This window comes from Nycticebus coucang, chromosome 5 (genome assembly GCF_027406575.1).
Source record: "Nycticebus coucang isolate mNycCou1 chromosome 5, mNycCou1.pri, whole genome shotgun sequence".
Classification (NCBI taxonomy): Eukaryota; Metazoa; Chordata; class Mammalia; order Primates; family Lorisidae; genus Nycticebus; species Nycticebus coucang.
In genome coordinates, this window is record NC_069784.1 from 27,043,393 (window position 1) to 27,115,481 (window position 72,089).

Consider the following 72,089-nt stretch of genomic DNA (forward strand, 5'->3'; position numbering starts at 1 on the left):
TATTGGCATTATGCCTGCAGCAAGACACAAGGTTTAAATGTGGATTTTATGACGTGCGTGAGTCAATCTAGAGAAAGCAAAGTATTTTAAGAGCTGCACAAAACGTAAGTATTCCTGAATTTTAATTTTAAGTATTTGAACATAGGTATGCAGTGAAGGTTTATTTGTTGAATTTGAAAAATTAATTCCTACAGCGTTGAGTGCATTTTGCCTTGTCTGCCCCTGGGTTTATATATATTGGTGGGGTTTTTTTCTTTTTAATATTTCAACAGGTGAAGTTGGCAAGAAGGCTGATGATGCCGCTTTACACCTAGAGGTCTTATAGAACCAGAAATGCATTTGTAAGCTGAACAAACAACTTTGGGGGAAGGTTTAATAATTGCCTTTGGTAGGACCTGTCTCACATTCATTAAAAACTCCAGGCAGGGCTGCCTCCTTGCTCTTCATTTCTTTTCAGTTGCCAAGCATCCAAACAAACAAACAAAATTCCCTGTTCAAAAGTTGCTTAGTTGTCTAACCTAGAATGTCATTTGACCAGGATGGAAATTACACACTTCAAATATCTCAACATTTAGATGTTTAGAAGTTGGCAGATATTTGTGTTATTGCCAGAATGTGTAATTCATCTGCTTTTCCTGTTCTTAAAAGCATTTGTTTGAAATCCTAGAGAATTTTAAACTTATATCACACTGAAGTTTCACTGTTAGAAAAATTTCTTGCATTCTTTGGTGAAAAAATAATCTCATGTTGTCTAATTATCTTTGATGTGGAAAATTACTAGAGAGTAATTAATATAAAATATCATCATTTTATTGTTTAGGACATGGTGAGGGAATACCAAACCTCTCTCTGGTTTGTAATTACAGATATTAGTTACAGATATTAATTACATCTATCCTGTTTTCCTCCTTTAGTTTTATAACTAGATCTGAACTTAGGCTTATAAAAGTAACATTATATAGGAATCCCCCAGAAATGCATCTGTGGACAGATCTGTATAGAAGGTGGACAGCCGGTATCCACTTTCCCCTGTCAAGAGAATGCCCATATGAATTGTTGGTAGGTGTCTAAATGTGGAGGTAGGTAATAAGCAGGTATTGACTTCTGTTGAGATCAATATCAAGATTTGTTGACCCAAAGAGGTTAAAATTGACTGAAGAGTGGAACAATAAATCTTGTTATTGACTAGAAAGCAGAAGTCAATATATGTATTATTATAAACATTTTTCTTTTGGCGTAGATGATAGGGGTGGAGTCATTTTTAAGACCTTAAATGCAGATGACCACATGTTGTTTGTATTATGGTGGTGGCCACGACAGGCTCTTCTTGGCTTATGCAAAATGTGATTCACGTGATATCAACGTCATCCCTGGTTTGTCATTTGTGATGTCACCCATCCTTCTTCCTCTACTTTAGGCCCTCTTATCCTGATTAACTTAACATGGAAATGTGGAATGCACAAACTTGTATGATGAAATCATGTTCAAAAGGAAAAAAAGAGGCAGAGTTTTTTTTCCTCTGGAATGTAGTTCACAAGCACAGTCACACACATGCTCTGTGCATCTTTTCAATATTCTTAAATTCTCAGGAGATGGGGAGAATTTGTTCTAGGTACCCATTGCTAAGATGACTCTCCCCTTCAGGTGACTTATTTTGTTTACTAGATAATTCAGAAAGCATGTCATTTTAAAAAATTAAGACATTTAAAAATCATATATTTAAAAGGAGGTTTGTTTCTTTCTTTGAAATCATTAACCATATGCAAGCTGGGTAATACTAGGCCATTTCTGGGGTTTTCTATTTACCACCAATCACCTACTTACACAAAGCCAAATAGAGATTTTATTTTCTCATAGTTGAAGGAAGTAAAAATAGAAAACAATTTCTCCATTGTTCTAAATAGCTCTCATGTTGATAAAAAAATAAAAAATCAAACTCTGTACATCCACGCTGAACAGAACATGCTGGTTACACTGAGTCTCTGCCCTGCAGTTCTGCCAGAACTGAGGTCTGCACATGGGCATCATAGATGCATGTGATTCTGGAGGAATATTTAGCCTGGACATGGATGTTTTAGATGAATAGCCCAAAATTCTCTCATGCAGCATGAACCCTCCCTCCTATCTCTATCCCCAGTTTCATGGGAATACTGAAGAAAAACCACAGAAGTTTCTGTTCTAAACACTTCCTCCCCAAATGGTATTTTACAGGGAATATTCAAGTCCATAAATGCTCAGGAATATGCAAGTTAGGGAGGAAACATGAGCGACGCCGTGAACGCCTCACACTACGGGATATCTCCAATTCTTTAATACACCCCATCGTGCCTCACGGCTGGAGAAAGCGCTACACAACCCATTTCCTCCTTTAACTGTGAATTCCCTCCCTTTTATGGCTTTAGATTTTAATGGTTGAATTACATTTACATCTACTTGTGTCTTTGCCATCAGCAGCCAAGTCCCAGCCTAAAGCCTTTGCTCGCTTTGAGAACAAGTTTCTCATAAACAGCCTCCTTTAGTGTAGCTATATAAATTCACACAATTCTTAACACTAAGAAGCTCTGAGTACACCTTTAAACAACATGGAAGGTTTTTCTGACTGTCTTGATTTGTTTGAAGTACATTACAATGAATCATAGCTCAAGACTAATCGATAATTAGGTTGTAACGATTCCAAAGCCACTGGAAATGTGGCAAAATGGTGGTTAGCCAGAGGCATCGATTAGTTGAATTCAGCTTTAGAATCTGTGGTCTTTAGAGTGAAGGAAATAGTTCTATAATGAGAGCTATGTGGATACCACCCCACAAAGAATTATGTTTTTAATCTTACCAATCTCATTATACAAATCACATCTATCTATCTGCATATATGGGTTTTCTATAAAAACAGAAATTTGAGTTCGACTTCTTGCCTTTTTTAATTATGTTAAAATATATAATCTTGTCCTTTGTCCCATCCATATATTGAAGACCAGAAAAGGACATGCTGTAACCATTTGTCATCTCATAGTGATAGGTTTATAGGAACCACGCAACCTTTCTCACTTGCTTTACTGTGCAGCTGGTTGGGGTCTATCACGGATGTCAGGCACTGTTGGGACTTCCACCAACGTAAGGACCGCAAGAGGTGGGCCAGGACCATGTCTCATCCACAATTGTCAAAAAGTAACTGCTTCAAACTTCTGGCAGTTCACACAGTTAACATCCTTTCCACCTGAAACTACACCTAACCATCAGAAAAGGCAATTTTTAAGGCATAAACCCAGGTAGGGGATGATTTAGAGAGAAGTCAACAGCAAAAACATTTTGGAAGTTGGAGAAGAAATGAACAACTAGTAAAGGACTTTACAGACCTGAAATAGATACTGGATAATAATATTTTAGTCAAAATGAAATACTTTGACAATATTTTTATTGTATAATAGTGCTAAGCAACAATGGTAGTAGTTTCAATACTGGCAGATGTAACAATAGCTACTGGTATTTATTGAGTACATACTATGTTCTAGACAATGTGATGTGAGTTTTGTGTGAGTTATTTTATTTAACAACCACTAGCCTAAATGGAATGGTTAGCTGGATGGTTTCAATGGCTCTGGCCCATTGTTAGGAAAGGACATGAGAGATTAAACTGGGGCTCTTGTTTTAACATGGGTAGTTACTAGTCAGGAAAATAATTCAGAATTCTGTCAAATTGAAAAGTCTACAGTGCTAGGTGAAAATATATCCAAATAACTTATGATCAAAAGAAACACAAAGCCATTCAAAGGAAGGAGCAACTAAGGTAGGGTGATAGAATTTCCTGAACAGATCAAGGTCAAGAGTACTTAAATTATGAAATCAAACTTTTTCTTTTTTAACTTTTGGTGTCCAAACATAGTGACTATGAATAGGGCTCTCCATTTCCCATTGGGCCACTAAAAGTAATTTATTCATTACATTAGCCCTGATCTCTTGATATTCACTCCTGACTATAAGAAAATATCCCTCAATGTTGCCCAGGATGATATAATTTTGTCATAACATTTAAGATACCACTAATGCTTCTAATAAATTAAACCAAGAAATATTGTGGTAGGTAAAACATTTTCTTGACTTTGAAGTTTAGAATTAACTATGGAAATATTTACAAGAACCAAACACAGCATTTGTTTGTGTGTGTATATACACACACGTATATATACACACACACAGTATGTTAAGGAAGCAAACATACTTGCCATTGTGGTATTTATAATATTTAAGGTAAAATTGTGTTTCAATTTAAAATGTGCAAATAAGTCATTGATTTAAGTCTGTGAATTTAAATGTAATTTTACTTAGTTTATATAGTCTATAATCATTATAGTAGGTTTATAGAATATTGAAATATATATATTTTTTGAGACAGAGTCTCCCTCTGTTGCCCAGGCTAGAGTTCCATGGTATCAGCCTTTCTCACAGCAACCTCCAACTCCTGGATTCAAGTGATCCTCCTGCCTCAGCCTCTCAACTAGCTGGGCCTGCAGGCACCCACCACCATGCCCCATTAAGTTTTCTATTTTTAGTAGATATGTGAGTAGGGTCTTGCTGTTGTTCAGGCTGGTCTTGAACTCCTGAACTCAAAGGATCCTCCCTTTTCAGCCTCCCAGATGCTAGGATTACAGGTGTGAGCCACTACACCCCACCAAGTATTAAAACATTTAAGAGAATTTAAGGCTCACGATATTTCTTGGTTTAATTCATTAGAAGCATTAGTGGTATTTTAAATATTCTGGCAAGTTTTGCTTTTAAATCCTACATTTGAAGTATCTAAATAAGAAATCAAATACATTTAATTTATAATTTTGTTTAAAATGTTTAAAGGAGTTTAATTAACCAGTTTGTAAATGGAATGAAGCATTAATCAAAGGCATCATAAAAGTGATTGCTAAATTTCCTAGCCTTGTAAATACAAGATTAAGGGAAAGCTAAGCTTTCAACTTTGCAAGCCTAATAATTCAAATATATTTTTAGCCAAACAAAAACTCTGAATAGTCTTCCCTTACATCAAATTTGTCCTTGAAAATATTGATGTTGACAAAGTATATTAACAAAGCAAAACAGAAGATAAAGATATTTTAAAAGTAAAGACCTACTATAATTATTACATATTACCAAATTCTTCAAATACTCCCAACTTCTGGCACATTGCATAGTATTGATACTGACTAGCAGAATGAATAGGGGAGTGGTGGAAAATGTGGGTCCTGCAGAGAGATCCACGTGGTTTGTCCCCCACTTCCTGCACATACTACCTATAAGACTCTGGGCAAGTTTTAAATTTTCTAAGATTCATTTTCCTCATTTGAAAAATGGAGATATTAATATTCATACACATAAATTGTTGAGAGTCTTGAATGAAATAATGCTTAGAAAGTATTCGGCAGATTCACTGGCACCAAAGTAAAGGCTAAATAAATGCTAATTAGTGCTATTAGGAGGAGAAATCTTCCACAAGAACAACTCTTACCCTGGTTTTCAAACAGATGCCCTTAGTAACAAAACATTTTAATTACAAATACAGTGAAATCCTCAGTCTTTATACTCCTCTGTGTTTACACACTCCCTAGCCACTTTCAGTTTTGCACCTGGTCGTGGATGGGGAGAGTGTAAAGTAGCTTTGTCATGTGGTACTAGAAGCCACAATAAACAAGGATAAAACTGGGTATTGTTTATTAACAATAAGCTCTTATTATTTGCCTTCTGATAGAAACTCTTATGTCTTCATCCCTAAGGAACTTATGGTTTTATAAGCGCACCTCAAAATTGTATGACCCATGTAGCTTAGCCCCTCCCCAAACATATGATTATAAAATGAAATGAGAAAAGAATCATCAGTCTCCCAAATTGTGCATTTTAGAATATTTAATGCTCTACTGCTAATCATAGAAAAAGAGAAATCAACTTACAGTCATAACAAACTTATTTATTAAATAAATGGTAATAAATCTACAAAAGAGTATACTAGTCACCTCTTTTTTTTTTATTGTTGGGGATTCATTGAGGGTACAATAAGCCAGGTTACACTGATTGCAGTTGTTAGGTAAAGTCCCTCTTGCAATCGTGTTACTATTCACCTCTTAAGATTAATAATGGAAATTTATATACATTAACAGGGAAATGCATTTATAATATACTGATGAATGAATTTTAAAACCAAGCCTTACATATGTTCATATATAAAATAATTCATTTTTTGTAGAAAAAGAGTGAAATATATCCCCATTTTACTTTCATGTACCACCATACATATACCTATAAATATATGGAGAGAGAGAAAGATAGTATATAAATACATAAAAAATTAGGAAGTTATATATGATTATATATGCACTACTGGCAAAAAGATTGTAAAGAAATCCCTTCCACATATTATTTGCTAATAAAGAAATTGCTACAACTGGTCAGCAAAGTAACATAACTATTTCTGTTGAAATGCAAAATGATGAATCTTGCTTTGGGAAATATAAATAAATACTATACGCACATATATATATATAATGTAAATTAAAACGCCAGTACACATATATATCAGCCCTTTTCATCTTAGCAAAAGGAACAATAGCTTAGATGCTCCTTATCCTATGGAAGCCATGTTGTGAAATGTCCAAGACTAGCTCATAAAAGACACTGAATCTTCCACCTGGTTCTCTATGGAGTCACTCGGGGGGGAGCTAGTTGCCATGTTTTATGGACATGCAAGCAGTTCTACATAGAAGCCAACATTGCCAAGAAATGAAAGCCCCTTTCCAATAGTCAGCAGGGGACTGAGGGCTCCAGCCACTAGCCGTGTCAGTGAGGTATCTTGGAAGCAGGTCCTCAGCCTCTGTCATACCTGACTGCAGCGTTGGGAGAAACTTAGCCAGAACCACTAGACCACCCGACTCAGCTTCGCCCAGACTCTTGACACTCAGCAACTACGAGATGATAATATTTGTGGTTGTCAGCCACTACAAAAATTATCCATACATACACAATCAAACACACACTGCTATTGAAAGACAATGATTTAAATGTTTTTATAAACTTTTAAATGTATGTATATACATGAATTTAACTTTAAGAGTATGAAAAGACATAATGCTTCAGAATAATGCATATAGCATGATTCAACTCTTGTGTTGGTTATCTCAATAGTGTGAGAGAGGAAAGAAAGATTTTAAACTTTTTCTAATTAATCAGTACCTAGTAGTAGTACCTGGCCAACTAGAACTCCAATACTATCTGTATCACAAGATGAGGATGTGCTACTTTTACAATTTTAGAAAATACAACAAGTTAAAGAAAAGCAGCAGGAAGAACATTCGCTGTTTGGGTACTAAGATTTTGAATTCTTAAAACTGACTCTTGCTTTTCATTTTCTAATTTTTGGTGATGCTCACAAATAAATTAGACAATTCAGCTTTAAAAATATTTAAATATGTTTAAGAAATTGAAAGTAAACTATAGAAGAACCTTTGGAGTGTAAATAAGGAGGCATCTGTCCTCCTCCAGGCTTCTCGTACCAACTGGATTGTAGAGTTTGCTCAAAAGGTGCTGCTCATACTTGTGCCTTTCACTGGAGGAGTGCAAAGCACTTCTAGTCAATGGGATGATTAATATTTAAAGCATTATCTACGTCTGGGGAAAGCTTGATGGGGGATGATGGTCAAGTATTCTCCCAGGGAAATGCACACGCAGAAAGGGAAAACTGCTCAGGCAGAGTCATCCAGTGAATTCATGGTTTAACTGGGAACAGGGCTCCTCTCTCCTGTGCTAGCCAGTCGACAACTCATTCCTGAAATGCATCATGTTCTCTATTGAAAGAAATGTTTCTACATTTTATTTTATTTTATTGAGATACTGTTGCCCTGGGTAGAGTACTGTGGTGTCATAGCTCACAGCAACCTCCAACTCTGGGCTCAAGTGATCCTCTTACCTCAGCCACCCAAGTAGCTGACACTACACACCCCGCCACAATGCTTGGATAATTTTTCTATTTTTAGTAGAGACAGGGTATCACTTTTGCTCAGCCTGGTTTTAAACTTTTGAGCTCAAGGAATCCACCTGCCTCAGCCTCTCAAAGTGCTAGGATTACAGGCATGAGCCACTGTGCCCAGCCTTGTTTATACATTTTAAATGTATCTGGAACAAAACAACCTCACTGTTTAGTTCACTTACATCAGTAATTTTTTTGTGTGTGTATCATTTTGGCAGGACAGAATGCAAGAGATCCAATGAGCCTCATTTGGGCATTGGAGATGACCTTAACTTCCGGTGGCAAACTGTCTCCCTAGCCAATCACACGACAGGACTTAGCCCTCTCATTTCTAGTTCCTATCTCTGTTCTGACAAAATTATATTCCTCATGTAAACTTGAGGTACCGAACAGAACCTTACCAACATTAAGTGCCTTTGCATTTCTTAAATGAAAAGCTTGTTTTGAGGAAGGTGAGAGAAAAGAATGATCAACGCTGGTCACCTCTTCTGAGTCAAGATTTCTGATTCCTACCAGCAGCTATTTAAAGTGGGAGGAAAGACATGAAAAAGAAGGAAAAATATACTTCTTAATTCCACCATAAAATTTATCTATAAGTATCATGTCCCTAATAGGTAAAAACATCTTTAATAAAATTTGTGTATCCTTTTTTTCTAAAGAGATCGGGAAAAAGCCTGCTTTATTTTTTTCCTTTTAAAGGGATCACCTCTGGGACTCATTCAAATTCATGTTTTTCTTGGGCTTCGATTGGCAACGTCTTATATGCTTTAGATGACAAATCACTTCCATCTTTGTGATCTGTTTAATTCTCACACCAACCTTTTAAGTTTGATTTCAACCCTCTTAAACAAAGACAACAGCCGAAGTACAAAGAAACTGAGTGATTCATTCTTAGCTGTTCAGTGGCACGGACAGGACGTGAATTTAGGTCCTCTCTCACTAAATTCTATTCATCCTCTTCCTCATCCACGTCTGTCCCTCCTGCTACTGCTTCTCCTGCTGCTTTAGAAGGCGTCACAAGAACACCTCAGCTCCACTTCACCTCTGAACAACACCCACAAGGCCTGAAATGGAAAAGCAAACATATCAGAATTAGCCATTCAAATAAATGTTGAGCTATGGCACCAATTATTGGCAGCCTGCCCACACCTTTGAAATGTGAGTGATTCTTCGGTCTATACCCATGACCCGAGAGAGGGGCTCTTGGGAAACTGGAGACTCATTCCATGATGAGTTTGGACAAATAGAAAGGCCCAGGAGGCTCCTGCATATAATAATCAGGAGGTATTGACTTCGGTGGAGGTCAGGAGCAAGATTTATTAACCTAAGAGATAAATATTGACTGAAAATTTGGACAGTTCCTCTTTTTCTTCCCAGAAACCTGGTAAATTACTCAGACTGACACTCAGACACTTGGAAACTTATAATTTTCCTATTTTCCCCCAGTTTTATGTCTATCATTAGTTATAGACCTCCTGAGGGAAGAAAATCTTTGTACTATATTTTAGAGAGATATTTAAAACCCTGCTAATTATTGCTTCATTTTTATCTATTCTAAGACTTACTGGCCAGAAGCCTTTTATTATAGAGTAATAGGTTTTCACATCCTTAGGGCTTTTTTTCTGTGGTCTTCAGTGTCTGGCTGTGAATCCAAATTTCAATTCATCTCATGTGATAGCTTCCATTCTTCCCTGCTCCAGTTTTCTCTCAACCTTAAGAAGCGGTTTGCCTCCTGTGGAAACTCCTCCCAGGCCTGCAAATCATGCAGGTGATGCCTTGGGAAAGTTGTGTTCCTAAGCCCCTTATTGTGACATGCTTATCACCAAGACAGAGGAAACACCTTTTTCTTCAGATAAGTTACTCACATATGTGCCAACACAAAGGGCCTGATTTGGATTATCAAACATCTAGGACAATGCCCCTTGGTCCTGTGGTTTGAGTTTGTCTTTGGATATTGGTCAGATTCATTCTCTTCTTTTTCTTGATACACTGAGCAATCACCTTAGATGGCCCAGGACACCTGCTCTCCTTTTCAAACCTCTTTCTTGGTATTCCTTTTCGTAGAGCTCCTCTCTTTTCAGTAAAGTTGAGGGCATATCCCCACATTATATTAAAAGCTTCACAATTGTAAATCGGTACAGCTTCAAAAATGTACTCTCTCTCTTTTTTTTTTTTAATGTACTCTCTTAATTTAAATATACTCCTCACTGATCAGAAAAATCAACACTTTCCACGGCATGTTCTTACTAAGAGTGAGTATGTTTAAGGCTCTTATCTCCTTGACTCCAATAAATTACTAAAAGTGCTCATTCTCTTTACTTTGAAATACCTTAGAAACATTGGTGGCATTAACACAGTGTATTGCAGCTTTTGAAGTTTTATTACTTTTCAGATCTTTTTTATTATATATTTAAACTCTAATCCCCTTTCTTTTCTGGAGATGATTACATTTACCAAAGAGCTGTACGGAAGAAGTTTGCCTTTCTTTAAAGGCGTTTTCCTCCCTCAGACTCGTTCCTTCTGAGATCGTTCGGAATTTACAACTGCAGAAGATGTTACTACTGTGTCCTCTCTTTCTGTGAGTTGCCCCTGCGCTTTGAAACAAGTGAAGCAACGGCCGAGCCTTGGCTCCAGCATGCTGCCTCGCTTGCGAGTGGGAAGTCTTGGTAGAAAGGCTTAATTATCGTTTGAGCAAGACTGACTTTCTAATAGTGACACATTTTCTCAGCAAGCAGCATTTGAGCATGCGACTGTTTTGCAGTCTCCTAAAGTAGGTTTTTTGTTGTTTACCTGAAGTTTGCACCGCATCCCTTCCTGCTCCAGGTCTCCACCGTGGTGCTTTTAGCCACCAAGGTAGGGGGAGGGGAGCCGAAGGAAATGGGGCGGCACTGGCCGCCAGCGTTGACTGGCTAGATGCACCATGTAAAGCTGGTGAACAGAGAGCATCCCTGGGAAGGCAAAGAGGCTGAACCTCAGGGATAAGTCCGCATGGGAATCCTTGCCTTGGACATGGGCTAGGGATGATCAGCAGCAAGGGGCCACTTGCCGTTCTCCACCAGCAGATCCAAAGAGGCTGAAAAGCAACCAATTGCCACAAGGTGGCGAAATCACCTTGATGTCCTTCTTAACTGCTGTTTTCCCCATGGAAACCTGTTCATGTCAACTATCTGTGGCCAAAGGTATCATTTCTACATTTAAATAAAAACCACTTATCACCAAGATTTACAAACCATTTCAGTGCATCCAGACAGCTATCTGGGTAGAGCGGATGGTGCATGAATAAGTAAGGTTGAGGCCGCTGAATAAAAAGCAAGAGGCATATTTTTTTCTCAGAGCTAGTGAGAACCTGGGTTCTCCCCATGTGCGATGTCCATTTTTAAAATTGTGTTTGGTTGTCTAGACACACCGTTCTTTAAAATGTAATTTGACAATTAAGAACAAAAACCCTTTAGGCTTCATTTCAGAGCATGTCCCCGAACTTTTGTGAAGTGCAGTTTTCTGTAACTATGAGCACGAGGGAGGACGCAGGTGCTACTGGCAACAGGTTGAATGCCATCGTAGGGTGGGCAGCATCTGGGGGCAGCCTGGCCCTCTATCTTATCAGGCCTGGACTCTGGTCAGTGTTTTCCATTCCTGACACATCTGCTTATATTCTTGGGCATTTCATTAAACTCTCTGGGTATCAGTCACCTGATATTTGAAAATATTTGACAACACTCCAAAACATTGTTGTGGTGATGACGTGGGTAAATACGTATAAACATAGCTGCTTTTAATGGCGAGAGCTTCGTGGAAATCAGATGGAGGTGCCTCTCAGGGTACACATATCCCTTCTTCAGGGAACACGGCATGAAAAGCAAAGCTCCTGCTAGGTTTCAGCCCTCTCACTTCCTTGACTGGCCACCATGCTGCAGGAATCACCCCACACAATTGTGTTTCTAGGTTCTGCACGCAAAGCATTGAAAATAATACCTGGTGCCAGTAAGACAGACGCTCTACGAGTCATCATCACCATCAACACTATGTTCCTTGTGGCCTTCTCATTGTCCTCTCAATCTGTCTTGTTTATCCTACAGATATGTCAGAATACGGATATTCTACAGGTACAGAGAAGTACCTGTAGGTGTGGGAGGCTGGAGAAGCACTGCTTATTAAACAACTTTATAGACTAATATGTCAACCTAATGGTGAAATCTATGATGAAAAATTATGAGCGGGAGTCGTGTGGAGGAAGAAGGTGTGAATGGCAGAATCTTTATAAAATGTCAGCTCCCCGTCCCATCCCCTCCAGCCTAGCCCTGCTGAGCCCACGACTCACTCTGACTAGTATTCAGGCCTGGCTGCACTTGTAAAGCAGGCCTTTGCTCTATTCAGTGCTTTTGCAGTCACCAGGTCTAGGCCCCAGTACCACCACACAACTTCCTAGAAAACGACCTTCTGCAGAGTCTTACGTTAGGTTGCCCAGACATCAATTTACAATGACCGCTGAACTAACTAGTGGATGGTGACACGAGTCCCTGACTGTCATCAGTGAGTGTGTGGAGGATGCCAGGCAAGGAACTGGTGAGCAGAACCAAGCTTGGACAAGCCACAGGGCTTCAAGACACCTTGTTATTAGAAAAGCATTGTCACCGCCTTATCTATGACATGAGGAGGAGTGCCAGAACTTGACTTTGGAGTGAGCACGTGCTAAAGGCAAAGTGTCTGATTGAATGCGCTAGTCTACATCAAGCTAATATTCATTGAAAAGGTGAACTTTTTTTCTCTTATAGCTCATATCTTGTTCACAAAACCTTGGCGCACTCTTCAGAAGGGACAAAAGGGGTAACTGGGCGACGTCCCAGACCATCAACACGAAGCCTCCGCTCTACTGATCTGTCCTCAGGATGCAGTTGCCAACAACATGTACGTTGGTTTTAAAAAATGAACATTTCTAAAATATTGATAGAACTGTATATGGGGGAGGGGTTAACTTAGAATGTAAAGCATGAGCAATATGTTTTAATGATACAGCAATTAAGTCAGTTTTGCTGTTTCAGAATTGCTAATTTTCTATTCATTCAAGGAAGAAAGGGACATTTGTTTCCTAAAATAAAAATTTTCAAACTGTCAGGCTTTATATTACAGGTCACAAGCCAAGCCCTTTTGACAGCAACTTTTTGTGAGGCACTTTTTGAAGGAAATTTGTTATTAGTACAAGAAAACCAGGAGTATAGTAAGCACACAATAACTACTAGGTTTGGTGTGCGTGTGTTTGCTTGACACATGGTTATGGAGCCGTCGTAGCACTAAGCCACTTGAAAAGTCATTGATCCAAAGCACAGCATTTCCAGGGCAGCTCTTGTAAATTCTTCCATAACAGAATCATATTGGGTAGTTTATGACAAGCTCGGAAGCACTCACTGGTAGTAACCTAAAAACATTCACAGGCCAAACAAGGGAGCGTTCACACAGGCCCCAGCAGAAATCACAGCCACATTCGCAGGGATGGCTTGGGGTTGGTGTGATGCTGCAGCAGGGGAAGAGCCCACAGGCATTCTGGGGCCCCCACGTCAGCATGGGGGACAGATGGCCCTCAGGGACATGGTGTCGATCACTTTCCCTTGATGGAACAGCAGCTTGGGGAAGGGCTGCAAAATTAGGGTGGGAGGAGTGCCAGGGTCTCTATCCCAACTTGAGCAGAGCAGAGCTAGACATCTATTTTACATATGGGACTTCTGAACAAGACTGGGTTTAAAAAAGAATTTTGCTTTCTTAGGAAACAAAATAATTTCTTTTAAGCTGTTGTAATAGAAAGAGTTAGAGTTGGGAAACAGAGAAAGGGAAATGAAGCAAGAATAAAACCAAATCCAAATGCTAAGTGCTGGAGGCTTCCAGCCTAAGAACAGCTAAAGGTGAGGGTGTGGGGGGCTGAGTTGGAGCACCCCTCCTGCTTTCCTGTGCTCTGGGATGGAATTGATTTGGATGAAAATGAGCAGAAAGAGAAAAAACAAAGACAAAAACTCTTCCCTGAATGGGATTTTTAATCCTAGACATACTAAGCTAAAAATGTAGATGATCTATTTCATCTATTTTTTATTTTTAGCTAAAACATTCCATTTATTCCAGTTGTTGTGGTTAATGTGCAAGCTTGGCTAGGCTATGATGCCCAGTTGTCTACACAAACACTAGTCCAAACATTTCTTTGAAGGTATTTTTGTAGATGAGATTAACACTTACTATCAGTTGACATTAAGGGAAGCAGATTATTCTCCATAATGTAAGTGGCCTCCTACAGGTAGTTGAAGGTCTAAAGAACAAAAAACCAAAGGTTTCCAAAAGAATAAATTTTCCCTTGTACTATAACATAGAAACCTTGCTTGGGTTTCCATCCTGCTGGCCGGCCTGTCCTTCTGATTTCAGACTTAAAATTGTAGTATCAACTCTTATCTGAATTTCCAACCTGCAGGCCCACTTTACAAATTTCAGACTTAGCCCCTATAATTGGGTGAGCCAGTTCCTTAGAATAAATCTCTCTCTCTCTCTCTGTGTGTGTGTGTGTGTGTGGAATGCCGACACATCAGTCGTCCCAGAGAGTTTCTGATCATACCCAATACTTGTACTAACAGAAGGGACATGACCTCAGGGACCACATGGCCCAGATTCAAACCACAGTATTCCTACTTACCAGCAAGGCCCTCTATAAATTACTTAATCTCTTTGAACCCCAGTTTTCTCAACTATAAAATGAGAATAATGTTACTTATCTTCCTGGTTTTACTGTTTATGAGAATTAAGTGGGAAAATGTGTATGAAAGGACACCATAAAAGACTCACCAAATAATTAGTGATAAACAATTAGCCAAAAACTGTGGATTATCTACTTCACCTATTGTACCGAAGCACATTCCAATGGTTTTACCAGCCATTCAGGCCTGTGAATGTCAATCTCATCTCAGATCCTATTTCTAGACATAGTCAATTAAAAATATGTTTAATGTATATAAAAATTTCTTCATATGAATTCCTTGAAACACGAGTGCCATGATAGTCTTGAGAAAAATAAAGGTCACAGATTCAAATTAGAGTGATGGTCTGCCTACTGTAACATCCACTGGGAGATCTATATTTTACTTAGCACTATATTAAAGGCTCAGAAATTTTGCAGTCTCATTTTGAGTAACTTAATTATGCAATCATTTAGCCTATTGACAAATATTTAGGTTTTTCTCCCCTCTCACCAGGCATGGGGTAAGTTTTACTTCCTGATTGCTTGAAATTAGATCAAGTCATATGACTTGTTCTGGATAAAAAAAAAAAAAAAATAGTGTGAATAGAGAGACCCACAGCTTTTCTGGGTGAGACCTTTAAGAACCCCTGGACTAAGGCTGTAGAAGCATGAGTTAGATGGAACTTAAATCAGCCTGGGTGGCCAGGTGACAGCAATGAGCAGAGAGCCCCTGCTAATGACTTCCTTTGGGCCTGGTACCCATGACTGAGAAATCAATCTTTTGTTCTTCGAAGCCAGATTTTGAGGCTGTTTGTTACTGCAGCATAACTTAGCCTATCTTATATCATACAGGATTTTGAAAAGTAAAAAACAAAACCAATGGGATGCTGCTATAACCAAACCTTAAAATATATGGTATGTTTCTCCTGGAATCCCGACTAGCCAATGTAATTTGGAAACCACTGCTCTGGAATATTCACCGCAGCACTTTCTCTTTGCATGTGGATTTTTACCTAAACAAATAAATAAATTACAATAAACAATCATAAACCTGGGAAATGATTATCCAAAATTTCTTTCATAGGCTATGCATTTTTATACCTCCTGCTGTTTTCAGAAGGTATAAATGATTTTCTTCTCTCCTACCCTACTTCTCTACTTCATCCCACCTTATTCTTCATGGTGAGTTAAAATGGCAGCTCTTCAATAAAACCCTGCCAGATTCAACCAGCGGGGGTTCCTTGCTCACTCCCACTAACTCAGAATTATCCCTCATTTTCTCAAATTTTCCATCCTCTGCCTAATAATATTGTTAGTTCATGTATGTATTTGTATCTCATCGTCACCAGATTCTAATCTCCTTTAAACATGGAACTGTATCTTATCAATCTTAATATCTTCCACAAGGTTCAGTATAGGATTTTACATTTAGATCAAATTCAATGAATGTTCACTGAATGGAATTATGCTAAGAGATAAGTAAAAGTACAATTGTTATTAATAATAATAGCACCAGTAATATGTAAATGTCTTGAGAACTTACAATATGCCAGAAAATATAATAGGTTAATATGATTGTTTATTTTTCATATTATACCTATGCAGTAGGCACTGTTATGCCCCCTTTTTATAGACAAGAAAACTGGTGCTGAGAGAAATTAAGCAACTGATCAGGTTCACACAGCTGATAAGCAATTGCCATGTTTGGCAAATGTTAACCTGGATATTGGTTTCAGGTGCAGAATGGTAGCTGCTCATAATTATACGTATGGTATGGGCACATGCTTGCATTTCTCTTTTCCAATTTAGGATAGTCAACCCCAAAGTTTGGCAGATTTAGCTGAGAACACACAAAAATAGGACTTGGGCTGGCAGAAAAATAAAGAAAGAATTAGAGAAATTGTAAAAGGCATGAAGAGGCATACTCGCCAGAAACAGATAAAAAGGCCATGACAGCCACTCCTCCCCACTCACAAATATGGAGAGATGGCAAAGAGCAACAGAAGGGAGAATTGGGGGGGTGCGTGGTGCACATTTTTCTGGGCCAGAGATGAGAGTGAAGCTCAGTGATGCCCTGGCTTCAGAACCTTAGGGATGCTGGTGGGGAAAATATTCAAATAGCATCATTGGATAGTAGATGTTAAAAGAGCTAAGATAAGCTGCAGATTACTTTTTAATAAAAGTAGCTTCGGAAGTCGTCTTTGTCTCTTATCCTTCTTACTTGCTGTATTGGTTGGAAATCCTGCCATTATCATTAATTGAAAGAAAGCACCCAGTGTGCTTAAATCTTTGTCAGGGGAAAACAGACTCCTCCAGATCAAAGAGCTAACATTATGCTCTGATGAAAAGATAATCCTATTTCTATGATTCCCCACAATTGATTCCTTTGTGAACCACTCATCAATCCCATCCACACAGACAGTTGGATGTGCAAGTGTCATTGTGGTTCAACGATATTTAATGAATGCCTACTATGTGCTAGCCCTGGGTCAAGTGCCACAGAGAGTATAAGAAAAAGAGTCCCTCCCATCTAAGAGCATGGACAGATGACATACAGGTACACAGCACGTTTGAGACTGTAAAGTTTCATAGGACATATATGGAACCCCAGAAAAGAGCAGAGTGAGATGGTCCAAAGCAAAGTTGGAATACTCAAGGAAGGAAGATCAATAAAAATAGACACAAAACTGTAAACAAAGTATTGCCAGTGTGGGCAGAGAAACATCAATGTGTTAATTTTTTTATTACAAGCCATCCATATTAAAGCATGAAATACCAAATCTTAATCAGTATCCAGGTCTCCTACCACTTCCCACAGAAGACTTGAGAGAGTGCAGAGAGTTATAGGAGTGAATACAAAAATGGAATTCCAGCAGGTGAGTAAGATCAGGAATCTCATTTCGTCGATAACACTGAGACCCAAGGATATAAACCAGTTTGTCATGTGTTACACAGATGAAGAAGCTAAAATTCAAATGCAGACCATCAGAAGCCTGAAACTGTTTTTTGTTGTTATTATTGTTCTGTTTTTCTCCACATTACTCTGTTTTCTCTGCCATGGCTAGGAAAATAACTGTATTGTGTCTAGGAAAGATAAGATAGTAGATATCTACCACATTGGCTCACCTGGGCAGGTGAGCTGATTCCTTCTCTAGGAATGTCCAGAAGAGGCCCCAGATCCTCACAGCACAGCAACATTAGTTTGCTCCTAAGGGCCATTCTGTGACCCTTTCCTTCTGATCAAGGTCGATTGTTCCAGAAGTAGCACAGCACATGGTTGAGATGATGGGCAACCTTTCTCTGTTTCATTGTTTGACCTTAGTTGGATTTTTCAGGGATCATTGGTCCCAAAGTAACCTGGGTATGGGGAAAAAAGTCAGTTTCAGTCAAAGTGGTGAGTGTTTATTATAAAACTGAGAACTGCCAGCTCTTCACGCTCTGCAATGTACACCAATTATTCAATCAATGCTTGTCTGAAGGGAAAGTACAGACTGGATGGAGCAGCCTCTATCCTCCCTGGAGATCCAGGCTTTACGAGGTGCCCCAAGGGGGTTGATTGTGAATTCTCCTTTCCTGCTTAAGCCACTGTGGTAGATTTCAGTCGCTTGCAATGAAAAGAATTTTATGCAACAGCAAGTATTTTTTGTTGTTGGTGGTGGTGTTTTGTTTTGTTTTTTTCCAGACAGAATCTAGCTCTGTTACCTGGGCTAAAGTGTTATGGCCTCAGCCTAGCTCACAGCAACCTCAAACTCCTAGGCTCAGGCAATCCTTGTAGCTGTGACAACAAGTGCCTGAACAACAATAATTTTTCTATTTTTAGTAGAGAGATGCTCAGGCTGGTCTCAATCTCCTAAACTCAAGGGATCCTCTGGCCTGCCTACCAGACTGCTAGGATTACAGGTGTGACCTACCAAACCTATCCCCGAATGGAAGTATTATTACATAAATCTTAGTGTTGAGTGAAGAACCAACATAAAGACAAGCAAAAAGGCTGGTGACTGGAGAGCTTTAGAGAAACAAAACAAATGGTGAGGTCCTGAAGAAGTGACATCATTTAGGAAGCTTGGTCCAAATGTGGATTAAGCATCCTTCTATGCTACACCTGTCATATGGTGGCAGATTCCCTGAGCAGGCAGAACTGCTAGAAAATGTGATGATGAACTGGTCAATAACAGATTGTCAGCCATGTTCACGGGGGTCTCCCCCAGGGTGAGAAGGAGTTGGAATGAGTACAATGTTAACCATGGTAGCCAACAGCAGCATAAATGAAGAGAGAATTTAAATCACAGTGGAGAAAGGCATTCAGTAAAGTGGAATGGGATTGAGGTAAGTCTATACATGAAAAGACAGATATCAGACATATTTGCAAGTGGGAAGACATGAGAACTTCTTGTTGTAGTCTGCTACTGTAAACAGTTCAGGACAAATGGGATGGACGGTGGCAGGTTGCAGAGCATGGAGATTAGAATCAAATCACCTAGGTTCAAATCCCGGATAGTCTACTCATTAGCTTTAGAACCATGCATTAGTTATCTATACTCTGTAAATTTATAAAAATGAGTAACTGGCAACTTGTGATCTATTATGTAATATAACCAACCCAAAACTCATTGCCTTAAAACAGTCAGCATTTATTCTTGTTCACATTTATAGAGTTTAGTTGTGTGTTCTTTATGTTCTTAACTCGAAATTCTTCTGTTCTCACCTGGACTTATTCATGGATCTATAGCCTGAGTCCAGTATTCATGCTCTTAAAGAATCATGCCCTGTGGCTTCACAAACATGAAATCTTTACCTGCTGATCTGAGGTTGAGCTCAACTGGATGGAAGCTCATCTAGGGTGGTTTGGCTGAAATAGATCTCCTTCCTTCATGTGGTCTCTCATCTGTTAAATAAGCTAACTCATGCTTGTGGTAGCAGCATTCAGAGAGAAAGAGAGAGAGAATGTGCAGAAATGTGCAAAGCCTGTATGTCTCGGGCCCAGAACTAATACGTCTTTCCCACCTCATTCTATTGACCAAAGAAAATCACAACATCAACTCAAATTCAGCGTTTAGGAAAATAGACTTTAATGCTTGATAGAAGAACATACAATGTCATATTGCAAGGGCTGTGGTTGCAGGGAAGGACTATTTGGGTGGAATAGTATTTTGCATTCAATTTATCACAATGGAGATAATAACAGAACCTACTATGTGGTGTTAATTTTGAGGATTAAATGGGTTAATGTGTGTAAAGCACTTAGCACAGTGCCTGACAGTTTTTATTATATCTTATTGCAATCAGACAGGACAACACGTGTCTCACCTTCTTAACATGGGACACTAAGTCATGGATTTTTCAAGTTATATTTTAAAATTCAACCCAAAGAGTGCACCCATTATTGAGAAGGATGAATACTTTCTGGTATTTAAACTCATAGGAGAGGCAAGAGGTCGAATCTCCAGATTATTTTTATTAGTTCATTACTATGACTTTTGGCAAGCTACCTGATAGACCCAGGCATCCTTAAGCTCAGGTATAAAGTGAAGGGTTCAACAGAATGAAATAGACATTTGTAAGAAATTTTTCAACAAAATTGTATCACAATGTATTTATCAAAAATCTCATAAATTGATAAGAAAAAATATAGCCAAAGAAGTAGATAAATAGGCAAAAGTAAAAAAAGAAATAAATAAAAATAAAGTGAAGGGTTTGGACTGAATGATCTTCAGTATTTCCTAATTTCTAACTGTTGATGAATCCTGAGAAGAACATTCTGTCCAATTTCATTCCAACAACTAATGAGAAAAGGTGAGTCTTCCTATTGCATTGACAGCTTTTAACAAAAAAGAATGCTGGGGAGAAACGGGTTACTGAGAGTCACCAAGAACTTAAAGTGAATTGAGAAAAACAAGTTGACCTAAAACAATTTTCTCGAAGTCAAATTGTTGGAAAGAATAAATTGGTGAAAAACTATCTGACATAGATTTTTCATTTTAGTAATTTTGATGCACTTGAAGAAGTTTTGTGAGCTTTCATGAGTCATTAAGCCTTCTGGTTTATTTTTTTTTTTTTCCCTAGAATTCTCAGGGGGAACAAAGGTTTCTTTCCTTTTTAGTTTCTAATTCACATAGTCAGTTATGTCTGTTCTGTTCATTTGTCTGAAAGCTAATTATTTAAAAATCAATGTTTCCAACTATCAGTTAACATTATTTTATAACTTTCGAAACTTGGTACATATTTTAGAGCTTTTGCCCATATTTTTATGACAATTTTACTTCTTACCATGGAGTTTTGCTTTTTAAAATGTTTAGATTCATTTTTAGCCAGTGATGTTAACTTCATTTGCTTAAGCTTATTTTGTGCTCCATTTTGGCCACTCATTTCTTATGTATTTCAATAAGTTTTACTGAGCAGCGTTTTTACTACTCAAGGTTGCTGTCAGATTGAAGCTATAATGAAAAACATGTAAAGTCTCACTGTGGCTTCTCAGACAGCTTTAAACTTAGGCTAAAATTTGTCAACCTAACAATATATAAAATGATTCGTGAGTAAAACTCTTGATAGCAGTTGGCTCTCGGCCCCTCGCATCTTCACTGAAAAAAAAAAAAAAGATAGGAAAAGAAATGTGTCCATGCCAGATTTTCTGACCCACTTAATCAGTGCATTGGTTTGAAGTTGAAAGACTTCAAGATTGAAATAACAAATGCAGAATGCTCTAGGTGAATGTGGTGATTACAACTTCAATGATGCCCAGTAAATTTATTCTTCAAAATCACTGTTTCCTACATTTCATCTTTAATTCTGCAGATTTCATAGAGTAAAAGATCATTACCAAAGAACAAATGAATAATTAAAACAGATTTTAGACTAGTTTGGTGTGGGTAATTTGGTACAAAATCAGAAAAGTACCTGTAAATCAGAAAAGCAAACATGATTGCATGAAAATGCATTGTAAATTGAAAGTGAAAGTTTGAAAAAAAATGGAGAAAAATCCTCAAATCCTGCAAAAGGAGAAAATTACCCTGTTTCCCCGAAAACTTTCCCCTGTTTCTTATTTTAAGGTGTGCTCCCAAAGATGTGCTAGGTCTTATTTTCAGGGGACGTCTTATCTTTTCTGTAAGTAGGTCTTATTTTCGGAGGATGTCTTATTTTCGGGAAAACAGGGTAAGCATTAAAATTCTAAACACCTTCCACGTTGTTTCCGCATTAATAATGCATGAATAACCAATTACGAACGAATAGTCATGTTTTATTATTTTCTACCTGTTGGGTTTTAGGTAAATTGTTTTTGACCACATTTGCTATGAACAAATAGAAGTACAGATCTGAGCCAATGTTCTTCACATGTGGCTGGAAAGAGTTCACGGTGCTTTTCAAACAGGCAGAATTTCAGCTGGGCTTGTTGACATGATTTATCACAAACTCCTAAACTTTTTGCTCTGAGGTTCATATAGTTTCTTTTCATTTCTGACTTCCCCACACGTGTCTGATGCTGGATTCTGATCCCTGTCCTGGCCTCTGATTTAATTAACATTTAGGGAGCACTAGCCCAGTTTCTTAGCTTTCTGTTTTCAGCCTTAGTTTTGTTTATTAGCTCCTTTTCCTTGATTTGGGACCAAATGGTCCCAGATATCCCCAAGGCTTCTCTTCCCAGTTAGTTTTAGCAGCTGCCCCTTACATGAGGCAGGCTATGTGGCTCCTTCTATTCCCACAGGTCCCTCTGGCTTTGGTAACCAAATCAGAAACTGAGGGCGGTGGTCTCTAAGATCTGTCTCCTAGCTTCCCATGTGCCAGATCCCTTCTCTCAGATCCACAAGGTGAGCCAACTGGAAGCCATATTTCTTTTTTTTTTTTTTTGGTTTTTGGCCAGGGCTGGGTTTGAACTCGCCACCTCCAGCAAATGGGACCAGCGCCCTATTCCTTGAGCCAAAGGTGCCGCCCGGAAGCCATATTTCTATTAACATTCAATCAACCACTCTTTCTGATCCTACTTTACTGAACCAGAAGTAAACACCTGATAAAAAAAAATTTTCTTTTTCCAGAATTTAGAAGACCACTGTAGTCATTTTAAGCAGCTATAATATAGAAGATAAAGTCAGAAACTAAGGATGGGAGGGCATTCTGCATCGCGTTAACTGGTAACTCAGAGAAAGCCAGCTGTTGTTTTTAATCTTAGAAAGGTATTTTATTCTTTGTTAAGAAATATTCCTTCATGAACAAGCAATGTCTAATAGTTGGACTTTTATTGCTACATATCAGAGACCAATTCTCATTAAATTGTGAGCAAGGTGCATCCACAACTTAGTGATATTGTCCTGCTTAGTAAGTTCATGTGCACAGTAATAAACAACTTAAATACCTACAACTGTTTACCTACCTTTTAAAAAATTATGATAAAATACACATAAAAATTATCTTTTTAACTATTTTTAAATGTGCAGCTCAATAGCATTAGGTATGTTCACCTTGTTATGCAACCAATTTTCAAACCCTGTATCTTGCAGAACTAAAACACTATAACTATTTAAAAAAACCAATTCTCTGCTCTGTCCTTTCCCCTTCCCCAGAAACCACTATTCTGTTTTCTGATTGTATGAATTTGGCTACTCTAAGTATCTGATATAAATGGAATCATACAACATTTGTATTTTGTGACGGGCTCATTTCATTTAACACAATGTCCTCAAAGTTCATTCACATTTTATCATGTGTCAGAGTGCACTTCCTTTTTAAGGCTGAATAATATTCCATTATATGTATATGACCAAATTTTCTTACCCATCCACCAATCAATGGACACAGGTTGCTTCCATTTTTCATCTATTGCAAGAAAAAAGCTGTGAACCTGGGAATACAAATAGAAAGCCAGTTTTCAAATGGACAAAACAATAAGAAGACACACAGAGAAAACTAGATGCAATAAACCAAGAAAGATTTCCGATCCCTTTCCAATTCCTGGTTCTCTCCATCTATTTAGATCCACCTGAACTTCTGTTCTTGAGTTATGCGAGTCACCTCTGCATCTTTATATAATAAATTCTCCTTTTGTGCTTAAGGTGGTTCAGGCTAGTTTCTGTTATTTACAACCAAAGAGTCTTGTCTAATATGTGGGTAGAGAAAAAGCTCTACAAGCAAAAACAAATTCAAGTCATGACAAATATCACTTTTAGTTTGTAAATAAGAAATACAATAAAATTTCAATAAGCACAAAAACATTAAAAACGCTAAGCAGAAACATAAGCTGAAACCCCTGTGACCTTCCAGACCTTTAGAAAGTAGGTGAGCGAAGGAAGAAAAGTTCCTAAATTACTCCCCCACTCCCCCCAAAAAAAGATTAGAGAACTTTTAATTTTGGTTATTAGTTTTTGTTCTGCTTTTGCTTTAATTTTTCACTGTCCCTCTGAAAAACCAGAATTGTCCAACAGGGACAGAATTCTCTGCAAACAATTTGTCTTTCATAAGCTTCACAGACAAGATTAACTGCCATGGGAAAAATGAGATGGCGTTATAATTTTTACAAGTTCAAAATACTCTTCCCATGTATCCATTGTGTGCCTTGTTTTTTCCTTAATCCCATGGCTTCAGACACTTTGAAATCACTGCTATAAAAGTTAAGATAATACATATTATTAGTGTCCATGGCATCTAAACAGAAGAGCTTCCGTCATCCCACATCTCATAGTAAGAGCTGAAACAAAAACAAATTGCAACCCAGACTCTCTCTTGTGGTTTTCATCATGGTAGTAGCTTGGAAATTTTATCAAGTCTGAAAAGACAGTGATGTTCTCTTTAAAAAAAAAAGAAAATGATAGTAAATTTATTTCTCAAAAAAAAATTATAATTTCTATATTTATTTGACCCCATCAGCCTCCCATTTTCTCAAAAGTAATTTCAGTAGTTAGACCTTGACTCTGCACCGCCCCAGCAGCACACTTGGTGCTTCTGCCTCTCCCTCTCCCGTCCCTCCTCTCACTCACCTTCTCAGATGACCAGCTGCTTTTTCTCATACCTTGGCCTTGTATTTTCGTTAGCCTGCTTTTCCTTTTTTTTCCTCACACTGTCTGGAGAGCTTTCTTTGAAAGACTTTATTTCTAAGGGATGGTGCTGAAGAAAGTATATATGACTAACCAAGAGGGGAAAGAGATGCCTCTTTTTTTTGTTTGTTTTGTTTCAGTTTCTAAGCGCTCATGCTGGTATTCTCCCTCTGTACTGAGACGCAGCACCCAGAATTTACGGCATGCTAAGAGTTGTGTATTGAAGAAGCATAAAGCCCTGTAGAAAATCTCCTCAAAAGCCTCCCGAAGAATTTTACACATGTTGATATAGTTGAATGGCGCTAGCAGCCAATTCATGCATTAGAAGAGAAATTACCATTTAAATCATTTATATATCCAGAAGGACTGGACCTTTGCAAACTTTCCTCAAATTGGAATCTGTGTCCAGCTAAATTTCTTATATTAAGTTAATGTAAGAAAATGCAGCACAGGATCTAACATTGTCTGTTAAATGATTTTTCACCAAAACACTCACTAAGGAATTATTAAACATTTAAAAATTAAATTTACTTTTGTTTATACACAGATCATTTTAATTCGACAACAAAATGTCCTAGTCGTATTTACTTATATAGTCATGCTATTTGAAGGCAGGTAGAAAAATGTCTTGTGTGGATTTTAAAAACAGTTGGCTATCTCACATAAAATTTGCTTCCATTGATTTCAAAAATAATTAATCTCTGTCTACAATTGGTGACATATTGTCTTGTCAATAGTTCTCATATACTATGAAAGTAAAAGCAGATGTTGAAGTTTAGCCATCACAGCCACCGCCAAAGCTAAAATCTACAGTAAAACCTGTGAAATTAATTATTCAAATAATTTTTTATTACTACCTATTTTGTGCATGATAACTAAAAATGGGGAGAAAAGGAATCCATCCCAGACAGAGGGGACGTCTCTCAAGGAACTCATTAGCCTAGTTGAAAAGATTGGACACACATGAATGAAGATCTTAAAAATACAACATACAAGCTGATTAAGTATAAAAATGTCAAATGAAAACAGCCAACAAAAATTCCTGTAATGATTCAGATAAGGGAAATCGTCATTGACATGGATGAACAGAAGGCTCCAGATAAAGTGGAGGCTGAGCATAAGTTGGAAGAGTCTGTAGTGATCAGAGAAACAGGAATGAGGACCTGGAGCAGGGCATTCCAGGAACAAGGCTGGGAAGTACATAATACAATCAAAGATGAAAGCACAATCATTCCCAACCTTTTTAGGGATAAGAAAAATAGGATAGAGCAATGCATCTAGACAGGAGAGTTTCAAGGAAAAGAAAAAAAAAAAACTGATCTGACTTTTCCAATAGGGCGAAAAAGATTTTTCAACAAGTGAAGCAGCTGCAGAGATACCAGGGTTCTCAGCTGATTCTGTTTTATTCAGAAAGTGAGACAGATATTTGCCATCCCAAAACAATCTTAATGAGTTCCAACAAATATTACAGCAACTTTTATGTTCACAGTTTCTAAGCTAATGAGAGAGGTATTTAACAGCAACAATAAAACAAACAAACAAACAAAAGCATATCCGTCTGTAGGGTATCTGTTGCTTATTTTCCTCAAGGAAATACACACACATATTTGCATTATCTTGTGTTTCTTTTACTATACACACACACACACGCATGAATATCGAAGTTACGAATTGAGATTATACTGCTGGTATTTTATCTATTATTTTAAAGCACAAGATTGAGATTTGTGAATAGCTCTCTAAAGTTTAAAAATCAAGATGCAAAATTTAATCAGTACTGAGAGCATATGTGGTGAAAATAAGCATGGTGGAGTCAGTCAGACTAGGGCTGACATGACGCTGCTGGTCTGGTCAGTTTAGGTCCTATGTGACCTTCACCTCCCATCCCCCATTCTTATTGCTTTATAAATTTAGCTCCCACCCTAAAGATGCCTATTTTGAATAGTTTAGATGGATTTATTTAGGAGTTAACTTTTGAATTGGAAATGTTGCAACAGGTCACTGAGTTATGCTGATTACTATTTAAAATAAGGGATAATGTTGTCTTTGCTTTGAATTTTTATGGAAAGTGGTTTTAGAAGTGGAAGAACGGAACAGTCTTGGAGAAGCTACTCTCACTGTCCTCCAGCATCCCTGGCTTTTTGACAAATAAAGTTTGCTGGACTTACCCTGTCTGTGCATTTTGGCTAACAATGACAGGTGGCCAGACCCTCTTTGTCTGGTAACAGTACCACAGTTGAAAAACATGGTGCATCTTCATTGACGATTAGACAATAGACTGCATTTACAAAAGAAGATGCATTTTATTCTCATAGAGATCTTCACAGAATGGATTGTGTGTACACCTAAGGGTATGTGCCTGTGTGCTGGCACACAATGCCAGGAGGTAAATATATCACATCTTTCTGGAGTAACAATTTCATCTCATGATTTAGATGTAAGGCAAGTTAAGTAATTTCATAATAAGTAATTGAAGGCATAGTTTTCAATTCAAGTATTAATCTACTCAGAAAAATTATAGTTCAGAATGCCAAATGTTCCAGAAATTACACAAGAAAACATGAGACATAAAACAATTTATCTGTAGGGTCGACTGTGTAAGCTCTTTCCTCACATAGCAGGAGCAACAAGGAAGGCTACTTAGAGGAGGTTGGAGCAAGTTTACTTTCAGTAGATGTACTTTGGAAGAAAGTTTTCCTGTATCATTGGTCTAGTGGATTCTTTGTTTCTTCCTTTATCCTGTTTTTTACTTAAGCTTATTACTGAAAGAATAGAACAATAATTGGTTATCTAAGGTTGTTTTCCAGGTTTTAAGGACAAGTTAGTAACCAATTCTAACTTTTAGAAAGGCCCTTTTCCTTTATGTATGGCCTCTGGGTCTCGAAGCTGGTGACAATACCTCAAATCCCATCTCCATCCTATTGAGTTGGTCCTGGGTCCCAAATAATGTTCCCTAGGGCTGTGGGTAATGCCAGACAATCAGTTCAGTCTGCACCATTAACCTCCAGGGATTAGTAGCTCTCTGTGCAATTGAATGTTCCCAGATTAGTCCCTGTGGTGAGCCACCTGCCAGGACTCAGCACATCACAGGCAAGCTAAGAAGCTAGCAAAAGATTTAAAGCTCAAACTTGAGCTGAGCAATCAGGATATTTTTCTCCCACAATTTACAGCTACTGTGGCATGACCTAATTTCTCACTCCCAGTTTGTTTGTGGTTGTTTTTTTCCTTAAATTTTGAGGGTTACCTTACGTAATAGAATTTGTTTCACAAAAATGCATGGAAGAAATATAATCTTCCTTATAAAATTGTAAAACATGCTGTAATCCAGCATACATTCTTTAAAGTTTCATTAAGTTCTTATTGTTAATATGATATTTATCGAAATAGAAGTTCTTGGCCTCATGTAAGTGAAGGATACCTTTCATTGGTATGATAGAAGCACAAAGCTAGCAGCAGAAAAGCACGTGGGGAGCTCCAGGCTCTGCATGGAACGTACACAAAATGTATGAATCATAAAAGCTAAGCTTGACTTGCTGTAGGTTAACATTATCAATGTGTAAAGATAAATGTTTTGTTATCAAAGAAAATAGAGTTAAGAAGGAAACGAATGGAACCTTCTCCTGCATGAAACCACCACAACAAAATGGACACATTATGTGATAAAAAACCGTTTTCAGAACACTGGATAGCAGGCAGTGTAAGGGCAGTAAACCCTGAGAGACGAGAAACAAGGGAGGTATGATCTGATTTCAGGAGACCACGGTTCATGGAGAGGAAACTCAGGTGAATCTTGTCAACTCCCTGGGCTGAGAGAACAGAACTGAAAATTTTAGGAGAATGAAGTGGCTAGATCTTGTCAGAAAGAATATTGGAGAAGGGCGACCTACCCAGAGAGAAAACACCAGAGACCTCAGCAGGTCATCCTCAAATATGCAGTTGAGCACCTACTAGTGCGTATATGTGGGAAAACTTCCCCTGAGTGGGCAGAAACATCCCAGAGGACGCCCAGGACCAGGAGTGGTGGCTGTTCCATCATCCAGATGGGCCAACCTCATAATTCACGGAACATTGGATGGAGTGATTCAGAAGGCTCTTGCGTGAAATCTGCTCTTACTTTTAGTGCTATCTAAATCATTTTTTTTAATCTTAAAAGAAAGACCTAGATGGATAAAACTATTTCTAAGTAACCAAACCATTTATAGGAATACAAAAATATCCAACACTGAACAAAGAAATATTTACAACATCTTGCATCTAATCAAAGATTATGAGAGGCACAAAAAGGCAGGAAAATGTAATCCAGAATGAGGAGAAAAATTAATTAAAACCAATCCAGAGCTGACGCAGATATTAGACTCAGCTAGCAATGACATTAAAATAGTAATTATAATAGTTTTCCAGATGGTAAAAGAGGCAGTTTGAACATCCAAGGGTGAAATGATAAGATCTGATACGAACAATACTCTGGGTAGAAGTAATGGCATATTAGACATCATAGAAGAAAACATTAATGAACTTCAAGACATAGAAATGGAAAGTATCAAAATTAAACAAAAAAAATAAAAATAAGGAAGAGTATCACTGATTTGTATAACAATTTCAGAAACCTTAACGCAAATATTATTGGATTTCCCCAAATCACAGTAAAAATATCTAGGAAATAATGGCTAAATATGTTCTAAATTGATTTCAAAAAACTATAAACACTTATATCCAAGAAGCTCAATGTACTTTAAGCACTAGACTCATGAAGAAATCCATATCAAAGTACTGTGTAATTAAGTTATTTTAAAAAAAAATTTGATAAAAATATCTTAACAGCAACCGGGGAAGAAAAGACACCTTATATACAGAGGAATAATGACATATTTCTCATCAAAAAGAGTGCAAGAAAAAAGAGAAGAGCTACTTGGACGGAAAGAAACGAAAGCCAAAAACTTCCAATCAACAATTCTACAGTTAGAAAAAATATATTTTAAAAAAGGTGAAATAAAGATTGTTTTCGGACATACAAAAGCTGAAAGAATTCATCACCAATAGATTCACATCAAAAGCTATTTTAAATCCTAGGAAGAGAGAAACTAATACCAGATTGAATAGTAAATACATGGGTAAATATATGGAATTACTTTTAATACTTAAATCTTATTAAGAGATAATTAACTATTATTACAAAAATAACACTGTAACAGGAATTTATAAGATATACTAATAAAATGTGTAACAATATTAGCATAAGGGAAATGTAAATATACTGTTGTAAAATTCCTATACATGAAGTGATATAATCTCACTTGAGGGTACACTATAAAAAATTAAAGACGTATCATATAAGCCACATAGCAGCAACTACAATAACAATGAGTAATATTTAATAAGCCAAGAAATGACAAAATAATATTCAAAAATTCAATTAACCTAAAAGGAGGCTAAAAATTAGTAAATAAAGAACAGATATAATAAATAGAACTATATAACAATCACATTAAATTTAAATGTTCTTTTTTTTTTTTTTTTTTTAGAGACAGAGTCTCACTTTATCACCCTTGGTAGAGTACCGTGGCTTCACAGCTCGCAGCAACCTGATTTTAGAATTCATAGAGAAATATGAATGAGCTACACTCGCCATAATAATTTTAAAAAAGAACAAAGTTGAAGAACCAGCACTATCTGATTTCAATGTTTTATCATAAAGTATGGTATTGGTGTCACAAGAAACAGGTAAATAGAAAATATAGACTTCACAAATAGACCCCCACATATATGGACTACATATTTTTTACAAAAATGCAAAGGAAATTTAGTGGGGCAAGAATAGTCTTTAAAAAAAATAGTGCTATATTATCTGGTTATCCACAGGCCAGAACAAATAAATAAATGAAGACTAATTCAACCACACACAAAAATTAATTCAAAGTGGATCATAGACATAAATAAGAAACCAGAACTGTAAAACTTTTATGAGAAAGAGAAGGTCTCGGTGACTGTGGGTTAGGCAAAGATTTCTTTGATATGACACCAAAAGTACATTGCTAAATTGGTCTTCATCTAAATTTAAAACTTCTGTTACTGAGAGATACAGCTAATTGGATGAAAAGATAATCCCATACTTGGAGAAAATATTTGCAAGCACATGCCTGATAATAGGCATGTACCCAGAATATGAAAAGAAACCTAAAAACTCAAAAATAAGAAAGCATCTTGACAAATAACCAAGCAAAAGATTTGAATAGACACTTGTCCAAAGAATATATAAAGATATATGATGGCAAATAAACACATGAAAATATATATAGCATGACTCATTAGGGAAATGCAAATTAAACCGTAATGATATGCCATTACACTCTGCCTGGAAAGACTAAAATTAAAAGGACAGACTATAGCAAATACAGAGTGTCCATAAAGTTCGTGTGCAATTAAAAATAGCCAACTATTTTAAATTGCACATGAATTTTATGAACGCCCTGTATTTATAAGGACTTGGAAAAACTGGAACTTTTATGCACTACTGATAGGAATTTTAAATGATATTACCACTTTGGAAAACATTTTGACAGTTTTTTAAAAAATTAAAGCATACAACTACCATCTGATCTAGCATTTCACGCCTGAGTCCTTACCCAAGAGGAAAGAAAGTTTGTGTCTTTACAGAAACTCGCATGTGAATAAACAACCCAGATACCCATCAATAGGTGAATAAATAAACCATGGTGTTTATATAAATACAACTGTAACATTACTTTGTAATCATCACATTGAATGAAAGAAACCTTTTTTTAAAAGAATACATCCTATATGATGGTCTTTATTTAAAACTATGAAAAATGCAAACTAACCTACACTGATAGAGCAGTGATTAGCTGGAGGAAGGTGGGGAGAGAGGCAGGAAGGAGGGATTACGAAGGATGTGAGAAGACTTTTAAAGGTGAAGAATGTGTTCATTATGTTATTGTGGGGATGGTTTCATAGGTTACTACATATTTCAAAATTTATGTTCAGTTTGCAGTATGCCAGTTATAAACTTCTTTTTTTTTTTTTAATGGGGACAAATGAACTCTACAAAGATTACAATTCTACCTGTCAAAAATATTGTTGTCTGTTCTTGGTTGTCTTGACTCAGACACATGGGTCTATAATTCCTGGCCTCCTAAAACCACCATGCCCATATGCACAAGGGGAAGAGATAGACACAGAACAACCGTGCTCCCTACGGATATTATACAATTCTAAGTAGAATTATAGACTTATACTTTGTGGAATTTCTAAATGGAAAACACATATTTATAGCACATTAAAAATCATTATGTTCCAGAGGTCTTTATTTTCAAAAGAAAATTTTTAGGAAATATGAGTAGTTGTCGGTTTTATTTTGGTGGATTTTTAAAAGACTGTGTAACAGTAGCTCAGAGTAACACCTGCCAGGGTAGTGAAGGCCAACAGTTTAATTTGAGTGTCCAGAGTAGCATGAGTGGTTTCAACACCCTATTCACAATGCAGAAGCCATTTATTGTCCTTTGCAGGGTAATGAATTGATTTTGCTCCCGTTAAAAGATGTTTTACTTAAATTGTGCAAACATGATTTACAACAATTACCAGAAGTGGTGGTGCTTAGACAATGGAACCAGCTCTAAATGGGCAACACACAAACTATAATTTCTAACCCAGCAGAAAAAAAAGGATCCAAAATTTTACATAAACTTTTATAGCCTTTGGTTGATGTCTCCCAATATAGTATAAAAATTATTTTATTACAAAAGCATAAGAAGCAAATTTTTCTAACATATGATATATGTACTTTAAAAAACTAAATATGGATATTGTATCTATCATCATGGGTATCAATTTTAGCACTTTTTTAATCCCTTTAGTGCAACCCTAGAATGCTAATGGCATATACTCCAACTGATATGCTCCAGCACTGTATTATAAAAGGCATTACCCAGAGCATTTTGCTGAACTGTCAGAAAGGCAATAGAAGATGGTCCAAGACTCCACAATTTGTGACTTATTTTTAAAGTTCCTTCACAAATTGCTTTCCGCATTGTTGAATGGTAAATGCTGAAGACTGTGGCGTGGCCATCACCATACAGACATAAAACCTTCCACTAATGCCTGAAATTGCACATAAGGATTTATTCCTTGGATTAAGCATTGAGCTCTCTATGCAGTGATAAATTTTTTTAAATAACCTTTTTTGTAGTTATTAAAGTTTCCTTGGTTTATTTTAAGATTTACTTTTATTAGTGTTTTAGTTTATTTTTATTGAGCTTGTTTAGTTTAGTTTTAGATTTCTAGGAGAATTGGAAGACAGATTCCCTTTGTACCCCCACACTCACTTTTCCCTTTTATTAGCATTTTACATTCCCATGGTACATTTACAACTTAATAAATCAATACTGATACATCATTATTAACTGAAATCCATACTTCATTCAGATATCCTTAAATTTCACCTAAGGTCCCTTTTCTGCTCAGAATTCCACCCCGAATGCTACTTTCTATTCAATCATCTGTCTACTTAGGCTCCTCTTGGCTGTGACAGTTTCTCAGACTTTTCTTGTTTTTGTCTTTTGTAGTTGTCACTCCATTGGTTTTGTGGAACGACTTTCTAATGATCACTCTTGAGTTATGGATTCTTTGGAGGATGACCCAGAAATTAAAATGCCATTCTCATCACATCATATCATGGTTATGTGCAGTCAACATGGCGTGTCACTCTTGATGGTCACCTTGACCCCCTGGCTGAGATAGTGCTTGAAAGTTTTCTCCACTTTAAAGCTTTATCTTTTTCTCCCTTTTCTTACTGAAAGGAAGAAAGTCAGTCACTCTAATGAGTGAGAGCTATGCTCCCTCTCCTTGAGTGAAAGTAGCTACATAAATTAATTTTAATTCTTCTGAGTGAGAGATACCCATTTATTTTTCATTTATTCGTATTTGTATGGGCTCATGGATATCTACTTTATAGTCTAGGTTTAAGCCAATACTACTTCTTTTGTTGTTCAAATTATTCCAACTTTGGCCTTTGAGAGCTCTTCAGGCTGGCCCTGTCCTACTTTGACATGTTGCCATAATTATGGGTTTGGGGGACTTTCTTTTTGTTAGTAAGGTGTGTTTACTTTCTAGCACAATAAGATGTTTCAGGATCATATATACTTTTTGATCTAGACTGAAATCAGCCATTTTTTCAAAAAAGCCATGATTCTTTTTATTGAAGAGTATTAGAAACCAAGATGAGAGAGAGATGGTGTACTTTGATACTGCTGTATCATTGATCTGGGACTAGTCAACTGACCAGAGCAAGGAACCACATGTATGTATATTAAGGTATGTATATGCACATATACATATTATAAATATTTCTGTATATCATTATCTGTATGTATATTAAACTGCACCTGAGTTTGATCTGATGTTCTCAACTCTGATGATATGCATTTTCATAGCCTTCTATTCTTGCTTATCTATAAACTCCCAAACCAACATTGAGTAACCTGACTCCCATCATTCACCCTCCATTTGGTTACTTGTTTACTTACAATGTGTGTAGGACATCAGAATTATTAAAAAAAATCTTTATTGACAAAATGATTTCTTTTCCTTTGTGTAGATAATCAGTTTGGGATTTCTGGATAGACTGGTATGTCTGCTTTTAGTTCTTGAGGAATCTCCATACTGTTTTCTACAGAGTAGTCTCACCCACAGTATTTAAGTGTTCCTTTTTCTCTGTATCCACACCAGCACCTATTATTATTAAACCTTTATTTATTTATTTATTTTTGAGACAGAGTCTCAATCTGTCACCCTGGGTAGAGTGCCATAGCATCACAGCTCACCCCAACCTCAAACGCTTGGGCTTAAGTGATTCTCTTTCCTCAGCCTCCCAAATAGCTGGGACTACAGGTACCTGCCACAATGCCCAGCTATTTTTTGTGGCAGTTGTTGTTGTTGTTTAGCTGGGTTTGAAGCTGCTAGCCTTAATGTATGTGGCTGGCACCATAACCATTGTGCTATGGGCGCTAAGCCAATATTATTTAACTTTTTAATAAAATCCATTCTAATATGGATAAAGTGATATCTCATTGCGATTTTAAATTGCATTTCCCTGATATTGAGCATTTTTCCATGTGTTACTGGTTATTTGTATATCTTCTTTTGAGAAGTTTCTGTTCACGTCCTTTGTCCATTTTTTAATGTTTTTTTGTTTACTTGTTTTTCCTTGCTGATTTGTTTTAGTTTTTTGTAGATTCTGTAGATAGTAGCCCTTTATGGAATGTATAGTTTGCAAATCTTTTCTGACATTCTATAGGTTGTCTATTTGCTCTGTTGATTATTTCCTGACACCTGAATGTGTATTGCAGCACAATTCACAAGTGCAAAGATGTGGAGTCAGCCTAAGTGTCTATCAGTTCATGAGAGGATTAACAAAATACAGCCATCCATATCATGAAGTACTACGCAGCTATAAAAAGGATGAATTATTGCCTTTTGCAACAATTTGAATGGAACCGGAGACCATTTTTTATCCTAAGTGAAGTCTCTAAAGATTGGAAAAACAAATGCCACATGTACTAGCTATTCAGTTGGAACTAACTGATGAGCACCTGTGTGCACAGAGAGAGGTCAAACACAGTGGAAATTAAGCACTGAGGAGGTGGCGGAGGGAAAGGGGATGGGCCAAAACCTATCTAATAAGTACCATGAATGTATTTGGTTGATGGGCACTTTTAGCCATGACTCAAGCATTGCAAAAGCAATGCATGTAACCACAAATATTGGTACCCTTGTAATATTTTGAAAGAAAGAGTCTTTCCAACTATAGCACCATACTTACACTTAGTTTCTTGCACCTTCAGACTCTTCTAATTTCCACAGTTACTTAGATCAGCGCTTTTTCCTTCCACTCCCTTCAATAGGTTGCTTTATACTCATATGTTTGAAATATAATTAGACTGTTGCATATTCTACATTCCACCATTAGATCCTCTTAAATATTTTTCTGTAAATGCATACATTAAAACTTATTCTTTTCTATTAAGTACTATTAATTTTGACAAATACATAGTTCAAATACTCCCTGTTGTAATATAGTGCAGAATCATTTCAAATTGCCCCCCAAATTTTCTGTTCTTTAACAATTCAGCTCTCCTTTCCTCCCCTCCAAATCCTTTACAACCACTGGCTTTTTTGGCATCTCTGTAGTTTTGGGTTTTTTCTGAATGTGATTTAATTAGAGTTATATAATATGTTGCTTTTCAGACTGGCTTCTTTCACTTATAATATGCATTTAAGATTTATATATGTCTTTTTGTGACTTGATAGGTCATTTCCGTTTCTTGATAAATAATATTTTTTTGTATTTATAAATCACATATTCCCCTTGTTTTTGTGAATTGTTTACTTTTCCATTGACACCCTAATTATAATTAGTATGTTAATTATATTAATATATTAACACCTTATTATAATTAGCATATTAATTATAACTATTTTAAATTCCTTGTTTGATAATTCCAACTGGTGTCATATGTGAGCTTGATTCAGATGTTTACCTTCTCTCTTCAACCTTTTTAAAATATTGCCTTTTAACATACTTTGTCATTTTTGTTGTAAGTTGGACACGATGTATAAGGTAATAGGAACTGAGGTAAATAGGTCATAATGTGATATTTTATTATAATCTGGCTGCAACAGTAAGTTCCAGAGGCTTTAAGTTCCTCTAATGCCCTTGTTTCCATCTCTCCTGCTGACCTTGGTCTTCACTAAGTACTTCTCAGAGATAATCTGTGTCTTGCTGCTCTTCATCTATAATCCACTGTTACGCTGGAGCCCTGCGATATGGCGGTAAGGAGTGGGGGAGGGGAAGCTTTCTCTAATCTTATGATTAATCTTAGCTGGCCTGTGTCCCTGAGCTGTAACTGTCAAAGTGCTTCTTAGTAATTTTTTCCACACTGCTTGGATGAGAGAGGAAGGCTAAAGGGGGCCGGAATGAGAGAAATGCACTTCCTCAAGTAGGATAAGGCTCTGGTACAATTGTTTCCTCTGAAGGAAGGAAACAGAGTCATGAGGAGATCTTTTTTCAAGTCTTCAACATGAGAACTTGGTAGAGTTTCCAGATTTAAATCTATAGAAATGTGGGCCTCCCCTATAGTGTGGCTCCCAGGACTTTCTCATTCTCATACTCACCCACAATCAGCCTCCAACAATTCCCCCAAATACGGTTCTAGTGGCTTCTGCTCCTGGTAGGCAAATTTCATCTGTGACTCTCTCATTTCACTTGTCTCCCTAGATGTCAGGGTAGCAGTTTTCCCTGTCACCTTAGATCTCTGGTGGGTCTAAAAAAAGTAATTAATTTTTAGTTGGTCAACTTCTTATTTTAAGAATGGTAGTGATAACTTCCAAGCTCTTTTTATATTGGGGGTGATTTCAGAAGTCTAAATAGGATGATATTTTAAAAAGCAATGTCCTATATTAAATAAATTCTTACACTTCATGTGTACTGGACACTGTATTATGACCTTCATATATGGCCTATTATTTAAAAGATACAACAAATCTATGAGATGGTCATCAGGAGATTTAGTTGCCAACACTGTATGCTTTTCACTGTCACGCTACCTTGTATTACAGAAACTTTGGTCGCTCACATTTAAATGAAAAGATATTAAACAAATTTTATTTAGCAGAAAATACTTTGTTCAGCAAGATTAAATTGTATTAATTGACCAAACTCTGTTTGACAAGCAGACTCCATGTTGAGAAGAGGCCCAGAAGCTTCTATCAAAACCTCTTTTTTCCTCCCCTTTGGTCTTTAAATGAATTACATTTTATAGATACACTTCTGGAATAAGATTAGGAATTTTTACAGATTAAATGTCAGTTTATTTTGTAAAAAGGTCAATACTGAGCAACCAGGACAATTTGCTTCTCTAGAATATCTTTCAAATAAAGGGAAGTTTAAGAGACAATTTCCAGAACAGAGAAATCCTTATTGACATATGAAAACTGTACCAAAAACATGTTGCAACATATGGCACTGTATTTTCTTTAGGAAAACAAGCCCCTTGGGACACAATTCTTTGATACTAATCACAGCAGTAATTAAAGACGATGTTGGTTGGCGTTCGTGAGTGCTTTCCATGTTAAGGGCAAATACACAACCAAGACGTCTCCCTTCTCCCACTCAGTCAGTGGCCTGCTAAGTTCATTTGTAAGATTGGTCTCACAGTTGCTGATTCTGGAAAGATGTCATACACATTTCCAAGGATGAAACTGGAAAACTAGTAGAAGGCAAGTAAAAGCCTTTCTTTAATTATAATTACTTGGCTTCTAAATAATAACTTCTGAAGTTCGAGAAAATGTTGACCAATTAAGAGGAGGTCTTAAAGCAAACTTGAGTGTGTAACATTAGGTTTCTCTGGTAAGCATCTAAAGAAAAGAACTATCATAGAGCCCCACATATATTTATGTAAATTGTACCATTTATTTAAGAGAGGGGACATCTAAACTAAAAGACTTTATATTCAGAAACATTGGTATTGAAACGTTATGTGGAATAAACCTGTAATGTGACAAAGTTGTTTTCACGTGCCTTGGAAAAATTTTAATAAGAAGAGAGCATGGGCAGCATTGGTAGAAGAATTCTGTGTTGTAAATACAGGGGGCAATCCAAGCAGATTGGCAGAAAAAAATGTGGAAATCAATTAGAAATTTTTAAAAAAGAGAGGCAATTGCTCTAATGTTTCTTATGGAGGGAGGAGGGGAAGAGTGCGATTAAAAGACAGGTTTTGTAAAAATTATGAGGCTTACTTAGTGAGTATCAGTTTTTATACCCTTGTTATTATTGGCCAGTGAGAAGGGCAATGTCATTGCAGAGTTTGACATGAAGGGTCAGCCTTGCAAAGTTTCCTTGCTTCACGCAATGCAATCCATCAAGTCACTGGAAGCTCCCTCCCTCACAGAGCTGCAGGGCACACTTGTGGGCCCCACTCTGACCAATGGTTCAGCAATCTCCTAGCAACAAGGCTACCAACACAGGAAAAATAGAGCCCTGCTGGAGGGTTTGGTGGGCATGAGGCAGTGTGGGTGGAATGAATCCTTCCAACGAAGACAATGGAGCCTTCTCATGGAACAGATGTACACTGAAATTTCTAAAAGTTGCCTGTGGTATCTTTTTCTCTCTAAAGTAGTCACGCTTCTAACATTTACACAGGTTAAAATTTTAACCTGGTTAAATCCACTTTGGCTTTTCCTTTCTTAGCTGTCAGGAGGCATTTATAACTAGCTTCCAAACAAAACAAGTTCACAAGACATTTTCTGAAACATCTCTCATGATTATCGTGAAGCTAGAAATACCCCAGTTGATTCTTGATGACGTGCACTAACAGAAAGAAGAAATAGGGCAAACAATCCCAATCAGGGAACTGGTAAAAAAAAAAATAATACTTTGGAGAGCCATTTGAAATGTCTTCTATATTTTTCCAAAATATATTTTTTCATAATTTTGGATAGCTTATCTATTTTAAAACCCTTTAACTATTCCCGTGATATATAGGATAAAGCTCAACATCTTTAACATGCCCTTGTGATCTGTAACGTACCTATAGTTTTATAGGTATCTGTTAAATTATGCAATTTTTTTTTAAAATCCCTATAGTCTTCATATCCATGAGTGTGATTGAAATTTCCTACTTCTTTTGTTCTACCTGGAAAATTTCTATTCCCCTTCTGTAATAAACTCAGATTCTCCAATACATCTGTTTCCCTCCCTCTGGCCCAGTTCATTGGGAGATACTGAAAGTTCTGCTCTATATTTTTTCATAATTTTGTCCGTATCACTATCTCTCAGAACTCAGAGCCCAAAGAATAATGTCTACTTATGCGTCAGTTTTTTGTCAAAAGTATGAGCTACTTCAGGCCAGGGACAAGACGGAATTCCCCAGGATTCCCAAATGGCAGCATAATGAATAGTAAATGACCAAGGGACTGAGTTATGAAAAGAAAAGGTAGATTAGAAGACTATGGGAAGAAAGATAGTCTGGGATTTGTCTTTTATAGGTGAGATCCACAGGGTACAAAGATCTCCCCAGAATAAATGCATAATTAACATTTCATATATGCATTTGCTCCCTAGCTTATAGAGGCAAGAGATGCCATTTGCACAAATCATCCCCTCCCTCTCCCACCAGAGCTCCATTTCCAACACAATTGACTTTCAAGTAACTTTAGGGAGGAGGCCTTCCCTTTCTCAAATTGAATTAGAAGCATTTGAATGCTTCTAATTGTCAGAAAGCTGTTAGTTTATTTTTCTTAAATATCAAACTGAAATCTTTATCTCTGTGAATCCAGCTTTTCTCCTCCAATTTTGGATGTAGGATTTACTTTGATAGGTATAAAGAATAAAGTTAATGTAATTTCACATAACAACCCAATATTTGAAATCTGAGATCTGAGGGAAGTTTCCTTAACTCTGTGAGACTCAAATTACTTTGTTTCTTTTTTAAATCTTTGGACAGAATCATTCTTTTTAAAATCTTTAAATTAGCACCAACCTGGTAGGGTTATAGAGATGATCAAATGAAATGAAACACGCGAAGCAGCTAAAACAGTGTCATGTATTAATAAAAACAGCAGAAACACACACACACACTAAGCTGGTTAAACAGGTCCTAGTTCTTTCAACCATTAATCATTCAACATTCCCTTCAACATCCTGGCTGCCCTTGATTTAATGCATTTCTGTTTGTAAAATTCCCTCTGGTAATGGAGTGCCCAGAATGGTACACATTATAACAAATGTGGACAAAGCAGGACAGCCTCCAGTGGGATGATTTCCTTCCTTGATGAGACACTAGCCTTCCATTAGAGCAACAACATTTACATTAGTTTTTTTGGCAGCTCTGCAACACTATTGATTTATATTGCGTTCATAGTTGACGAAAACCCCTAGGTCACTTGTGAATGAAATGCTCCAGTATAGGTCTCTACCACTCTAATCTTGTAGAGTGGGTCGTTTTGAACAAATATGTAAAGTAATAATTCTAATCCAATTAGTTTTCTTCTTTCTGGATTTAACTCTTTGTTAACCTTCTTAAAGGGCAAGTCCAACGGGGTACTAGCAGTCATTTTGCGCTTTTGATGAGTACATAGAACATAAAATGAAAAACAAATGTGGCCTGAATCATGGAAAGGATTAAATGGTATGGCATATATAAAACTCCAAACATCTCGCCTGAAATATAGTAAGGGCTTTGTAAACTATACTTCACCTTTATGTGATATTCGAGTTTGATAATCAACACTTTATATATTCTAGGATAGAACCAAAGCAGGCTGCTTCTTAGTAATAAAAATCAAGCAGATATCAATCAACTATTAATGGTGTTCAAAATGGCTTTACAATCAGCTAGGAATCCATTTGATTCTATTATTATCACTAATAGTTATACCCAGAAGTTTCCCTAACAGGGGTACATACTGGGGGCACTTCTGCCTTGGTTGATGGTCTTGTGTGTTCATTCCCTGCCCCTTTCCCCACCTGGTGATGGCCCATAAGAGAAGTGCACTCCTTGAAAGAGATGGTTTCCTTCAGGCTCCTCTCCTCTTTGCAGAGTCCCTGTTTTCTCCTGGGTGCTACTCTGTGCCACTCTTCTATAGGCATTGCCTTTGGCTACGTTCTACTAAAAATCATTAGTAAGAGAGTTCGGTTTTTATGCTTCTGAAAATATTTTCATTTCATTGAAAGACTATTGAATCTTTCATGATTCAAAAAATGCTCATAATTTGATAGGATTACAGGTGAATTAATTTTGGCAAGGTCTTCCTGGCCACATAAAAAATAACACCAGAGGCTTAACAGTCCATTGATATAGTTGATGAAACAAACTACATACTACATTAATTTATACATTCAATAAATGTTTACTGATTACCTGTTATATGTGTCAGGCATTAAAGATAAATAATGAACAAGGCAGATCTGATTCCTCCCCTCATAATATTCTCAGTCTTTTTCAGAAGACAGGCAATAAACAAATTAGCCCCCTACCGGAGGTGATGATACCTCATAGGACCATATTTTAAGACACTGGCTCAGAGGAGTAGGCGCCAGCCCCATATGCTGGAGGTGGCGGGTTCAAACCCAGCCCCAGTCAAAAAAAAAACTACAGAAAAAAAGGACACTAATTTACTCTTTTTTTAACCTTCTATTTCCCCTTTTCTTTTTCTCATTAGTGCTGTAGAGGAGGTTTGTAGAAGGGACTAAAACTAAAAATAGGCTACTATGCAGTTCTCTTTGTGAGGAAATTATGCTGGATGTTCTGGAAGGAAAGAAGAAGGGATGTTCCTCTGGAAAATCAGGGAGGATAGGCTCTCCTTGAGAATAAAAATAGTCCCAGAGGTTGGAAGGTGGGAAGATCACAGACTCTAGTAACGGTTCTCAACCTGTGGGTAGCGACCCCTTTTTAACAATGAAAATACACTGCAGCATTAGGAAGGTTGAGAACCACTTCAGGAGGAATGGGAAAAAAAAACCTACCTCTCACAGCTCCGTGGGAAGAAGACAAGTCCTCAGAGAAGAGGGACCACATGGCGTCCACGCCTGCAGAGGGCAGAATGGAGCACACTGTTAGCCAGGAGGACAGGGCCTTGGGGTCCCATGGATCTTTTCCATTAACAGAGGGGTCAAAGGTCAGAAAGCTGATGGAGTTTAAAATCCCCTCGATCCTAGGATTATGTGAGTTTAAAATTAAAAGCATATTTCAGGCACATCTGAGTTCTTATAAATAAAACTCACAATTTACTAAATGCTATGAATAAAATAAACAAGGTACTATGATAGAATGTGGTCACAACAGGTATTTCTGAGAACATTTTTTGACCCCTGACCCGATGAATGTGAATGGGTCAACTATGTGAAGAATACTCCAGGCACAGGGGCAGTCAGAGCCACGGCCAGGGGACATGAACGACCTTGGCATTCTCACACGCCTGCGTATAGACCAGCAAGGTTAAGGCAAGGGAGCTACGAGTGTAGCAGCAAAAGGTGAGGAAGGCAAAGATGGATCAGAGATGGATAGGCTTTCTACATTGTGCTAAGGAATTTGGGTTTTACTCTGAACGCAATGAGAAACCAGGGAAGATTTCTTTTCTTTTCTTTCTTTTTTAAGACAGTCTCACTCTGTTGCCCAGGCTAGAGTGCCATGGTGACAGACTTGCTCACAGCAACCTCAAACTCCTGGGCTCAAGTGATCCTCCTGCCTCAGCCTCCCAAATAGCTGGGAGCATATAGGAGCCCACCACTGTGTCCAACTAATTTTTTCTATTTTTAGAAAAGATGGAGTCTCACTCTTGCTTGAACTCCTGAGCTTAAGTGATCCTCTCACATCAGCCTCCCTGAGTGCTAGGATTACAGATGTGAGCCACCACAGTCAGCTGGAAAAACCACAGAGGATACTTAAGTGGGAGACTGGCAAACCTAGCTTGCCTTTTATATCTAACACTATGGCTATTACATGCAGAATGAATTAGGATGTCATGGCAAGTATGAAGAGATGGATGTAAAAGCAAAATTCCACATAGGAAGTGAAAATGGCCTAGGCTAAGAGGGTGGCAGCAGAAAGTGGGTATATTTGAGATAGGTGTAAAAGAGAATCAATAGGATTTGCTAGCAGGTGGATCAGAAAGAGTGGGTGTGAAATATCTGGGACCTTTTATGGCCATCTCCTAGTTGTGAGTAGAGTGGTGCCAGTTACTGAGATGGCGAAGACTAGAGAAGGAAAAAAAAAATGTGGGAGAAAAATGGCTTAAAAATTCTAAGAGATGGAGCATTTGTATGAATGCATACAGGACATCTTAGCATCTTCTCAGTACCAATCCCCAGATGTTCCTGTCAGTGAAGGAAATCACATCCCCACAGGGATCAACACATCAGGTTGTCCAAGGTGAAGCCATATAAAGCTTCCAGCTGGATGGGGGATAGCAGAGCCAGATGCACCCATCTTTTCTCTGATGAATGGACTAGTGTTGTTTTTTAATTACATACATCTTCAACCAATTCGGTTACTGTAGCAAAATCAGCATATTCACCATTCAAAATAAGACTGACATAGTACAGTTCACTAAGTATAAAAACCTTGAATTTTTACAGTTCAATGAGACTTGTTCTTACTTCAGGAGCACTTAAAGTCTCTGCACTCGGCGGAGGGAGGGTGATTGTGGGATTATACCTGCGGTGCATCTTACAAGGGTACATGTGAAACTTAGTAAATGTAGAATATAATTGTCTTAACACAATAACTAAGAAAATGCCAGGAAGGCTATGTTAACCAGTGTGATGAAAATGTGTCAAATTGTTTATAAAACCAGTGTATGGTGCCCCATTATTGCATTAATGTACACAGCTATGATTTAATATTAATAAAAATAAATAAATAAATAAGATAAAGAAAAAAAAAGTCTCTGTACTCTTCTAACGCTAGAATGTCAAGGCTTTTGCCTTGGACCTGAGGCTCTGGACCTGTGTCTGCTGAGAACTTATCTACTCCAATCCATGGTGACAGTGTAGGGAGCCATGAGAGAGGGGGAGACCACCCACATGCACAAAGCATGTATGCACCCCCAGAGCTACTGTGCTTGTGTACACACTGATTAATAGAAAGGTTTGTGTTGGATCGATTACAATATTTTAGATAAGTTGATATTGGATGATCTTTTATGATATGAGCTAATTCTTTTTTAAAATTCAGACTAATATGAGAGTACAGACCATTAGATTAAATTGTTTGTATTAGTTAGGCAGAGTCCAGTTGTAATGTTGCCCCTCAACCAAGAGGTGTGCCATATACCCTTACATTGTACCTTTTAGGTGAAGGCTCACCAGTATGAGCTAATTCTTCAATAAATGTAAGTAATGTGGTCAGGTTCCACGTGATTACATCTGTGCATCTATTACATCTGTGGAGAGTAATTAAAGAAAAACAAAAGAAACAAAAATAGGAAAATTGTAGCAACTCACAGAGGAAGAAAACAACAAACCTTAGTTTAAGGTGACTCTGGTGTTAGAATTATCAGTAACTTGAGAGGAAAAGGAAAAGAGGAAATACTCCGTAAATTCAAAGATTGATTGAAATTATCCAATCTGAACCACAGAATGAAAATATTGAAAAAAAAATTGCACAGACCTTGGGGAGCTGTGGCACAAGGTGGAGGACACACAGGACCTGTAAGAATCATTATAGAGCTACAGTAATGAAGACATGGATACTAGGCAGAAGGGTAGATACAGTAATCAAGACATTTTAATACTAGAAAAAGTATATACGTGATCAATGCAGCAGAATAGAGTCCAAAGACAGACTCAGACAGTTGACTATTTTAAATTGCACGTGAACTTTATGGGCATCCTGCATAGTCTACTGTTTTTTGACAAAGGTACAAAGTCAATTTAATGGAGAAAATATGCTCTTCTCAAAAAATCACAGTCCATCAATGAACATCCAAATGTAAAAGTGAAACTATAAAACAAAACAAAACCAATATCATCATTACACTGAAATGGGCATAAATGTATTTATGATCTATGTACAAAAGACTTAATAAAAAAATAATAAAATTTAAAAAAACAATAAAACTTGTACAAGAAAACATAAGAGGAAATCTTTGTGACCACAAATTAGGCAAACTGTTCTTTTTTTTCATATTCTTTTTCTCTCTCTCTCTTTTTTTTTTTTTTATTAAATCATAGCTGTGTGCATTAATGCAATCACGGGGGTACCATGAGCTGGTTTTATATACAATTTGAAATATTTTCATTACACTGGTTAACATAGCCTTCCTGGCATTTTCTTAATTATTGTGTTAAGACATTTATATTTGACATTTAGTAAGTTTCACATGTACCCTTGTAAGATGCACCAATTACCCTCCCTCCACCCAACCTCCCCCAGCCTCTCCCCTCCCTTTCCCCTTTCCCCATATTCTTAGGCTATAATTGGGTTATAGCTTTCATTTGAAAGCTATAAATTAGTTTCATAGTAGAGCTGAGTACATTGGATACTTTTTCTTCCATTCTTGAGATATTTTGGAATATCTAAGAATGGAAGAAAAAGAATATGTTAAGAATATGTTCCAGCTCCATCCATGTAAACATGTAAGAGATAAAGTCTCCATCTTTCTTTAAGGCTACATAATGTTCCATGGTGTACATATACCACAATTTATTAATCCATTCGTGGGTCGATGGGCACTTGGGCTTCTTCCATGATTTAGCAATTATGAATTGGGCTGCAATAAACATTCTGGTATGAATATCTTTGTTATAATGTGATTTTTGGTCTTCTGGATGGATACCTAGTAGAGGAATTGTAGGACCGAATGGCAAGTCTATTTTTAGATCTCTAAGTGTTCTCCAAACATCTTTCCAAAAAGAACATATTAGTTTGCATTCCCACCAGCAGTGTAGAAGTGTTCCCTTTTCTCCACATCCACGCCAACATTTCTGGTTTGGGGGGCAAACTGTTCTTATATAAGACACTAAAAGCACAATCCATCAAAGAAAACATTTATAAATTGAACATAAAAATTAAAAAAAAATATTTTCAAAAAGTACTAGTAAGAGAAGCTGTAGACTTCTACTTTTAAAAATAGATATTCTGATAATATTTTAAATTAATCTATCTTGATAATCACCTGTTAGCACCTATTTTGATATTTGAAAATTACCTGTCTGACAAAAGACATACATACAGAACACATAAAGAATTCTCAAAACTAAAAAAAAAAAAATCCCTGCGCATTGTAGATTGCTAAGTTTAAAAAAAATGAAAAAGAAAAGAAATCCATTTTTAAAAATGGACAAAGGATTTGAAGAAACAGTTTCTCAAAGAGGATATACAGATGATAAATACTAAAATTTTTCACCATAGGTCTCAGACAACCCTATTCCCACCCCCACCTCAGCCAATAGGATATGTCATAAAAACAGTTAAACTTGTGAGTCTGGAAATCATCTTGTAAGTCTAGGTTAACTCTCCAGTTAAATTTGAAAATTGTCATCATGTAAGTACTTTTTAAAATCACAAAACTAAAGAGGTCAACTAAAGAGATTGGGGAGAAAAGTGAAACTTATAGATTCACACTGATGCCTTGAGAACTTAGTGTCCCCTCTTCACATTGACTGTCTTCCAAAAAAATTAAATACAGAAAAAAATAATAAACATATCAATGAAACATAAAACCATTAATGGAAAAAAGAAAATTTCCTTGGTTTTAAGGTTATAAAGAAATATGAAAAATATGTTTATGATCTTATGAGAAGAAAATATGTCTCATACAGGATTTATCATATATATACAATATAAACTATAATATGAAAAACTGGTAATTGTGGCTTCATTATCATTAAAATATTATATGAAAATGAAAGACTTGTAACATAAAAATATAAAGAACACTTACAAATCTATGAAATATATGAGAAAATGCCAGATAAATTATAGATAATCAGTGACTTCGACAGACACTCCATGAAATTATAATATTGAAATTATTGCATTATTACTCCAGGGAAATGCAAATAAAATCTGAAATGCAACATCATTATAGACTTAGGCAAATTTAATTTTTAAAGTCAAGTAAAACTATATGGTGAACAAGTAATGAATCACCTGGAGTTCTTACATATTATTGCTAAAATTGTAAATTGGTACAACTGGAGAAAATGGACACAATCTTCTCAAATGAACCAAAAGCTTATTTACCCTATGACCTAGAAATTACACTCTTGAATAAATACCATAAAGGAATGCTATATATTCATAACAAATATTCATGGTAGCAATATTTACATTTGCCTGAAATGGGAAACAACTGAAATATCTATTAAGAGGAAAAGAGGTAGAAAGAGACCAAACATGGGATTCAGGAGAGGGGTTCTGTCAGGTGTAGGAAGACAGTGGGGCAGGATGAAGGACTACCATACAGATACATGAAAGTTATATTCAAATTTCTGGTTTTAGGTTTGTGAATTCATTTTGTAGGTGTTTATTAGAATATTAGGAAGGAAAAGGTGGAAGGACAGAAGGGAAAGAGAGAAAAAGGAAAGGAAGACAGAGGAAAGAATGAAAAGATAAAGGCAGAAAGAGAAGGGATAAAAGAGACTCTTGTATATCCAGTCATGAGAGTCAGGAACTAAAAATACCATATTGATATGTCATCCGGAAATTATTGAAAATTTCAGGATTTGTGTTTGACAATGCTGTTAATGCAATTATGGCATGCCTTTAATACCTCATTTGAAATTTTTAATTGACATATGCACAACCCAAATTCAATTAGCTTCTATATGCCAATGACTCACTAAATCAATATCTCCAGTCCAAAAATCAATCCAACAGCTTACCGAGCTTTGTAATCTGCATGTGGAAGAAATAGTGACACAGAAATTTGGACTATAATTTGAGTTGTATTTCATATCTTGTCACCTACTACTTTCATCACCTTGTTTAACCCACTTAAGAATAACTTGAGGTGCAAGAGAGCAAGGTGGCAGAATAGAAACCTCCAGCAATTGTCCTTCTGCATAAACACCAAATTCAACAATTAACCATGCAAACACATACCTTCAGAAGAACCAAAGATCAGGTGAGTGATCATCCTACCTGATTTTAATATATCAAGGAAAGAGGCACTGAAGAGGGCAGAAAAGACAAGCTTGTATTGCCCACTCTACCCATACCCCAGCAGTACTATACCAGAATGCTGAGTAGAGAGAGAATAGAAGGGCTGTATGACTTTGCACTAGAACTCAGAGCCCCTGTGGCATAGGGGAAGAGAGCACAAGAGAAAATTCTGCTTGTGCCCAGGGAGGAATCATTTAGAACAGCCCACCCAGAAGGAAATCCTTTCCCTAAAACATGAATATGGGATAGCACCACTGGCTGACAAAAAGCAGCCTGTAGCCTGTATTACCCTTGTAAGGCAATAGGGCCACAAAGGCTTCAGTACTTGGGCAATTCCTACAACTGTGCTGGCTCAAAGCCAGTGGACTTAGGGTTCAAGTAGTAGATAACAAGATATCAAATTTCAATTTCAAATTTCTGTGTCACTATTTCTTCCACATGTAGATTACGAAGCTCAGTGACTCACTGAGACACTAGCAGCAGCAGCCAAGCCAGTGCCTGTGTCGCCCCTCCCCTAACTGCAGGCAATGCAGTTCAGAGAGTCTTCTTCCAGTTAGGGAAAGGAAAGGAAAGAGGTCAAATGACTTTGTTTTGCAACTTGGGTAACAACCCAGTCACAGTAAAATAAAGTACCAAATAAAGTACCAAGAAGATACTTGAAGCCCCTGAGTTCAGACCTTAGCTCCTTGTAGGCATTTCTGGACCCACCCTGGGCCAGAAGGAAACATGCTGCCCTGAAGGACCCAGTCCTATCAGGTTTCAACCACCAGCTGACTAAAGAACCTTTGGTCTTTGAATAAACCTCAGAGATAGCCAGGCAACACTCACTACTGGCTTTGGGTTAGACTGAGCTTGCTTTAGGTGTGATCTGCCATCCATTGTCACAAGGGTGCACCTGTGTCAGGTCACCCCCACCCCAACTCCAACACCCCAGCACAGAAAATGAGAGAAGAAGGAGAGAGACTTTGCCTGGTGATCCAAGAAATTTTCATGTACTTTACTCACATCTACTAAGGTGGTACCACCAAGAGTCTGCAAAAGCCACAGCAAACTTCAGCTCAGGGAACCCCTAGTGATGAGGAGCTACAGTAACCAGAAACTTAGACCACAACATTCAATTCTCTTTGAATATCTGGAAAGGCTACTCAAGAAGGATGGATTCAAGTAAGCCCAGACTGTGAAGATTAAAATAAATGCCTAACTCTTCAATGCCTAAAATTAATGAGCATACACAAATATCAAGAACATCTAGAAAAACATGACTTCACCAAATGAACTAAATAAGGTAACGATGACAAATTCTGGAGTGATGGAGATATGTGACCTTTCAGACAAAGAGTTCAAAATAGCTGTCCAGAACAGCACCTGTGGCTCAAGGAGTAGGGCACTGGCCCCATATACTGGGGGTGGTGGGTTCAAACCCGGCCCTGGCCAAAAACTGCAAACAAACAAACAAAAACAAAAAAGCTGTCCTGAAGAAGCTCAGTGTATTTCAAAATAGTACAGAGAAGGAATTTAGAAAACTATCAGAGAAATTTAACAAAAAGATTAAAATACAACAACCAAAATATTAAGCAGAAATTCTAGAGCTTAGCAAGTCAATTGACAAACCAAGAAATGTATCAGAGTGTCTGTATGATAGAACTGATTAAGTGGAAGAAAGAATTAGTGATATTAAAAACAGGACATTTGAAAATACAGAGTCAGAAGAGAAAAAAGAAAAAAGAATCAAAAAGAAGAAAGCATGACTATGAGATTAGAAAATAGCCTCAAAAAGGCAAATCTAAGAGTTATTGTCTTTAAAATGGAGGGAGAGAGAGAGAGAAAGAGACAGAGATAGATAGATAGATAGATAGATAGATAGATAGATAGATAGATAGATAGATATTGGGGTAGAAAGTTTATTCAAAGAAATTATAGCAGAATTCAAACCTAGAAAAGGATATCAATATTTAAGTTTAAGAAGGTCATAGAATACCAATCATATTTAACCCAAATAAGATTACTACATGGCACTTAATAATCAAGCTCAAAAATGTCATGACTAAAGAAAAGGTCCAAAGGGAAGCAAGAAAAGAGAAAAAATAGCATTAAAGGAACCCCAGTATGCAGACTTCTCAGTGGAAATCTGGCAGTCCAGGGGAGAGTGGCATGATGTATTCAAAGTGTTGAAGTTCCCACATGGAGGGGTGGGGAGGGAAATAACCTTAGCCCCAGAGTATTATATCCTGCAAAAATGTTGTTCAGACATGAGGGAGAAATACTCTTTGGGAGGCTTAGGTGAGTGGATAGCTTGAGCTCAGAAGTTTGAGATCAGCCTGAGGAAGAAAAGACCCCATTTTTACTAAAAATTGAAAAACTAGCCTGTTTTGATGGTGGGCACCTATAGTCCCAGCTACTGAGGCAAGAGACTTGCTTTAGCCCAAGAGACTGAGGTTGCTATGAGCTATGATGGTGCCACAGCACTCTACCCAAGAGCAACAATATAGAGAGACTCTGTGAGGGGGGTAAAAAAAAAAGCAGACGTCCCCAGACAAACAAAAGTTGAGAGATTTCATCAATACTAGACCTGTCTGTCCTATAAGAAATGTGAAAAGGAGTTCTTCACCCAGAAAGAAAAGGACATTAATGAACAATAAGAAACCATCTGAAGGTATAAAGTCACTGGTAATAGTACAAAAATACAGAATATTAGCTTGGTATAATTATGGTATATAATACTTGTATAATATTTTGAGTAGGAAGACTAAAAGACCCCAAACCCTATCAAAAATAACAACAACTTTTTGAGACATAGATAGTATAAAAAGATATGATTGGAAGCAACATAAAATTTAAAAGCAAGAGGGTAGAGTAAAAAAGTAGCATTTCTGTTAGATTTCTCTGTTCTTTTTTGCTCATTTGTTTGTTTGTAAATAGAGTTTTCATATGTTTAAAATAATCACTTGTAAAATGTTTTTGTCAAGCCTCACGGTAACCTCAAATCATAAACCTACAACAAATATACAAAAACTAAAACACAAAATGTTAAAACACACTATCAGAGAAAGTCACTTTTAACACAGGAAGAAGGGAAACAAACAAGAAAGGTACAACCACAAATCAGCCACAAATCCAGTAACAACACAGCAGTAGTAAGTCGTTATCTATTCATAATAACATTGAATGTTAATAAACTAAACTCTTCAATTAAAGGGATGAATGGATTAAAAAACAAGAAACAACTATATTGTCTGCAAGAAACCCACTTTCCCTGTAAAGACACACATCGACTGAGAGTAAGAAGATGGAAAAAAATATTCCATGCAAACAGAAACCAAAAAACATCAGGAGTAGTTATACTCCTATCAGATAAAATAGATTTCAAGGCAAAACCTGTAAAAAGAGGCAAAGAAGGTCATTATAAAATAATAAAGAGGTCAATTCAGGAAAAGAATATAACAATTCTTAATACAGTGGAACCTCTATGGTTTATCACCTCTTTACGTTGACCACTCCCTTAAGTTGATCTAATTTTCATAGACAGTCCATGCACCACATGTACATAACAAAATGCAATAGGCCTACTCCCTTATATTGACCACTTCTATGTTGACCAGTTTGTTTACAGTCCCTTAGGTGGCTAACTTACCAAGGTTCTATTGTATGTATGTTCCCAGCACTGAAAAACCCAGATATATAAAGCACATATTATCAGAGCAAAAGACAGAAGTAGACACCAATACAATAATTCTTAAAGACCTCAAAACTCCACTTTTAGTATTAGACAGATCATGCCTACAGAAATTAACAAAGAAACGGTGGACTTCATCTGCACTATGCACCAAATGGACCTAATAGATACTTATACCATGTTTCATCCAACAGCTGCAGAATTTTCATTCTTCTCCTCAGCTCATGGATTATTCTCAAGTATAGACCATATCTTAACCTACAAAACAAGTCTTACAAAATTGAAAAAAAAAAAGAATCTTCATGCCAAGAATTTTCTCTGACCACAATGGAATAAAACTAAAAATCAATCACAAGGACTGTGGACAATATACAAACACATAAAAATTAAACAATTAGTTCAAGAAGAGATAAAAAAGAAAATACATAGCAAAACCTATGGGATATACCAAAGGCAATAATAAGAGAAAAGTTTATAGCAGTAAGTGCCTACATTAGAAAACTAGAAAAGCTTCAAATAAACAACCTAATAATACATTTCATAGAACAATTTTCATAGAAAAACAAGAACAAATCAAACCCAAAATTAGTAGACAAAAAGAAATAATAAAGATCAGGGCAAAAAATTAATAAAATTAAAACAAAAAATATACAACATCAAAAAATAAAAAAGAAGTGATTTTCTTAAAGATAATCCAAATAGATTGCTCCCTTAGCAAGACTAAGAATAAAAGAGAGAATACCTAAATACAATCTGAGATGAAAAGAGAAACATTACAACTGATAGTACAGAAATCCAAAGGTTTATGAAAGACTAATATCCAACCACATTTCAGTGAATTAGAAAACCTGGAAGAAATTCAGATGCATACAGGAAGATTGAACCAGGATGAAAAAACAAGTAACTAATAGAAGCAATAATAAAATGATTCCCATCAAATAAAAACCTAGGACCAAATAACTTCACTTTTAAATTCTACCAAACATTCAAAGAACTAATACCAATCCTACTTAAACTATTTCAAATGATTAAGGAGAAATCAAACTCAGACAAGGATGCAACAGAAACAAAAAAAAACTATAGACCAATGTCTCTGATGAACATAGATGCAAAATACAAAGCAAATTAAATTCAACAATACATTAAGATTATTCATTCTGATCAAGTGGGATTCATCCAAAGATGCAAGGATATTTTTACATATGAAAATTAATCAATGTGATACATCATATCAACAGAATGAAGAACAAAAATGATATGAATATTTCAACTGATGCCAACAAAAGCACTCTATAAAATTCAATATTCCTTCATGATAAAAAACTCTCAAAGAACTGGGTCGAGAAGGAATTTAACTCAACATGATAAAAGACATATATGATAGACTCACAGCCAGTATCGTATTAAATGAGAAAAATATGAAAGCCTTTCTCCTAAGGTCTGAAACAGACAAGGATGCCCACTTTTACCACTGTTGCTCAGCATAGTACTGGAAGTTCTAGCTAGAGCAATCAGACAAGAGAAAGAAATAAATGGCATCTAAATTGGAAAGGAAGAAGCCCGATTATTTCAGATGATATGTTTTTATATCTAAAGAAACCTAAAGACTCCACACACACTCACACACACACACACACACACACGCACACACAGAGAAACTATTAGAAATGATAAATTCAGTAAAGTTGCAGGATACAAAAATCAACATACAAACATTAGTAACATTTCTTATATACCAACAGTAAACAATCTGAAAAAGAAAACAAGAAGGTAATCTCAGTTAAATAGCTACCAATAAAGTACCTAGGAATAAATTTAACCAAAAAAAGTAAAAGATCTCTATATTGAAAATGATAAAACAATGATGAAAGAAATTAAAGAAGACACACACACAAAAGAAATATATTCATGCTTATGAATTGGAAGAATCAATATTATTAAAATGTCCACACTACCCAAAACCATCTACAGATTCAATCCAATCCCCATCAAAATACCAATGACATTCTTCACAAAATAGAAAAAAGAAAAACAAAACTAAAATTTATCTGGAAGCACAATAGACCCAGGATAGACAGCCATCCTAAGCAAAAAGAACAAAGCTGGACATTCACATTACCACACTTCAAATTATACTACAGAGTTGTAATAACCAAAACAGCATGTTACTCACATAAAAACAGACACATATACCAATTAATTGGAATAAAGAACCCAGAAAGAAATAAATCCTCATATTTATAGTGAACTTATCCTCAAGAAAGTTACCAAGAATAATGCATTGGAGAAAGGACAGTCTTTAATAATTGGTGCTGGGAAAACTACTTATCCATATGCAAAAATTAAAAAATGAAACTGGACCCTTATCTCTTGCCATATACAAAAATCAAGTTAAAATTGATTAAAGACTTGAATCTGAGGCCTGAAACTTTGAAATTACTAAAACAAAACATTTGGGAAACACTTCAGGATGTTTTCTGGGCAAGGACATCTGGAGTAATAACCACAAAGCACAGGCAACCAGAGCAAAATTGGACAAATGGCATCAGCAAGCTAAAAAGCTTCTACACAACAAAGGAAACAATCATCAAAGTGAAGAGACAACCTACAGAATGGAAGAAAATATTTGTAAACTATCCATGTGACAAGCAATTCATAACTGGAATATATAAGGAGCATCATCAACTCAATAGGAAAAGATCAAATAATCCAATTAAAAATGGGTAAAAGATCTGAATAGACATTTCTTAAAAGAAGACATACATATGTCCAACAAGTATATGAAAAAAATTCCCAACATCATTAATCATAAGGTAGCGCAAAGCAAAACCACAAGGAGATATCATCTCACCCCAGTTAAAATAGCCTCTATAAAAGACTGTAATAATGAATACTGGGTAGCATGTGAAGAAAGAGGAGCTCTAATACACTGCTGGTGGGGGTGTAAATTAGTGCACCCAATATGGAAAACAGCACGGAGGTTCCTCAAAAAAACTGAAAATAAACTTATATGTCCCACCAATCCCACTGCTAGATATAGATCCATAGGATGGGAATTCAGTATATCGAAAAGGTATCTGCATTCCCATGTTTATTGCAACATTACTCACAATAGCCAAAATACAGAATTAACCTCAGTGTACATTAATATATGAATAACCAATATTCATATATGCTGCGGAATATTACATAGTCACAAAAAGAATGAAATCCTGCCATTTGAAACAACTGGATGGAACTGAAGAAAATTATGTTAAAAGGTGAAAGATTTATACACTATGAAGAGAAACCAGAGAGAGTATGCACAATGTTAAGTGCAATGAGACATGAGCCAAGCACAGAAAGACAAATGTCACATGTTCTTATTCATATGACAGAGCTAAGTATTAAAAATGATTGATCTTATAAAGACAGAGAGTAAAATAACGGGTAGCAGAGGCTCAGAAGGATAGTGAAGCGTGGGAATAAAGTGGGGATGGTTAATGAATGTAAAAATACAGTTAGTTAGTTAGTTACAAAGAATTAACAATATGTGATAGTACAACTAAGTGACTATAATCAACAATACCTTAGCGTGTACTTTAAAATAACTAAAATAATGGAACTGGAATATTCCTAATACAGAGAAATGATAAACGCCTAGAGTGTGGATTCCTCAATTACTCATATTTGATGAACTCATATTGTATGACTGCATCAAAGTATCACACGTACCCTATAGATGGGGTACGTGTAGTATACAACTAGTATGAACTCCTACTAATTAAAAATTTTTGAAAAGAATAACTTATTAATTCTTTAAAATCTACTTTTACTTATTTTGTTTCTATGTCCTTTTATATATATAAAAGTCATTGCTTTTATTAACTGTTTTATTAATTGATAGTACACAACTACATAATACTCCCCTGTGTGAATGCACCAGAGCATATTCAACTTTCTAAACGGCATTTAGGTTTTTTCAAATTGTTTGCTAATGCCACGGTGAGCAACCTTGCACATATGTTTATTTATTATAGATTAAATTCCCAGAAGTGGGATTACTGAATCATATGGTATGAATATACACTTCGCATATATAATAACTAGTTCCTTTCATGGTGGTTGTACCATTTCGCACTCCCACTAGTAAATAGGAGACCACCCTTTCCCCATTTTTTTAATAGTCTGTGTCAATCTTTTGGCTAATAGACAAGTATAAGGTAAAGGGTCAGTGTACTTTTATAATTTTTTTATCTTATTATAAGTGGCATCAAACATTTTTCTCATATATTATAGAGCCATTTGTATATCATTTTGTGTAAACAATGTATGATTTTGTTCATTTTTCTTTTGTTTATTTTTCCTTTTATTGTCAGTTTTGTTTTTAATATTGTCAGTTTTTCTTTCACGTTTGGTAGAATTTTTTTCCCTAGCTCTAGGTCATAAGGATAGTCTTGTACATAACCTTCCACTAACACTGCCCAGTAGAACTTTCTTCAGTGAGGAACGCGTTTTATATCTCCACTGCTCAGTGCAGTAGACACAAAGATGTACTTTAAATTAAGGTTTAAGTTCATCCTCTTTTGCTAACTTCGTCAAATGAAAACACATAAAGCATTAATTTTCAGGCTTTTTTCCAAAAGGCTATCAAATTTTCTCTAAAGATGGTATTAACTCATTACCACAAATTTTATATATTCTTTTTTCTTTATACTTTAATTCAAAATATTTTCTGTTATTTTATTGACAATTCTTTTACTTTTGGGTTAGTTAATATTCAAAATCCAGGGATTTTCAGCTAAGGCGCCAGCCACATACACCTGAGCTGGCCTGCCAGGCCTGCCAAACAACAATGACGGCTGCAACCAAAAAAGTAGCTGGGCATTGTGGTGGGCGCCTGTAGTCCCAGCTACTTGGGAGGTGGAGGCAGGAGAATCGCTTGAGCCCAGGAGTTGGAAGTTGCTGTGAGCTGTGATGCTACAGCTCTCTACCCAGGGCAACAGCTTGAGGCTCTGTCTCGAAAAAAAGAAAAAAGAAAAAGAAAATGGTATAGAAAAGAATACACTTGCTGTGCTCTGAAATTCTTTCAAAAATAATTAATGATCTTTAAAATTTTTCACAGCACACTGGTTAAAAATCACTGGTAGAAGCAGATTACCCTAATTCAATCAGGGATTGAGCCATTTATAATTAGTTTCAGACGTAAACTTCTAATTCGCCATTATTATTTCTAGTCTGTGCTCCTTCAGGAGGTCTCACTGAATGCCTAAGTTTTGTTGTGGTCTTTTTCCTCACTAGGATCTGCCTTCCATGTTGTAATCTCCAAACGGCACTGAAATTCTCTGCCTGTTGGCATCTGTCTTCTTTTAGCTTCAGAGCCTTTCTACCCACATGGCATATGCAGTAACTAGTGACTCAAAGGGAAGAGCTGCCAAGAACAACACACTTAAGTTTTCCTTCTCTCTGGAATCCTGTGTCTCCAAGTTTGGGTGCCTTGATAACTTTCTGGTGTTCAAACAGTTTTCAAATTTTATCTAGCTTTTATTTTTGCTCTCAGTGGGAGGGTGGTCTGCTATAATCTATTTCTTCCTAGCTGGAAATATAAAATTCTAGATATTTTCATAAGCCTATGCTAATGATAACTCCTCTGTAAAGCTTTTTTCCTATCATCTCATCAGAAACAATCACTCCCTCAACTAAATTCCTAAGGGTGTGGTGATTAAGACCAGATGTGGAGCGGTTAAAATCACCCTCCATCAGGATTTTGGACAAGTTAGCTTCCTTTTGCCTCAGTTTTATCAGTTATAAGACAGAGACAATAGTTGGACGTATGTCACAAAGTTGTTATAAAGATTAAATGAAATAAATAGGTAAAACATAATAAGAATTGGCATGTTAGATATTTTTAGTAGTATTATTGGTAATGTAATGGCATCTTTCATTAAATATTTTATTAAAAAATGTCTTCCTCATGTTTGCTTATTTCCCAACTTCGAGTTATTTCCACGCAAAATATCTATTCATTTTATTGACAGAAGGATGCAAAATTAATTGCATACATGCAAATTGGTTAATTCAATATTATGAAATGGTAATTTGTTTTCAGAGACTTATAATACGGGGAAATGTTTAGCTCTCGCAAATGAAACTTGGATCTTTAGTTTTCCGTCTCCATATTAATATGCTTTTAACTCTTTGAAAGTGGAAAATTGTTTTTTCTTTTCATCTCTTTATCTTTGCACTTAGCTCAGTTCTTGGTTATTAAGAAGTATTTAGTGTTTGTTGAATGACTAAAGAAGTGTCATTTTTAATCTTATTTATTACTATGATTATCTGAGGTCTTTAATTATTTAGATTTCAACTGACCACATCTTCAAAATTAAAAGAAAAATTGAACTAATTAGTCTTTAGAGAGTCAGTTTTCATTCTTTTTCTGTTCCCTGTAAGCTGTATTTGCCACTGACTTCATTTGAACAGCTTCCTGGAAATGATCCACATCAGTCAGGTATGTTTCTGTTATGCTGAACTCTCATGATACAAGTGACGCTCAGGTGTCCATAGACAAACAGACCAAAGAATTTAAACACCTTCTCATATGCTACAGAGACATTAAAAGATTTTTTTTATGTTTTTCTTTTAAACCAAGATTGTCCTTTTACACTTTTGATCCTAATCTTCATTTCTCATAACATTTGCCAAAGTCTCATGGATTTTATTTTCTATATGTTGCCTTCCTGGCTGTTCTTTGATGAAGAGAAGAAAATGTTCAAAGACTTGATCTGGACAGCAGAGCAGGGCACAGCTGTGATGTTTCTTTTTTCCTCGGTCTTGACCTACTCTGAAGACAGTACTCCTTTAGGCTCAAACTCCTGAAATTGACTGAAGTATCTCTTAGGGAATGCTTTGGTCATAGCAAAAAAAAAAAAAAAATCTATTTAAATTCCATTCCAGGTGCAGCCTCCCTTTACTTTATAGATTAAAGTGGGAAGTACCATTGGGAAGCACTGGGAAGGGAAAAGGAATCATGAGTATTTAAAGTTTATCACAAATCAAAAGTTTGTGAACAAAGCCTGCCCAGGAGACTGGGGTTTGCACTGCATCATCTATTGAAATCAATCTAAAAAAAGCACCAAACAATTGTACCAAAGAAGGGAAAGCCAACATGTGCCTCATTATCATCCCCAGAAATGCCAACACCTATCGTCTGTTCTAACCTCTTGATCACCTTTAGACATTTTTCCTTTAACCCACACAAGTCTTATGGTTCACACACCAGACAAATTATTTTTTAAGTCAATTATAATTGATTTTTGTTGTATTTTTCACAGAATTTTGAGATGAAGAAAATATATGAAAAGGATATTTGTTAGATGAAGACAAGAGAAAAGAATTATCTAGCATAAAATGACTCAGTCTTCAGGTTAATAGTTTATTGGAAAGGAAAATCAGTAGCCTTTGAGTGATGTTTATGACAACAGTATTAAATATGTATTCATTTATCTATTGAACCAACATTAAAATATGTTATGAACTGGGCACTGAAAAAATGGAAAGTGAATTTACCAATCTGAGTTTGTTAGAGTCACAGTCCCAAGCACTAATGAGAATACAAACTCTAAAACGATGCTATTAGATGAAACGATATAAACACTATCCTACAACTTTAAGGGTAAACAGAACAACTTCCTCTACTCCCAAATATGTCTTACTTCCATTGCTTTCACCATACTTCATATCAAACCATTAGTCACTTAGTAGGCATCTCAGTAATCAGATCTGGTGTACACCAGTGAATGAATGATATGAAGTCCATTGTCTTTATTGCCACTGATAATTATTGAAAAAAATTATAACTCCTCCACTGATTAATTCATTTATTTAACAAACATTGTGATTTGATTGTACCCAAGGATATCTTTATAAATACACACTAACTTCAGTGTATTTCATATTGTTGGGGTTATTGAGTCTGAATGACTAGCAGATTTATTGTAAATAGTATCTCTCTTGCTTCTGCTGTTTCTGCTGCTGCTTTTTTAAAATTAGTATTATTTTTAATTGCCAAACGATAATGTATTAAAAATCTTGCATACAATATGATACTGTCACACACAGATACAATGTGGAATGATTAAACCATTCTAGGGAAGTAACATAGCTATCACCTCACTTAGGAAACTTGGAAATTTGAAATTTTCGTTCTTAGGTATTTTGAAATATATCATGTATTATCACTGACTGTGGTCACTCTGCTATGCAATAGATCTTAAAACTTATTACTACTGTCTACCTGAAACTTTGTTCACTCTAAACCAAAAGGAAAAGTATGAAGATGCTTGTCCTGCGAAGTGGATGATTGTCCTCCAGCCTCACCGCTGCATCAGACGTTACTACCCGCCTCTGGCCTCCCTTTGGAGCCGCTGAAAGTGCTCAGTGTGGAGCCTCTTTGCTGTGGCTGTGACTTCCTGGCTGGCCAGGCCTGAGAGAGGTGAGGGAAGAAGCCCAAGAGGCAGCTGGAAGTACAGTGCACCTGGGGCGACTGGGGGGATGTGGCCGAGGACACGCAAAGCCACAGTGGGGACCACCTCCTATGCAGAAGCAGCCTTGTAGTCCTGCCTCGCCCAGACACACAGGCCCACCTAAGTACAAGACTCCAAACACAGGTCCCCTGCTGTATCCGTGTGGGTCTTGCCAGATTTCTTTGTTCTTGGGGAGAAGCAAAAGCTGTAAATATCACATTCTTTTTCAGTGTTGAATTACTGCTGTTAAAAGTCAAAGAAAAATAAAGTTTATGCAAACCATTAAAAAAAAAAAAGAAGTAGAAGCCCATTCCCTTATCCCTCCACCCCCTTCATCCATCCCAGTAACCACCATTCTACCCTGTTTGTCTATGAATTCAACTTTTTTTCACATTCCACATATGAATGAGATCATACAGCACAGTAGTCCTCCCTTATCTATAGGAAATATATTCTAAGATCCTCAGTGGATGTCTGAAACCATGGATAATACTGACCCCTATATCTAGTAAGTTTATTAGATCTAATAACTGAGATGCCTACTAAGTGACTAATGGGTAACATATACAGCAGACATACGTTGGACAAAGCGATTATTCGCATCCCAGGCAGAATGACATGAGATTTCACCATGCTACTCAGAATAGCATTCAATTTAAAACTTAGGAACTATTTATTTCTGGAATTTTCCATTTAATACTTTCAGGCCACAGTTAACCTTGGGTTACTGAAATGGCAGGAAGTGAACTACAGGTAGGGGGAAACTGACTTATCTCATTTAGCATAATGTCCTCTAGATTTATCCTTTTTTAAAGTCTGAATAATTTTCTATTATACAGATATATAATTTTATTTATTCATCTGTCAGATGGACACTTAGGTTAATTCTGTTTCTTGACTACTATGAATGACATTACAGTGTAAATGAGAATGCATATATCCTCCTGACGTATTAATTTTGATTCTTTGAGTATACTCCTAGAAATAGTATTGGTAGATCACACAGTAGTTCTATTTTTAGTTTTTTGAGGAACCTTAATGCCATTTTCAAATGGCTATACTAATTTATATTCCCACCAACCGCATACAAAGGTTTTTTTCTCTGTATACTTGCCAATACTCACCTGTTACATTTTTGATAAAAGCCATTCTAACAGGTACAATGTGACACCTCACTGTGGTTTTAATTTGCATTTTTTTAATAAATAGTAATGCTGAATATTTTAATGATTCTACTTGACAGTTTGTATATCTTCTTTTGAGAAGCGTCTGTTCAGATCCTTTGTCTGTTTTTAAATCAGGTTATTTTCTTGCCTTTGAATTATTTGAGTTCCTTATACCTTCAGGATCTTAGCTCACCAGATGTATGGTTTGCAAAAAAAAAAAAAAAAAAACAGGCTGTGAGTTAGATTTGGCCAACCAGTTATCACTTGCCAAACCCTGATCTAGAAAAATGTCTTCACCAGAATAGTCTGGATTGAGCTTTAACATTCTCACTCTTGTTCTCTTTGGTATCTCTCTGTCACCACAAGAGGAATATAGGCTTCCGTGTTGTTCTTATTATCATCAGGCTTCTGCCTAAGTTTCTACACAGTAACCAACTAAACAAGGGTACACACACCTTTATGTTTAGAAACCATTCCTCTAGTGAAACATAATCTCCATGGATGCAATTTCACCTAAACTGAAGACCACTTGAACATTATTATGCAGAGCAGTCTTTCTGTCACTGAGTTAAAATTCTGTAACAAAATCTAGGATTGTAATTCTATCTTCAGAAATAGAGAGTTTATTAAGGTGATCTCTCATCTCAAAGGAGCAGTGAGCTTTAAAATATATTCTGAAGGAACAGAAACACTACAGTTTAAAAATGTTAATGCTAATCTCCAGATCTGCCATCTATGATTCCAAAACAGTCTTGGGTACAGGCTTAGAAAATATAAATACAGTAACTCACACTCACTTACATATAGACAGACTCACACATGTTGTGACAAAGAATAAATTAGACTGAATTTGTATTATAGTTTTGGAATCAATACCATTTGTTCCATGTTCTTTCTAATATGTGTATACATACATATGTTATATTATATTGGAAATAGGAATGCTAAGTATGCATTGCTTAGTATGCATAGTTACATGTAACAAATACTCAAAATAACAATGGTTTCACAATATAGCCATTTATTTCTCTCTCACTTAGAAGTCTTGATGTAAATATTTCATGACTGATGGTAGCTCTACAGTCATACTTCTGCAGAGCAGTAACATTTGTGTTTCTGCTCTTTTATCTCTAGGACGGATCCCTCCACCTCATGTTCCAAGATGTGGCTCCAGCCCGCAAAGGGCAGAATAAAGACCAAATATCATTCATTAAAAATAAATTACAGAAGTTGCACATATTACTGTTTCCCACACCCTTTTGGCCAGAACACAGTCTCAAGGACACAACTAGCTACCAGGTGGACTGATAACTACAGTTTTCTAATTGTCAAGAAAATCATATGTTCAAAAGGAGAATAGATTTGAAGAAGCAAAAATATGTGTCCCCATAGTGACTAGAAAGTTTTAAGACCCTTTAGAGACATTAAAAACTAATTAAATTATCTAAAAAGGAGTAAACCATAGAATAATTCATTTGCGTATTATGATTTAAAAAAATTAAAAGCTATTTGGAGGGAATGACAGCAGCAAGATGGAGGAACAGAACTTCCCAGCACAGGTCCCCTTGAAGAAACATAAATTTGAACAACTATGTATGCATGAAAATAGAGCAAAGAGTGAAAGAATCCAGGTGAGTGATTAGATTGGCTTGGTGGAACAGAAAACTAAGAAAAGAAGCATTGAAGAGGGTAACAAAGACAGTTTCACATTATCCATGTCATCTATCCCTTGGGTCCAGGCAGTACAATGAAGTTACCCTTCATCTGAGAGAAGGAGAGTGAAGTGAGCACCTGACTTTGCTGGGGAACAACACAGTACCAGCCCCACACAAGGCAATTCAGCACTAAGTTAGCCCCTACAGTCCCAGGACCTAAACCAGCACGCACAGATCTAGCTTTCAAACCCTGCCTTTGCTCAAAGCCAGCCCCCCCTTTTCCTGGCCTCCAAACCTCCAGGTCACAACTCACTACAAGGTGGCTGATAAATACAGTTCCCCACAGACACTGGCTCCAGACTCAACCTCATGGACCCAGGATCCAGGCTGGAATAATCATTGCCTCAGGAACCAGGTTAGCTTACCTAAAGACTTTAGCAGCAAACCTTCAGTAAGTTCTACCAGATGGGCTGCTGAGAATCTGTGGACTGGCTGACTGATGAGGGATTTTCCCTATTGAAGACAATCTGGAAGACTGAAAGAGGTACCCAAATTTTAAATTCACAGGCCTCACTAACATAAGGCTACAAAGATTAGAAATACTTAAGGAAACATGACACAACCAAAGGCACAAATAAACACCAGAGAGTGGCCATAAGGAAATGAATACAAACTCCCTAATAAAAACTTCTCAGTAATTGTCAGAGAACACAAATATACAACAAAAGTATCAGGAAAATAAGGAATAAACAAAATGAGGAGTCCACAAAGAGACAGAAATCATAAAAAGAACCACACAGAGATTCTAGAGCTAAAGAACACAGTGAACTGATCTGAACTGAAGAATTCCATTGAGTTTGACAGCAGACTCAGTCAAGCCAAGGAAACAACCAGTGAGCCAGAAGACACATGCTATGATCTGACTGTCCCCATGTTGAAATTTAATTGCCATTCCATTCAGTATTAAGAAGTGGGACTGTTATGGGCTTATTAGGCCATAAGTTGTCTGCCCTCGTGGGTGGGCTAAGCACTTCTCTAAAAGGTTTTGGGAAATAGGTTCTGTCCTTTTGCTTTTTTACTTTTTTCCTGTGTGAGGAACTATATTTCTCCTTTCTGGAAGGTGTAGCAGTAACAGCACCATATTAGAAACATTACAAGACACTAAACCTGGCATTATTTTGATGTTGGACTTCCCAGCCTCAGGAACTAGTATAATTAACTTCTATTCTTTATAAATTTCCCAGTTTCCAATATACTGTTATAGTAGCACAAAAAGGACTGAGACAAATTTTTTGAAATTACTCGAATGGATAAAAAGAAAAATAAAGGAAATGAAAAAGAGTAAAGAAAGCCCACAAGATTTATGGGACAGTATCAAGAAACCAATATATAAATAAAGGAATTTTCAGAAAAAAAAAAAAAACAGGAGAAGGAAAGAGAAAGATTCTTTAAAGAAATAATGACAGCACTGAATTTAGAGAGGAAAATGAGCATGCAGATCTATGAAACCCAAACATTAAAAGATTTTCACCAACATACATTATAATCAAATTATTCAAAAGTCAAAGACATGCTAGGCACAGTGCCTCATGCCTATAATCTCAGCACTTTGGAAGGCCAAGAGGAGGAGAATGCTTAAGGCTAGGAATTTGAGACAACATCCCATCTCTACAAAATGAATGGATGACTACAAACTAGCTGGGTGTGGTGGTATGCATCGTAGTCCCAACAAATCAAGAGGCTGAGGCAGGAAGACTGCTTGAACCCAGAAGACAGAGGTTACAGTTACTCATGGTCAGGTAACCATACTATAGCCTGGATAACAGAGCAAGAATCTGTCCTAAAATTAAAAAAAAAAAAAAAAAAGTCAAAAATGAGAAAATTTTGAAGACAGCAAGAAAAAAATAATTTGTTACATGTAAGAGAACCCCCATAAGTCTATGATCATAATTCTCAGCAAAAGCTATCAGGCCAAGAGAGGGTGGAATAATATATTTAAGTATTGAAAGAAGAAACCTAGAGAATCTATCCTTCAGAAATGAAAGAGAAAAATTTTTTAAACAAACAAAAAGCTGTGCAAGGTTATCAACGCTATGTATCCTTTACAAGAAATGCTTAAGGGAGTTCTTAAGTTGAAATAAAAGGAAACTAACAACATAAAAACATAACTATAAAATACATTGTAAAGGCAAGAATGTAGTCAATTTCAAATACTCTATTACTGCCGTGGTGGGGCATGAATCACTTTTAACTCTAACGACAGCTACGATAATTTGTTAATGGACACATGATATACAAAGGATATGAATTATTACATCCATAACATAAAATATAGAGGGAGAAGTTAAAGTCACTGTAGAGTTTTGTATGCATCCTATGAAAGTTGTTATCAGCTTAAAATGAATTAGCATATCTGTAAGAAGTTTTAGTTAATTCTCATGGTAAACAAAGGGAAAGTATACCAGTATTTAAAAAGGGAAAACCTAACACATCAAATCACAAAGAAAAGAGCATTTTCAACAGAATGGAATAAAGGAATTGCAAAAAACGAATGCAATAAGGGAATTGCAGAAAAGTCAGAAAACAATCAACAAAATGGCAATAGTAAATCCTTATCTATCATTAATGATCTTGAGTGCAAATAGATTAAATTATCCAATCAAAAGGTGTAGAGTGGCAAAATGGATTACAAAAAATATATATCTAAGTATATGCTATCTGCAAGAGACTCACTTTACCTAGAACAAACAAGCTGAAAGTGAAGAGATGAAAAAAGATATTCCATAATATGGAAACAAATGGAGCACTGATAACTACATCTCTATCAAACAAAATAGACGTTAAGTCAAAATGGTCTGAAGAAACAAAGTCATCATAAAATAATGAGGGGGTCAATTCATCAAGAGGATACAGCAACTGGGAATATATACGTACTCAACATCAGAGCACCTAAAACAAAAATAACAAAACTGAAAGGAGAAATAGAGAACAATACAAAATAATAAGTGGCTTTAATACCTCAATATCAATAATGAATGGATCATTCAGGCAGAAAAGCAATAAGGAAACAAAGGGCATGAACAACACTTAGACCAAATAAACATAACATCCCACCTAACAGTAGCAGAAACAAAGTCTTTTCTGCTACTTTAAACATCATCCAAGATATGTAATATGTTAGCCCAAAAGAACATTTAACAAATTTAAGAAGAGTTAAATTATATTAAGTGTATACTCTAGTAATAATGTTATAAAACTAGAAATCAGTTACAGAGGGAAAATTCACCAATATATGAAAATTAAGCAAAACATCCATAAAGATACAATGAGTCAAAGGAAAACTCAAAAAGAAAATTTTTAAAATATCTGAGACAAGTAAAAATGGAAACCACATGTCAAAAATTATGAGATTCAGCAAAAACCATTTTAAGAGATATTTTTGCAGTGTTAAAGGCCGACTATAAAGAAATAAGAAAGGTCTCAAATAAACATCTAACTTTATACCTCAAGAAACTAGAAAAAGTAAAACACAAAAAGCCTAAAATTAGCAGAAGTAAGAAAATAACAAAGGTTATGGAAGAAATTCATGAAATAGAGACTAAAAAAATAGAAAAAATCAATAAACTAATAGTTTTTTCTAAAAAAAGTAAGTGCAATTTACAAATCCTTAGAGTAAATAAGAAAAGAAAGAAGATTCAAACAAAATTACATATAAAAGAAGAGATACTATTAGTGATACCACAGAAATACAAAGGATAATAAGAAACTACTATAAACAATTATATGCTGGCTAATTAACCAAAACGAAATGTATAAAGTCCTAGAACATGCGATCTATTAAGACAGAATTATGAAGAAATAGAAAACAGAAACAGACCAATAAGGGTAAGAAGATTGACTTACTAGTCATAAACCTTCCAACAAAGAAAAGCCTAGAACCTGACAACTTGCCTGATGAATCTATCAAATATTTAAGCTATTACACCAATCCTTCTCAAACTCATCTATAAAAATAAAAAGGAGGCAAGACTCCAAGGTCACTTCTAAGCTCATTTCATTAGGTCAGAATTACTCTGATATGAAAGCCAGTCTACAAGATAAGGAAATACAGGTTAATGTCACTGATGACCAAAAATGCAAAAGTCCTCAAGAAAATACTAGCAAACAGAATACAAGAGCACATTAAACTGTCATAGACAAAAATCAAGTAGAATCTATCCCTGGTATGCAAGGTTAGTTCAACATACACAAATCAATACATGTGATTAACAGAAGGAAGGATAAAAAACTGTATGATCATTTTGATAGATGCAGAAAAAGCATTTGGCAAAATTCAACCACCTTTTTTGATTAAAAAACTCCCAACAGTCCCAGCTACTCGGGAGGCTGAGGCAAGAGTCACTTAAGCCCAGGAGTTGGAGGTTGCTGTGAGCTGTGTGAGGCCACGGCACGCTACCAAGGGCCATAAAGTGAGACTCTGTCTCTACAAAAAAAAAAAAACTCCCAACAAATTAGCTATAGAAGAAACATACCTCAACATAATAAAGCATATATATTACAAAGCACTGCTAACGTTGTATACAATAGTGAAAAGCTGAAAACGTTTCCTCTATGAACATGAAAAAGACAGCAAGAAATGCCTTCTTGCCACTCTGTTCAATGTAGTACGAAAAGCTTGAGTCAGAGCAATTAAGATAGAAAATAAAATAGGCATTCAAATAAAAAAGATATGATATTATGTCTTTTCCTTAACATGATGCCTTATATGTGTAGAAAACACTAAAGCCTCCCCTAAAGACTGTTAGAAATAAAAAAAAATTTAGTACAGGTGCAAAATCAACATAAAAAATCAGTAGTATTTCTATACACTAACAACAAAGGATCTGATAAAGAAAACAAGAAAGCAGTTCCATTTACCACTGCACCCCCCAAAATAAACTACATATGAATAACATAACCAAGGAGATGAAAGATCTGTACCTTGACTCTAAAACATTAATGAAAGTAATTAAAGAAGACACATATAAATAGAAAGATACCCTGTGTTTATAAATTGAAAGAATATTATTTAAATACCTAAATTATCTAGATTGTTCTACAGGCTCAATGTAATGTCTAAAATTTCAGTAGCAATTTTTAAAGAAATAAAAAAGCAATCAGAAAATTTATATGAAACTACAAAACATGAACAGCCAAAGCAATCTCAAGCAAAAAGAAGTAAAGCTGGAGGCATCACAATATCTGCTCTCAAATCATACTACAAAACTATAGTAATCAAAACAGAATGGTTTTGGCATAAAAACAGACACACCAACCGAAGAAACGGGATTGAGAGTTCAGAAATAAACCCTTGCATTTATGATCTTTGACAAAGGTGTAAAGAATACATAGTGGGAAAAGGACTGTCTCTGCAATAAACTATGTTGAGAAAACTAGATATCCACTTGAAGAAGAATGAAATTATACCCTTATTTCACACTCTATACAAAAAAAACAGTTTAAAATAGATGTAGATTGGCTTGGTGCCCGTAACTCAGTGAGTAGGGCATCAGCCACATACACTAAAGCTGGCGGGTTAAAGCCCAGCCTAGGCCTGCTAAACAATGACAACTGCAACCAAAAAATAGCCAGGCACTGTGGGGGGCACCTGTAGTCCCAGATGCTCAGGAGGCTGAGGGAGGAGAATTGCTTGAGCCTAGAGTTTGAGGTTGCTGTGAGCTATGAAGCTATAGCACTCTACCCAGGGTGACATAGTGAGACTCTATCTCTAAATAAATAAATAAATAAATAAGGAGGTGGACTAAAGAGTTAAACATAATATCTGAAACTGTAAAACTATTAGAATAAAATATAGGGGGAAAGCCTCATGGCATTGGACATTGGTCATTTACCACAGTAAATAAAACCAAACATAAACAAATGAGTTTGCATCACTTTAAAAAGCTTCTGCCCAGCAAATGAAATAATCAACAGTGAAAAGACAACCCATGGACTTGGATAAAATATTTATAAAACACATGCAATAAAAATATTAGTATATAAATATACATATTTATATATATATATTAATAACATATTATATACTTGAAAATGCTAAGAGGTTAGATCTTAAATGTTCTCACCATATATATCAAAAAGAGAACTATGTGAAGTTATGGATATGTTCATTAGCATGATTGTTATAATTATTTCACGTTCTGTATATATGTCAAAACATCATTTTACATCTCATAAATATATAGAACTTTTACTTGTCAAAAAATGTACAAAGAGAATCTATTTTAAAAAGCTGTTTGGAAATATTCAATAAGGACTTAAGAACTTAATTAACAAGGGGAATAACATTGATATATACTATATTTTTACATTTTCTCCATTGGCACTATTTTTGGTATATTTAACTAGCATTAGGAAGAAAGGAGATGTTTATAGTTTGGGAGAGTCACTCACTCGTTTCATTCTTTTTCTTTTCTTTTTTTTTTTGCAGTTTTGGGGCAGGGCTGCGTTTGAACCTGCCACCTCTGACATAGGGGCTGGGGCCCTACCCGTTTGAGCCACAGGTGCTGTCCTCATTTCATTGTTTTTTTTTGTTAGCAGCATCTTCAGTTGTGGAAGACTCACCTCTGCTCCATGGAATTAGTGAAAATACCAACAGGTGCTCTGCCTAATTGCTGGGTGAGGGAAGAAGGTTAAGTTAATGAGATTCTCTGGCAGGACATGGAAACCAAATCAAACAATACCAGGTTGGAAGGAGAGGTGAAAATGATTCACACCTGAGGTCCTCTAATGAGCTACCAACTCCATAGCTTCCCCAGCTTCTGTCTTATTTGGATCCCGCATGTGTATACTTATTTGTTTATTTTAGTGAGCAACCCTAAAATCATTCCAATGACTTCTTGTTCTGCTTGTGTTAGAAAGCATTATATCCTACTGCTTACAAACAACAACAACAAAATAGCTACATCCCAATAATAAATTCCGCACTGGAGGTGAGTGTAAGATATTACGTGTGCACATTCAGACACATGCATGCACATGGGGGTGTCCAGAATCTATCCAGCCTTGTAATACGAAAAATAAGAGCCTCACAAAAGAGAGAACAGAATTTATTACTTTTTCTCTTTTTCATCCTTTTGGTTTGTTTTGTTTTTCTGGACATGAACATTGACGATGAGATATCCCACTCTAATCATATGAGAAACGATTGAAGGAACTGTTGATAGCTGGGAGAGAGAGTACATTCTTTGGTAGATGAGGAAAGGTAAAGTGAAGCAGTTTTACCCAGATGGAATATCTTACCCAGCAGCAAAATGATCTTGGGAAAGTTATTTTTCTGGGTTACATACAAGCCTAATATTTTAGGGCTCTTGTACCTAAGGATAAAAGCGTGCAATATGAGTGAAAGCACAGTGCTTGTATGCAATCTCCTGGTTATATTAACACCAAGAGCTTTAATATCCATATACATGTCTTTATTATTGCTCTTCTATTGTCAGCTTAGAAAAGAATTTCTAACAGCCCCTTTAACAGGTACTTTAGGCTTAATGGTTATAGCGTTCGTGAAGGTGTTCACAGGGTCAAATTGATTCAATTATTTTCATTTGGATAAAAGGAACAAACACTTGTGAGAGTCTACTATGTTGGTTCTTAACCCAAGTTGAATATTAGATACACCAGGGAGCTTTATAAAAATGTGTATTTCCAGGGCAGCGCCTGTGGCTCAAAGGAGTAGGGTGCTGGCCCCATATGCCAGAGGTGGTGGGTTCAAACCCAGCCCCGACCGAGAATTGCAAAAAAAAAAAAAAATGTGTATTTCCAAAGCGTACAAAGTTCTCCTCCCCACCTCTGTGATTTTGATAATATCTACTAAGTACTAAAGATCATGCCATGTGCTTTATGTATAATACCCTGCTGTACGCATAGACAGGCTAGTGCAGCAATTAAGAGCCCAGTCTGGACCCAGACTTCACTTAAAGCCTGCTTGATCACAAATTAGCTAGGAACTTGGAGCAATTTACTTAACCTCATTGTCTCTTCAGCTCTGCAGCTGCAAAATGAGGCCTGTTTCAGTGTTGCCTCATTCCTCTGCGCCTTCTATGCAGTTAGCTTTCAGACTCGTGGGCTACATACTAGTTGATTCTAAATCTTATAAAAGCCTGTTGAAATTGCTACTGTTTTCCCGTTAGCTATGAAGAAACTGAGGTTTAAAGATGGAAGATATAATAACTTCCTCCAGGTCATCTTGTTGCCACTAAACTAAGACTTGGTAATTTAATAATGATGGAGAATACATCAAAAAATGCCCGGGGAGTTTGGTTGTGCTGCATTTGGAATGGCTGTGAAGCAACTATGAAGAGATGCCTGGTGGACAGATATGTCTGAATCTGTATCTAGGTCTCAACAGGGTGGCCAGTCACAGGAAATGTCAACTGCTGTCTCTGACACAAAAATTGTGATTGAATCTTGAACATGAGTTTGCTGATGACAGACTCACGCACGGAGAGCAGCAGAAGGCTGAGAAGACAGTGTTTGAGAACTGTGATGTTTTACAGGATGTGTAGTCAGCGTCAAAAAGAAAAGATGACAAAGAAGCCAGAGGCAATAGTAAACCCTGAAAAAGTGCTATCGTAGAGATTTAGAGAGAAAGAAGTTTCAGAAGGGAAGTGTTTGTTAGGGTTTCAAATAGACT